The 72,089-nt window shown below is 32.0% G+C and overlaps 5 protein-coding genes across 9 annotated transcripts; 2 read left to right on the top strand and 3 right to left on the bottom strand.

The window, feature by feature from the left end:
- Positions 1 to 24,156: 24,156 nt before the first annotated feature.
- LOC106760987 (probable BOI-related E3 ubiquitin-protein ligase 3) lies at positions 24,157 to 25,643 on the top strand. Its single transcript, XM_014644449.2, has 3 exons — positions 24,157 to 24,400; positions 24,500 to 24,812; positions 24,924 to 25,643. Exons 1-3 carry the CDS (start codon positions 24,345 to 24,347, stop codon positions 25,515 to 25,517), a joined length of 963 nt encoding a protein of 320 aa, XP_014499935.1. The 5' UTR covers positions 24,157 to 24,344; the 3' UTR covers positions 25,518 to 25,643.
- Positions 25,644 to 39,722: 14,079 nt separating this feature from the next.
- On the bottom strand, positions 39,723 to 41,612 carry LOC106762647 (DNA polymerase zeta processivity subunit). 3 transcript variants are annotated; one of them, XM_014646661.2, is made up of 5 exons: positions 41,516 to 41,612; positions 41,350 to 41,430; positions 41,081 to 41,224; positions 40,475 to 40,664; positions 39,723 to 40,051 (listed from the first exon to the last, which is right to left on the bottom strand). In XM_014646661.2, exons 2-5 carry the CDS (start codon positions 41,365 to 41,367, stop codon positions 39,852 to 39,854), a joined length of 552 nt encoding a protein of 183 aa, XP_014502147.1. In that variant the 5' UTR covers positions 41,368 to 41,430; positions 41,516 to 41,612; the 3' UTR covers positions 39,723 to 39,851. The 3 variants fall into 3 exon arrangements, with proteins under 3 accessions (XP_014502147.1, XP_022637081.1, XP_014502146.1); XM_022781360.1 differs by having other exon boundaries at positions 41,081 to 41,209; XM_014646660.2 differs by having other exon boundaries at positions 41,081 to 41,193; positions 41,516 to 41,606.
- Positions 41,613 to 41,682: 70 nt separating this feature from the next.
- Positions 41,683 to 48,704, top strand: LOC106762646 (UDP-glycosyltransferase TURAN). 2 transcript variants are annotated; one of them, XM_022781359.1, is made up of 17 exons: positions 41,683 to 41,808; positions 41,913 to 42,025; positions 42,766 to 42,799; positions 42,916 to 42,971; positions 43,065 to 43,205; positions 45,402 to 45,490; positions 45,659 to 45,748; positions 45,852 to 45,918; positions 45,988 to 46,051; positions 46,132 to 46,246; positions 46,562 to 46,728; positions 46,805 to 46,915; positions 46,992 to 47,053; positions 47,698 to 47,750; positions 47,848 to 47,923; positions 48,078 to 48,206; positions 48,343 to 48,704. In XM_022781359.1, the coding sequence occupies exons 1-17, from the start codon at positions 41,802 to 41,804 to the stop codon at positions 48,358 to 48,360; spliced, it is 1,392 nt and encodes a 463-aa protein (XP_022637080.1). In that variant the 5' UTR covers positions 41,683 to 41,801; the 3' UTR covers positions 48,361 to 48,704. The 2 variants fall into 2 exon arrangements, with proteins under 2 accessions (XP_022637080.1, XP_014502145.1); XM_014646659.2 differs by having other exon boundaries at positions 45,402 to 45,550.
- Positions 48,705 to 48,807: 103 nt separating this feature from the next.
- On the bottom strand, positions 48,808 to 52,084 carry LOC106761561 (elongation factor 2). 2 transcript variants are annotated; one of them, XM_022781358.1, is made up of 4 exons: positions 52,045 to 52,084; positions 51,844 to 51,878; positions 51,678 to 51,765; positions 48,808 to 51,445 (listed from the first exon to the last, which is right to left on the bottom strand). In XM_022781358.1, the coding sequence occupies exons 2-4, from the start codon at positions 51,844 to 51,846 to the stop codon at positions 49,005 to 49,007; spliced, it is 2,532 nt and encodes an 843-aa protein (XP_022637079.1). In that variant the 5' UTR covers positions 51,847 to 51,878; positions 52,045 to 52,084; the 3' UTR covers positions 48,808 to 49,004. The 2 variants fall into 2 exon arrangements, with proteins under 2 accessions (XP_022637079.1, XP_014500607.2); XM_014645121.2 differs by having other exon boundaries at positions 51,844 to 52,075.
- Positions 52,085 to 60,136: 8,052 nt separating this feature from the next.
- On the bottom strand, positions 60,137 to 64,082 carry LOC106762028 (elongation factor 2). Its single transcript, XM_014645708.2, has 4 exons — positions 63,983 to 64,082; positions 63,228 to 63,270; positions 63,051 to 63,138; positions 60,137 to 62,804 (listed from the first exon to the last, which is right to left on the bottom strand). The coding sequence occupies exons 2-4, from the start codon at positions 63,228 to 63,230 to the stop codon at positions 60,364 to 60,366; spliced, it is 2,532 nt and encodes an 843-aa protein (XP_014501194.1). The 5' UTR covers positions 63,231 to 63,270; positions 63,983 to 64,082; the 3' UTR covers positions 60,137 to 60,363.
- Between the last annotated feature and the right edge of the window lie 8,007 nt (positions 64,083 to 72,089).

Here is a 72,089-nt window from a genome sequence, read left to right as displayed (position 1 = left end):
AAATCATATTCTAGGACTCAGCCTTAGGGGACTAGAAGGTTTTCTTCTCAACAATAGTCTCACATGTCCTAGGTCTAGTGTTTTTCGTGTGAAGGGCCACGTTTGAGGAATGTGTGTCCTTAGTTGATTGGTGCTAGGAAATGTTTTAGTTATGGGAAACATGAGCATGTTATCAAAGACTTTCTTTTTAACAAGAGCACAATGATGAAACTTGTGCATAGTTTCAAACTCAATAGAAGAATGGAGGTGACAAAGAACAAGTACCCTTACCAAGGATAAATTATCTGATGGATCAGTTGCATGGTGCAACGGTATTTTCAAAGATTGATATGAAATTAGGATAGGCTGAAGAAGTGCAAAAAATCCTTTAGGTCCATATACAAGCATTTTGAGTATGTAGTTATGCCTTTTGAAACATAGAAAAATATAAATAACAACAATAATTAAAAGAATAAACTAATTATTGCATTCTAACATCAAAATCCATTAAGAAATTATAGTAGAATCAATCTTATAGGCTTAGCGCTTTATTGAATGTGGAAATAACATAGAAACATAAAAAGAAGGGATGTAGAACATGAAAGATGAGAGTAAGAATGAACTTAGGCCCCCCAAAGGGTTCCTAAACTCCCTCTAAGGTGCTTTTCTAAGTCTCTTTATATAAAAAAAATGAAAATCCCAGAAAAAAATAATAAAATATTTAGAAAGGTGCTAAGGACGTGGAGATCATTAATTAAAATAAGAAAATTTAAGTTGTACATAAGTGAAATGTAGCATATGTTATTATTTTAATATAAATTGCAAAAGATATGCTCCTTCGATTGTGGAAGACTTTCGAGCTTGGACCCGCAAGCTCCGTACACAACTCCAAAATGCAGATATTGTGGAATGGTTTTGACCACGTGCACTATAGCCTTCCAAAGTATCGTGCTTCTAGCGTCTTCCACAAGCTAGGGGCTGCCAACGTTTATATTTACAACGTTTTAATTAATTAAAATATTATTTTTCTAAAAGATATTTTAGATGTTTTGGATAATGGGCCTGATCCATGAGCTCTATAAATAGAGCACTCCATTCACTCCAAAATCATCAGTTCTCTTATTCTCTCTTCTCTTTCTCTCATTCTCTCCTTCCTTTTATTTCTTAAAATTATCCTGGGTTTCATTCTTTCTCTTTATAAAAGATCCTTTCTAGTTTTAAGATCCTCAAAAATTCCTAAGATGTTCCTGTTGTATCCTAGGGGGCTTGCGCAATATACGGCGGATAAGTCCTTAAGTACAGTGACTCTACACGTCTCAGGAAATTTTGTTCGTGATTCTGTCAGCTTTTCTCTTACAGCATAAATGGTTAGATCTCCTTGTTATGAGTTTGATTCTTGTTATGTGTATAATACATGTTAATTTCTTTTACTATTTTGTTTTATATGAACATATGGTGTGTATTAATCATTGTAATAATTGTAGTGCATGTGTATAACAAGTTAATTGTTGGATTTTATGTGTTTGTTTAGAATTTAGTGGTGGTGTGGGAGTCTTAACAAAAGTAAAAGTATATGATTCAAATTTAGGTAAAAGAGGAAAAGTTAAAATGAAATATTTAATTAGAATCAATAAAAAATTATAATTTATTTTATTTTGATTTTATGAACTTTTACATAAGATTGTGGAATAAACTTAGATACTATAAAATTAGGATTAAATATGCCTCATATCTATACTACATTAAGATAGGCAAATTATTTTTAATGTTTGTTTTGTATGATTTTGGATATGCTGATCAATTGTTTTGATGTCAATAAAAAAAACTTAACTAGATCTTTTTTGCATGTAAAGAAATAGTTCTTATTAGGATTAAATTATGTAATTGTGTTTTATTTGGATAAAGTTAAAATGGTTTTACATTTATTCGGATGATGTTTTGTTTACATATGTATTTTATTGCAAGAAAGCTAAAATTGGGAATTTTATTTCCTGTACGAGATTTTTAGTGTTAAATGTATATAATAATTATCTGTTGTATATGCTTTTAGTGATTTGAGAATTTTTGTTTTTATTATAATCTTAACTATGATAAAAGAAGTGTGCCAAATGATGAAGGTAATGAGCACAACAAAAACAACAAAATTGATTATTGTAATTTAGAAAATGTTTATTTTAATTTTTAGGATTGAACATGTTATTTTTAATTTGAACAACAATTGTATTTTTAACATTTATGATTTATTTTATATAATAATATTTAATTTTGATTTAACATTCTTGTTTATTATTAAAACATTTTTTATGATCATTAAATTCATTTAAATAATGAAAAAAAAACTATTTATATTACTGACGGTTTAAGAAACTTCAACTACAAAAATCGACGGTATTAACGAGGGTTTCTAGAAAACCGTGGGTATTAGCAGGGGTTTTTGAAGACCGCCGGTATTAGTTAGGATTTTGAGAAAATCGACGGTATTAGCAGGGGTTTTAAAAAAACTGCCGGTATTAGTGGGGGTTTTGTGAAAACTGCCGGTATTAGTGAGGGGTTTTAGAAAACTGCCAGTACTTACTTAGCGACGCAGCTTTTTCCAAGGGTTTCGGTAACTGCGGGTAACATACTTTCCAAGGCTTAAAACCACCGGAAATGACAAAAATAACCCCCGATAAAAATCTAAACTTTTGTAGTGCGAGGCCTCTGTATAGTGAATTTAACATCCTGTAAAATTAAAATAAAATTACAAATTATTTAATTTCCTAAATTATTCTTCAATTGTGCTCAAGATCTTCATGTTTTTTAGATTCCCTCCTTCATGGAACATTATAAGATTCAAGGAGACGTGTTTTGATCTTGGACCTTGTCATAGATCCTTTGAATTATACATGTTCTTCCTTAAGTTCTTCTCATATATGTTTCAGGAGATAGTCCTCTCTGATACCCTCTTTCTTGAAGAGAATTTGTCCTCAAATTCGTACCACATGAAGACTTTTTATCATTCTCCCCTGTTTAGAGAGAATTCGACCTAAAGTCTAGAAGATCTTATGCACAAATACAAATATAAATCAAAGACACATCTAAAATAATCCAAAATAGAAATTATACTAAAATAAGATTTGGATTCCTGGAGAGGTCAATCTCTTATTATCAAATTTTGGAGGTTTGCCTCCAGGATTAAATTCCCATTACAAATATCATCAAACAATTTTTAACTAAAAATATAACGCTCAAAGGAGATTAAAAGAACATTTTCCAAGTAAACAATCAAACTATAAGTATGACCGATATATTTGTTAATATTGACTTCTCATATAACTAAACAATAAGAAAAAAAATTATTTCTTTTGAGAATTGTAAGAGTTGTTGCACTATCAACAAGAAGCAATATATTTATTAGTATTTCATACCACATATAATTATATTTTAATAGACTTAATAACCTCAACTCGTGGTAGGTACTGTTGGAGCCCGACCACATAAGTGGTTGACACCACTCTCTACCCAAAACTTTAAAATAACGAGTTAATGGATCTTCACCTTTATATAGTGTTATACTTTCTCATTTCTATCCAATGTAGGACTTAGATTCACACTTGGAATTCGAACAAGTACCACCCAAAAGTAATCAACTCCACAAGTCATATATTATCATATGATATCAAATAAAACTGTGTGATGACTGAGGTAGGGAGACGGATCAGCTGAACTGAGAGAGACTTTCTCAAACTGAAACGTTGCTGGACTTCAAGAATGCACCGTTGAGAGTCAACTAGGAGTGCTTCTCGGTAACTCCAGCAGAATGATAGGCAATGGAAAATATGGTCATGGCAGCGGAATAAGTGTTGTTTAAAGATAGGTGGATACAGATGCTGTGCTTAGGGAATGACTACAACTCAGGCAGCCTTCCATACAAGGAAGGAAGTTGCAGGGAAAGATTTAAGCTAGGAAAGACTTTCGGAAAGAGAGTTGGCGAAGGAAAATCTCAACAGAAATTTCATTCATCCAAAATTATTTTACAAGGGAAGCTACCAAGAATTTATAGACTATTCATGGAGCTGCAGCGTGAGAATGATGAACCAGAAAATGTGGATCAGCTGCCACGTGTTAACCCATGTGTAAAAGATGAAGACCTTCTAGAAAGGCTTATTCAAACTGTGCTAAAAAGAAAAGAACACGTGGTCTGGTGCTGATTGAAGAAGATCTTGCTATGGTGTATACTTAGCAAAGGTTGGTGGTGCAGCTAGCAACTTTGACAGTCATATGGACAGATTTGCCCCTTCTCTTGGTGTCTCCAAATTCCACTTAAAATGAAGGAATAGAACTTGCCCTATTGTGTCCATATCTTCAAGCTCTTCTTGGATTCTTATAGCCATACTTCTAGTAATGGGTCCATGACCTAAGTCATCACTTTGTAAAACATCATCTCCAAAAATCTTTGAACCTTCATGTATGTATAGTATAACAAAATCAAAATCACAAATATAATATCTAATAAAAGTAGGTATGAAACATCATCTTCGAAAATCATTGAACCTTTATATATGTATACTATAACAAAATCAAAACCACAAGTCCATATCAAAATCCCTATTTCACATTCTTACACGTAATATGGATAATATTGTTGTTTGAATATCTCCATTCACATTTCTATAACAATTACTATATATGATCTATATAATAATAAATGTTCATCATGCACTCAATTCACATATAGATTCTATAACACAAAAGAAAGATCGATTCTTATACATATACATAATATCAACATTAAGCATGCATATTTTAAATCAATATATATATATATATATATATATATATATATATATGTATAATAAAAATACCATAGAAAAAACACCTTAAATTATATTATAATAAAAATAAGTTAAAGAAAACTTCATCACATAGAGAGTTCTTTTGCCATTTTATATATAAATAAAGAATCTATTTCTTAACACTCACATTACCAATGAGGTGATCAAGACTTCCATCTAGTTAAGCAAAGAAAACAAGAATATCAAGATGAGTGACATCCATGTGGTCATAATAAAAAATACCATCTTCATAAGAAGAGTGTGTTTCTATGTTATTTTCCTTATTTTTTAAGATACTTTGGTGTACAACAAGTATGACGCAAATGACCATAATTTATATTTTCATCTTATTTTCCATTATTTTCACCTTTTTCTTTTTTTTTCACATTATTGTTCCACTTTTAATGATAAAATATCTTTTTGAAATTTTATTTATGATTATGTCCACAACCACGATCACTAACATGACCACAATCATGAATATGAATGAAATATTATTGCATTCACTTATGGAAATGAAGGAGAACCAGTTGGGTGAGTCACATGATTTTTCATCAAAAATTCATTGTTTTGTTTAGTCTCAATAAGACATGAAATAAATTCAAAATATTTACAAAATCCTTTTTTCATTATATTATTGTTGCATGAACAAATTAGTTGTTCAAATACTTTAATTTCTTTCTTTGATGACATCACCAATGTGTATCTCATCTAAATATATTTCGGTATCTAATATTCATAATAAGTAATTTTTTCTCATAATATATTAAAAAGACTTTACGTTTTATTTTTATTTTTTGGATTTTGTATCTGAAATTCAAATTTTGTTACCCCAATTTTAGAGTTTTTTGCGATTTCAAATTTCAAATTGAAACTTTGTTACCATATATTTTCAATTTCAAAATTTTCACATGGGCACATGTAAATCTTAATTTCGAGAAAATACTTAAATTAAAAATATTACTTATTTTTATGTTAGAGCAGTATTTGATTTGATTGAAATTGGATGTGATGGTTACATATAATGAGCAACCTCCACAATTAGAAAGAATAAAGACTAAGATGCATAAAGTATTACATAAGTTTGCTCGTGAGACGAAATTACATGTCTGTGTACTCTTGATATGACAAACAATCAAAATCACAATACAATTCATATAATTGTATAATTATTGGTTACAAACGAATATACTTAAAAAATTTAAAAGAATTCAAGTTTAAAAATCCAACAAAGTTCTCAATTTGAAACAAAAGCAAACATAAAAATATAAGAATAAAATTTGGAAACATATGGGTCCATGTATAATATTAATATATTAAAGCTATGTAAGATTTGTATCATTAAACACCCAAACTAATTTACTGCATGTTTTCTTTCATATGAGAAGCAACATAAAGTTAAAACCCTGAATAAAATCAGAACACCCCAAAGATATGCTTGGCACAAATCTCTTAAAAGTTTCTAAATTTGTGTGATAGTATTTGGGTTGAAACATAAAACCTATTCAATATACACAAAATGAACATATTTCAGACAATCTTTGAGGAAGAAATGACAATCGTGCCAACAAAAAAGTAGGCTAGGGTTGCATAAATTATATAAACAATTTGGAAAGGAAAGGAAAGATCAGTGTTGCTTTCAAGACAGAGAACCAAACATTGGGAAAAATCACAGAGAAATGGAGAATGGAGAGAGCATGAATCAGAGAGAAGGAAAGAAGATAAAGAGCATAGGCGTATGTAAAATAGCACAACAAAAATCCTAAGGGTGATAAAGAAAATAAAGCATGGGACATGTATGTGAGAATCATATGTGTGCGATAGGTTAATATTTGGCTTAATACTTCTTATGATCTCTATTTTTGTCAAGTGTGTTTGTTTTGGTTTCTTTTTTTTTTTGTTCAATGTTGTTCAATTTGGTCCTTTTTGCAAACACCGACAGACAGTCCAAATGTGCACAACAGTGTTGAGATGACATTTAACTACTGTCACGTCACCATCTTCAACCTTTAGCCCACCAAACCCTACCGCCACCGAACTCTAACGTCATCGCCGCCACAGAGATCATCCAAAGTCACCATGTCGCCGTGAAGTTGCACCTGCAGAGAACCATGACAGCCATCACGCGCAACCTCCATGGCCACCACTATCAAAGTCGCAATCTCCCCCAAATCACGAAACCCTAATCTCGAACTCCGTTCGAATTTCATTCTTGTGCATCAGCCATGAATCATTCAAATCGAGAGCTTCATCATCAACGCAACAATCCTTGTCGCCGTTGTGCAAAGCTCAAAGGCCATAATCTTCTCCAACCTACAAAGAACCACAACGAAATCTAGAAAAATCCTAAATCAAAGAAACCTAGAATCGTGTCGCTGCTTGCCTCTACCGGCCACCATGAGTGCTTTCTTACACAACTAGGTTCGTCTTCTTCATGCTACCATGAGTCGCACAATTTGCGAAATCATCCTCCATTTAAGCAAAGTAAGCAATATTTTCCTTCTTCTCGCGGGCCCAGGTTTCTCCCAAATGCAAAACCCTAGTTTTGGGGTAGGGCTAAAGACTCTACTTTTGGTGACATGACCGTAGTTAAATGTCATCTCAATATAGTTGTGCACACTGTTTGTCGTTAATGATTTAAACGGCGTTTGCAAAAATGACCAAATTGAACAAAATTTACATTCTTTAGGATAACATTGAAAAAAAAAACTGAGACCAAAACGAACGCAATTAACAAAAATAAACCATGTTTTTTTTTCTTCTTTTTAATTACAGATTATATAATTTAAAATATATAATTTATATTATGAATTATTTTTTAAATTTTATTATTAATTGTATTATTTGAAATGTAATTTATAATTGGTATTTTAATTTATTTTCAAATTTATATTAGAAATTATATAATTCACAAATAATTTATATTACAAATTATATAATTCAAAATATAATTTAATTTTATATTACAGGTTATACAATTCAAAATATTTAAGGATTGTATAATCTAAAACTATAATACCAACAGAAGTATAATTAAAATTTAAAAAAATATTAGGTGCAGCAACAAAATATGGGCGTGCAGAAAGAAATTCTCAAACCACAACTCATATCTTGTGACCCAATTAAGAAAAAAAAATGCAACCGATTTTAAGAGAAGATTTGTTTAAAAAACAATCTTGTTATGATATTTTAAATGTCATGTTTGATATAGTTTTAAAACTTATTGTCAAAACTAATAAATTTATAATACATACTAATATGCTATTAAATTATAATATAAAAGCTTCACGGTAGCAGCAGTTCATATTATATTTTCCTGATTTTTTTTTTCTATATGCAAAACAAATTGAAGTTGGTTTAGGATTTACTTGGAATAGTTTTAAAGTTTCTGTTCTGTTTGATTAGAAGAATTTGAAGGATGAATTTGAAAATAAAATGTGTGTTTTCTTAAGGGATTTAAAAGTGATTGATAATAGATTTGAAAATAAAGTATATAAAAATTTGTGAAAGTTTATGAGAGATTTGATTAATGTGATATGTTAAAAAAATGTTTTAATAGATAAAAAATGAAAATTATTAAATTGTTCTTAGTAATAATAATATAAAATTATATTTATGAGTAATATATTTTTCAGTAAATTTTATTTGAAATAGTAGAACAATATAAAATACCTAAAACCAAAACGAAGGGACTAAAGTGTCATTAAAACAAGTTTAGTGGAATGTAAGAAATCCATTCCAAGCTCATGAATCGATTACACATATTCTGAAATCGGTTATTTTCGTGAAATCAATTTTTTTCTTTTTTCTAATTGGTTTCGTGCTCATGGAATGGGATACCAATTTTGTGAAATTAAGTATGTTGTTATTTGTATTTTTTTTTCAACCAAAACGTATATTATCACCAATATTGGCCTGTTCAATTATAAAGCAAAATCGAATTAAAAAAAGATGATGATATTTAGACAATATTTTTTTTATAATATTTGAAGATCATTTACGTGTCAATTTGTGATTGGTCTAAAATTACTCCGTGGTGTTTATCATTATTTTTATTGATTGTGAAATAATTTTGGACCAATCACAGATTGACACGTATGAGATGTTCAAATATTGTAAAAAAAATGTTGTCTAAGTATCATTATCCTTAAAAAAACACCAATAAAGAATTTGCTTAAGCCATGGATATGGTTTATTTTTTTAATATTAAGACTTTTTGAAGATGGAATTACAAAAGTATTTAAATTAAAATTGAATGTTAATTTTGACTTTTTTTTCTGTAAATTTTAATATGGTTTTTTATTTATATATTGTGAAAATAAAACTGCAGTTTTTGAATCAATAAATAATATCAATAAAAACATTCACAACCCCACCTAAATATGAATTCTAGTTATTGTAGCTATTTAATCAATTTGCACTAGAACTTGCCTTTCAAGTTAAATTTTTAATTACGGATTATATAATTTAAAATGTATAATTTATATTATGAATTTTTTTTTAACTTTTATTATTAATTGTATTATTTAAAATGTAATTATAATTTGAAATATAATTTGTATTTTAAATTTATTTTCAAATTTATATTATAAATTTTATAATTCAAAATATAATTTAATTTTATATTACAGTTTATACAATTCAAAATATTTAAGGATTGTATAATCTAAAACTATAATACCAACAGAAGTATTAAAAAATAATATTAGGTGCAGGAACAAAATATGGGCGGGCAGAAAGAAATTCTCAAACCACTAATTATTATTTTGTGACCCAATTAAGAAAGAAAAATGCTACTGATTTTAAGAGAATATTTATCTAAAAAACAATCTTGTTATGATATTTTATATGTCAACCAAATGCAGTCATGTTTGATATAGTTTTAAAACTTATTGTCAAAATTAATAAATTTATAATACATACTAATATGCTATTAAATTATAATATAAAAGCTTTACGGTATTAGTAGTTCATATTATATTTTCCTGATTTTTTTCTATATGGAAAACTGTTAAAGTTATGCTTTTTGTAACTGTTTTAATTTATTTCAATTTATTTTAATTTATTAGATACCACTCGGTTAATAAGTGTTTAATAAATTGGTATCTAGTATGAAAATGAGTTTTGAAACAAATTTCTTCTAAATAACATCTCTTATCTTTGATGGGAAATTTTGATTTCTGGACTGTAAAAATGAAAGCTTACTTGAAGGTTTTAGATCTTTGAGAAGTTGTTGAAGAGGATTTCGAAGTACTTTTGCTTTCAGACAATCCCACTTGGCCCAGATCAAAACTCATAAGGAGAAAAAAACCCATAAAACAAAGGCAAAATCATGTCTCTTTGCTAGTGTTTTTCTACAACCATTTTCACTAGAATCATGACTTTAAATACAGCAAAAAAAAAAATATGGAATTATCTACAAGAAGAAATATATGTGGAGTAGCTAGAGGGATTTGTGGTTACATGTTTTCTATTTTATTTGAATTATTATAAATGTACCCATGCTATATTGAATAAAATATCTTTTCCTTCATTCTGAGAACTATCCACCATGTTCCATCTTTGCTCCCCTGTTACTTTACTTTTTCTTCTATACGCCCAACAAAAAAAATTGAAATTGTTGTAGGATTTCCTTGGAAGAGTTTTAAAGTTTGTGTTCACTTGATGGGAAGAAATTGAAGGGAAATAAGCGGGTGAATTTGAAAGTAAAATGTTTGTTTTTTTTAAGAGATTTGGAAGTGATTGATAATAGATTTCAAAGAAAAGTTTTTGAAAGTTTGTGGGAATTCGACTGATATGATATATTAAAAAAATATTTTAATAGATAGAAAATAAAGATTATCGAAATTGTTCTTAATGGTAATAATAATATAAAATTATATTTATGAGTAATATATTTTTTGGTAAAAATTATTTGAAATAGTAGAACACCATAATCAAATACCTACAACCAAAAGGAAGGGAGTTAAAGTGTCATGAAAACACCATTACAAACTTAGTGGAATGGGATAAGCACAATACGAAATCGATTCCAAGCTCATGGAATTGATTACACATGTCCTAGAATCGGTTACTCTCATGGGATCAGTTTCTCTCTTCCCCGTAATTGGTTATGGGCTCATGCAATGGAGTACCAACTTTATGGAATTGATTCCACTTGATTCATCTTTGACCATGGAATTTGTTACGCTTTAAGGAAGAATCAATTCTTCCTGCATTTTCAATCTCATCTCCATGTTCACGACCATGGAACGCCGACAAATTGAGATTACATGTTTGTTCCAAGGCAAAAAAAAGGTTTTTTAAAGTAAATACCTTAAATCTCAACAAATCAGCAAAGATTGAGAAAACAATGAAACTCGTAAATCATCATTTGCCCTCGCTTCCAAATACCTAAGGTGCCACTTTTGGAATTTGTTTGATATGATGAGAGAAAAAAAAATGTTTAATGATTCGATAGGTCCTATTTTTGAATCAGAATCTCAATTAGGACTCATACTTATTGATTTTCTCAATTGGATCCTAATTTTTGAAAAATTGAAACAAATAGAGTCTTGTCGCTAAATTGGACAAACATCCGCTATAATTATGTTGGCATGGATGTTGATGTTAGTTTTTTAAATGACGTGTCAAATTGTTAGATAATTTTATCTAAGTCTGAGGTGGATTTTTGTTTTCCTAAAATTAAAAAAATTGAGAAAAGTTAATTGAATTGAATTGTTTATGAAAATTAGGGATTTCACAAGCCATCATCCTCCTTCCTTAACCCTTTTAAGCACCAGCTACAATTAACATCGTTCAACCACCATCTTCATCACTCTCACAACCATAACTACAAAAACCCATAAAACCAAAAAGTCACTATCAAACTCGCCTTTGCCCACCAAAATCGCAAAACCCAGTTCATGCCGCATGGAGATCACCACCTTCACCTGAACCACTAAAACGCAATTATCCAAGTTGTGAAGCTCAAACCCAACCTTTGAAAATCGTTAATCACGAGTTCGAAATATCTATGTCAAGCCCTTCGTGTTGACCAAAACCATCATCAACAACCGTTACCGGCGTCGTCGGCCAAGGTTTCCTTTCCAGTCATGACGCGCCATATCTTCTAGCCTTGTAGCTTTCCAACCCATTCTTGAACTAAATCCGATCTAGCCAAGGCTTTCGCCATCAAAATAGAACCTAGCCAAGAGACCAGCGATCCTTTTCCACCAAAGTTTCATCCCTCGCATATGGTGGATGCGTTCATTAGCGTCATCAACAAGGAAGTTTCCAAGAACAGGGAGGGCCGCCACCCAATGGCTGAGGTTCAAAGGTTGGACCGCTATGTCTAGTGCGGTTGAAGAAGAAGAGAAAATGCTTTTTCCTTTTGTTGGAATGAAGAAATCCTTTAGGGTTTAAGTGTATATGAAGAAAATCATAAAAGAGGGGTTGGGCTTGAAAGAGGGTTTGGGCCTTGTACATTTCTCAATTTCTTTAATTTTAAAAAAACCAAAATCCACGTAAGAGAGTTACAACTTGTCACATCATTTAAAACACTACTAACAACATGTCACATACACAACACTTAAATGACGTTTGTCCAATTTAACGCAAGACTCTATTTGTTTTAATTTTTCAAAATTAAGGACCCAATTGAAAAAATCAATAAGTAGGGATCCTAATTAAAATTCTAACTCAAAAATAGGACCTACCAAATCATTGAAAAAACTGTAAAATAACAGGAAAAGTTTAAAATTTTGAATTAAATTAAATAATATATAGAAGAAAAAAATCTAGTTTTAGTTTTCAAAGTTATTATGGACTCTTTTCTTTAGCATTTTTTTCTTCTTATAAATGAAATAAAGTATGTTGTTAATATGTTATTTGTATTTTGTTTTCAACCAAAACGTATATTATCACCATTCCTGTCAAAGCAAAAACGAATTGAAAATATATATATATATATATATATATATATATATATATATATATATATATATAAAGAAAAAAAAACGAACGAAAATTGTTAATCTGTATCTACACCAGTAAAGGATTTGCTTAAGCCGAATATATGGATATGGTTTATTTTTTCACGTTAAGACTTTTTGAAGATGGAATTACAAAAGTATTTAAATTAAAATTAAATGTTAATTTTGACATTTTTCTGCAAATTTTAATATGGCTTTCTATTTATATATTGTGAAAATAAAACAGCAGTTTTTGAATCAATAAATAATATTAATAAAAACATTAACAACCCCACCTAAATATGAATTCTAGTTATTGTAGGTATTTAATCAATTTGCACAAGAACTTGGCTGGCGAATCTAAATTCAACTTTCTATATCAAATGTCTGATCAAGTCTTACCTACCATGCTAACACCAATATGTTGGTTGAAACTTTTATTTCTTCTCACATGGTTGCACCATTGATCCTCTTCACCCATCCAAATCATTTTTGAGTTATGCAATGATCAGTGTTATTAAAGGGTGAGTTTTCCCACTGAAAACCTAAAAGCAATTTAAGACAATAAATGTAGGGAATCCTCACTCTTAAAGATGGGTCAAGAAATAACATTGACAACCCCCTCTTTCCCCTAATTGCAACTGCAAATTCATAACACTCAGCACCAAATGTGGTTCCTCTAGAATAAGCACATTTTCTTGAATACAATGTGTGAGAGCTTAAATATAAATGTGAAATGACCTGTCCTATTGTGTCAAGGAGAATCACATTAATGCACATGGAATTATGAAGCCTGACAAAAAATAAATAAATAAATACAACAAGAAAATTAGATCATGTGTTGGGAAATGTATTGTACAGTTTCATCAGGGAAGAGATTTGGCCAACTATATTTATATACATGTATGAATGTATTCACATTGACCATGTCTAAGTCTCATTTCCCAAAATCTCTCACTTTCACTTTCATTGACACATCCCCATTATTCAATTTTGGTAGTTTTTCATTTCACGGGAATTGAATTCTGATAGTGAAGTTACATGCTGCTCTGAAAAGGGAAGTGCTAGAGATAGAAGTGGAGGATATCATATACTTAAATATGAATAAAATCTCACATGTTTGATATTTTTACAATTAATATAATAAATATACTTCTATTGGGACTGAGGGGTTAAGTTTTTGTTTTTTATCAAATTACTGCTACTATTCAGAACTCGACAGAAATTAGAAACAGGCATGCAGTGTCTAAATGAAAGGATTATTAAAAAACTGTGTACTATATTGTAAGTAAAGATAGGAAAAGAATACGTACTCCAACTTTGGCTAAAAGGGGTCCACACAATGCAATTTCTCTGAAATTCACTCTTTCCAACCTAACGGTCAAAATTTTTTGGTGGCCATAGATAGATAATAAAGCTACCGTCTTTCAAGAATCCTGGGCACAAGTAAGGTATGTTTCCAATACAAGATATAGTGATAGCTCAACTCACACAGGCATTTCAGCAAACACCATGTCCTCAAGTTTGATACATACCCTTTTACTTTATGAGTCATAACAAACATGTACCAGTTAGTAAGTAATCCAATTCTTCATCATGTAATGAAAAGATTTTATTGAAAGTTAAAGTTTGTATCAAAAAGATCAAAATAAGAAAAATGTGTAAGAGAAAAAGTTAGAAAACCCAATACAAAAGCAAAAGAAAAAGAAAGTGTTCTTTCAGTTCCACTTTGTCATGCAGAAGATCCTCCCTCATTAATTATCAACCTTTGTTTTTTCTTCTCTCTCCCTCACACACACACAAAAACTGACTGACAGAGAGAAAGTGAGAGATAGAGGCTTGACATGTTCAAAGATTAGTTTTATATGCTTGTATTGTGGAGGTGATAAATGAGATTCCCAAATAAAGAAAAGAAAGGCATGGAGAGAGAAAGTGAGAGATTCTCTCAATGCAAGAAGAATTGGAATTAAGGGGATGGAGATCACATGTAGAATATAAAAAACTTTAGGTTGAATGGAGAAAAAAAGATAAAAAGGATCCATATTAAAGAAACCATTTTCACAAGTCAAGATGCAAACCATTTTCCCTTGAAAGAAGGGCAAACACAGACACACATGATATACCCCCTTATATTATCCATCATCAAAAGTAGCAGCAATTACTAGTCAAAATGTAGTTGTTTTGTGACCCCTCATTTTCCTTTCCCAACTTTTGATTCCTTTTCCATTTCTTTCTATAAAATAATAATATTCTCAAAATATTTTTTTGAAAACATATTAATATCATTTATGTATTATTTAGTTTGGTTTAAAATTACTCCACATCAATAATAATTATTATAGACATTAACATGAACCAATCATAAAATGACGTGTAAATAATGTTTTTATTCTACTTGTGCTCGAGTTATTATTGAACCACTCAATTTCTACTATCATACACGATATGTTTATAACTCGATGTGAAGAGAATGTATTGGAGGTCCCACATCGAATAGAGATAAGATCAATTTATAATATATAAGTGAGATACAAACCTCATTTTACAAGTCGGTTTTATAGAGTTCACTTTCTAATAAATAATTTTAAAATATTATAAAAAAATATTATTAAAGTATAATTATCCCCTTTTTCATATTGATTTCCTTGGTAGTTAAAATCAAGTAGGGTCAATGTGGTTGGGAGTATATGAGTGCAATAATGGAGCTCCAATGAAAGAGAAATTTTGTGCAGAGAGTTGACAAGGTGGAATCAATCTAGCAGCTACTTCTCATCTACTCATCTTGTGATTCTTTTTCTGTCTAATTCATCTCACTTTTTTCAAGAAACTTGACAAGGTTGCCATTTGTTTAAACCTCAAATTCTTTGGTTAATTAATTAGGTTAAATTCAATGTTCTCTTACTTTCCGTCTAATTAATGCCCTATGGCCATACCATAACCATACACACTCCAAGGATTAAAAAAAAATAAAAGAAAAAGTTAAAATTTTTATCATTTTGAGACAGGGAAAAGATGGGCCTCCATATGCAATTATAATTTCTTTTTCCTACCAAGATCTTGATGTAATAATTCATGTTACTTCATCATCACGTCCCATTCATTTCCATTATTCATAATAATATAACCAAATTCATGTCCCTGTCTCTTTTTTGTGCACATTTTCTAATCCAGCCTTCAGCAATAGGGAATATCGAGAACTATAAAAAAGAAAGGCCAATTTGCCATATATGAACAACTCATTGTTTCTCTGTCTGTACGGCATGCCTGCCTTTTGCAGCTTACTTTTACTTTAAAATAAGCCTATTAGGTTTAAATATTCTAATAAATTTTCAAATCATTAAACCCACTTTAATTATATTTAATAATGACATTATGCATATTTCATAATGTAAAATTAGGTTTTATTTAAAGGTAATGCGGACTTAATAATCATTACATGCATGTTTTGTCACTTTTAATTAATCATAGCAGTCTCTTCAAAGTTTTAAAAACTATCTAAACTAGAAAAGTGGAAATGATTTAAAACATATTTTATCCTAAACTTGATTTAATTAATGCAAATCATATTAAAATTTGCGTGTAAAACTAAATCACTCTGGGGAATCTTTAGTTGGCACTGACATTAATTTCATTTGCCTTTGTAATTTTTTTTTTCTATTGATCTGGGAATAAAATTCTGGGATGCTTCTTGCAGAAGAGATTCATTTAATTCTTAATTTTTTTTTTGTCTCCTTAAAGCAAGCTAACATGTCCAAGGTTTGGATATGTAAAGAATTATAAAATGTCTAATGTAAAGAACATGCTACAAAAAATAAAATCTACAACAACATCGTATGCTTTTATTGTGTTTGAGATCATTGTGAAGTAAATTGAATACAATTGCAGCTCCTCTTTGACCCCTTATGCCACACATGATAACAAATAATAATCATAATAAGAACATGTGAAGATAAATTATTTTAGACAAACTACATCTTCATGTCTCTTTGATGATATTGACCAAGTGATGAGAAAGAAAAGTTTATATTCTCTTTCATTTTCTATTAATTTGTATACTAAATTTCGAAAATAGTGAAATGTTGTTTACTTATTACCATATATACCTTTTGAAACAAAAAAAAAAAAATAGTTACTATAACATTTTTTACAAATTTTAGTAATTTTTCTTTTGTGTATTTATGAAGTAGCATCAAGTGCATAATTGTAGAAAGCAAACTAATAAATTATAACACAACTTCTTACTAATCTTTCTATTTATTAAGAATCATTTTACTTTTTTAAGGAATAAATGTATTTAGTTTTAATTGAATACTTTATATTTATTTAATATTGAGACATATAAGGAAGCTTGAATACCTTCAGAAGAAACATATACTGAGTTAGTAAATTTGGAATTTAGAAAGAAAGCAGAGATAATAGAGAGGAATAAACTTTTTAGAGAAAAAGATTTTGTAAGTATATTGTTGTGCCCTTTTTCAGAATAAAAAAAAAGTTATTTCCTTATATTAATTCTTTTGTTTATTATTATATATTATTTATACATTTTCTAGGTCTTACAATGTGTGCGAAAGAATATTTTCTCTATAATATCTTCATTTAATTGGAAGTGTATATGATCTGTGTTTCATTTGTTTCATTCTTGAACAGAAAAGTTGTATGTTCCTTTACGGTTAAACCTTAGCAACTAAGTTTGTCGAAATTGTGAACGGAACCATCGCATGTATATGTCAATATTCTATAGTTAGTTCAACTTACTTTCAATAGTTTTTCTGTCTGACTTTGAAACATGGAAAGCCTATAATCTTGAATGAAAAATTAAGAAGGGAGCGAATATTAATGGGTTAAAAAGACATAATAGGTGAGCGCATATGATGTTGGGAAACTTTCATGGAAAAGTGACAACGTAATACACGCAACCACGTATGGAAGCTAGCTAAACAATAATGGACTCATCACATCCATGTCTATCCACAACTTCCAAATTCTTGCCATGAATAGGTGCATGTGGACAAAGTGTTATTAGATTCAGAAAATGCATGGTAATCTCGAATTCATTAGACCTTACTAGAAGCTAAGCTATAGTTTGAAGGAAATTTCAATGGAAGAAAACCTACGCATTCAAAAAAGTAAAAAGATAAAGTCGACCACATCACAAATTTCATATCTCATAAAAGTTCAACATTAATTATTAGTACTTAATGCATGCACCAAAAACATCTATTATCACTTTTATTTTTTAATTTTGTCCCATTTTCGACGTCCATCAAAATATCTCCTCCATGTTCAATGCATTGTTTATTTCTTTTCATGGAAAAACAAACTTTCAAATTTTGTCGCATTTATAACGCAGACGTATCACAAATTTGAACCAACAAAATTTAAGAGAAAGAATATACAAAAAAAAAATGTCAAAATGTTTATAATTTGTTTGGTTGGAATTTTTAGATAGTTCAAATCCACGGTTAGGAAGGTAAGTGTTGAAAGTCTCACATCATAAAGTTAAATTATAATATATATAAGTGAAATGCAATTTTATGTGGTTGAGTTAGGTTTAAAAGTCACTTCTTAATATGGTATTGGAGCTGCGGTGAGATGCAAATATCATCTTACAAATCGGTTTTATAAGATTGAATTAGGTTTAAAAACCACTTCTTAATAGTAAATTCTTTTTCTAATTTCGAAAAAAAAAATTTATTAGAAATATTTCTTCGATATCTTCTTAATTGTTTATTTCAGAAGAAAAATTAAAATTTTGTTATCAGAAGCATCACCACCATGTATATAATTATAACTTTTCAATTTATTTCTTTAGGCGTATGCTCCCCTGATTAGTGTTAATAGTATATGAAGATAGAAAAATAATGATAGAAACAAATATTAGAGTTATAAATGAAGTTAAACTGATTAATAATAAAGCTACAGATGAAAATTACTTTAAAAAGCTAGAAAAACTACTTTTATAACCATCATAGTTATTTTGACGTTATTTTTATGCAGAAACGATTTAGAACTATAGTATTAGAATAACAAATGACTCTTTCAGTTTCTTTTTAAGGCTTAGAATTTTATCAATGTTTATTATAGTATTAATTACTTTTTTATTTTTATCCTTACTTTTTACTTAATTTTTCAGTTATTTATTTATCGTGTTGTAAAGGGAAGGAAGTAAAAAAAAAACTCATGTATACATACACACATATATATAATATTCTATTAAAATAAAATGTTATTATACTTCTTAAAGTTTGAAAATTTAAACTCTACAAAACGGAGAGAATCAGAAAAGAAAAGCAAAAGTAAATATAAATACTACGATAAAAAGTTAATGAAGTTCATTTGATCCTCGTAATAACTATATGTTATTTATTTATTTTATACATACCTAAGTATAAAAGATGAGAAAAAAAATGTTTAATAAGAAGAGAGAGAAAAGATTCCTTTCAAAAGGAGAGAAAGATAGGCCATAAATAAAAATAAATATTACAGAAATATACTCCAAATAAATTAAATGTTTATTTTTGTTTTCTATTTGAAATATGGAATAATTCAATTGATGAAGACACAGATTTTAAGTCTGGTTAGGGTTTGGACTGTTGCAATGGAAAAACTAATATATCAAAACTATTTAGCGACAATAAACACATACATTAAGGAAATAAAAATACAAAAAATCATTGGAAAGGGAAATATTTATTTTATTTGGAATTCGAAATATTCTATACTTGTTTCCTCAAGTTATCTTATCTTAGTATTTAAACTTTTGTTTCTGAAGTTATCAAGTATTTAACCTTCCGTAACGTAACTTATACATGAAATACACATAATAAACTAATGTATTCAATTAGATTAATTAACTTTATTCAAATATTGGTTATATCTAAACCCACGCTCACGTGCAGGCACAACTAATTTTTTTAATAACTTTATCTGAATAAACTATGATATAATTAACACTTGTTTCAGAATATAAGGTCCAAGTCAACTTCTATAAGCAATCTAAGAGTTTAAAGTATTCAAATGAACTTCTACAAGCAAAGTAAGAATTTAAAGTATTCAAATGATATCTTTTCTTCTTAAACTGTTATTAGTCTAATATCGTTTGAAAGACATTTATACAGAATGTTTTGAAACTAAACTCAGTTCGAGTTCGAGTTCGAAGTTCAGATCTTAAATTTGTATTAAATGTATTTATTTACCTTCTTACCTCATATTTATAGTTTTTAAAATGAGCCTTTGATTAGTGACGGCCTAATTATGATTCAATTACGGTTTAATTAGTAGTAATTACACTTTGACGCTCTATCCTCCTCTTGATAGTTCAATCTTGAGGTACTTGATATTGATTGTCCAGTTTGTGGCTGACCGGATGGTCATACGGTACATACGCCTAAGCTTACTATTGTAGGCAAAGGGGTTTGTATTGTGTTGGCTCTTTTGTTGTTTGGTGTCTTAGGGATTGTGTCAGTTCTTTCTGTCCATGTGACAAGTCTATACACCGTTAATTAAGAAGTTTGAGTTGTTTTAAATTTTCGAAAATATGACCGTTAAGAAGGAGACGCGTAGAATATCGAACCATCCATAATGCAAAGAGTTGGACGATATGTGTCGTTGGATCTCACTTGATCTGACAGTTGAGGATAGTTGGCTGAAGGGCCCCTTTTGGCTATAAATAGGGGTAGGTCTCGCCTATCATTTTCACTTTTGCCTTCTAATTTCCTTTGTTGACCAATCTTTCAATTCTTCTAATTTTTAGGTAATAATGTCAACCGTTGATTTGTCACCAGTTGAGGAGTTCGTGGGGAGGGACAGTCGGGGCTATACTGTTGATGCATCGTAATCATTTGTGTCATCGTAGGTTTCTCTGGAATCAACCGAGCAATCGTTAAACCTAGTCTATGATTTAGATATCACTTTAGTGGCGCCTGCTGCTTATAATGAAGCGAACATTACGTTAGAGATTGACGCCTTTAACGAGGGGGATGTGGCTACATAGACTCTCCCATTCATCGAAGGTTAGGAGTGCACATCCCACGAAGTGGTAGAATATGTCACATGTTTTTGCATGGGGAGTTAATTATAGTGGTGGGTCGGGAGGTCCTATTTCGCTAAGTCCCCCATTGATGGTGAAAGTTTCAAGATTGTTTGTAAAGGGAACGAGCGGGTGTACCAATGAGGAACAATCCATCTAGAACGTCGAGCTACTCCAACAAAACAGGAGCTGATTAAGGAAAGGGAAATCCTAGTTGCCTAGTTGAAGGAGGCCAATGACGAAGTTTTTAATGAACACCATGTCGACTTTTACAAGGCCCTTTGTGTGTCGTTCGACACTGGTATTCTTTAAGCCTAGAAGGGCTAGGTTGGAACAGTTGTGCTAACGCTCAGGGGACCGATTGTAAAGCACTTTCTTGGTATATAGCTGTATTTTTGGCTCTCAAAGTTGCTACCTCCTCCTCATGCCTTTGTTGCATCTCCTTCATTTGACGTTGCAAAGTCCTTATAATCTCCATTTGGCTAGGTTAACTCTCAGCTTCCTTAGCCATCACGTTTTTCGTCATGTTCCTAGTGGTCACCATATGGTTTTCTTCTGGTTGTTGAATACTCGGCCACATGGTGGGTGCCAAAATGTAACCATCCAAGGTATCCAAATGTTGTCCTCCACTCCCAAACTATAGCAATCGTTCATCTAATACCATTCAGAGAGCACTTGTAGAAGATGTTTTGATGCTAAAGTCAGTTCGAGTTCGACATTTCAAATCTTAAATGCATATTAAATGTAGTCACATACCTCCTTATCTCAAACTTATATTTATAGATTTCAAAGTGGGCCTTTAAGTAGTGTCGACCTAATTATAGTCCAATTGATAATAATTACACCCTGTCTTAAGTTGTTTATGATTAAAGTTAATCTCCTTATAGGACGTTCGGTTCTACTCCTGCTCGTTAAGTCTCAAGGTACTTGAGACAGATGATTGGACAGTTCTACTCCTAACCATCTAGTCTACATATGACTGGACAATCATATGGTGCAACATCACTCATTATTTTCAATATGAAAAAAATCAAGTATTGTTTTATCTTACACTCTATTTAACTTTTTATTTGTATGGTTTTATCTTGCATTCTATTAAACCACTTTTACTCATAGGTAATTTGTTACCATGTCGATAACATTTCACTTACAATTGATAAAATAAAACATTATAAGATAAGGAAAACAAAACGAATTCTCTCCCTCTCTCACTCTTTATATGTATATTAATATAATTATCTCCAAAATAAATAATTGTAAAAATAAAATGTATATAAAACAACTAAGGATGACTTAGAATTTTATAAAACTCCTATACAAAATAACTATTATAAAATGAAGAAAACTACTATACGACATCATTGTCTCCCACTAGAGGCACATCAACAGTTACCTCTCATCTGCTTACACCAATAAGGTGATCATCGCAAATGAAAGAAACACGCAAACAAAACAACACTGAAGAAAGGATAAGTTAATGTGCAAAAAGAATTTTCATAAAATAGTTAAATTACATCGATTATAAACTAAGCATGTATAAAATATAATAAATTATACATACATGCACACAAACAATTCACACTAGACTCAATTATCCGGATATATACCTCTAACATAGGGCTTTAATATAAGTGTGCATTTGTAATGGTATTTATGATCTACAAAGTCGTAAATAAATGGGTTATCACCAATCTTACTCAATAAGAATATCTATTGGCTTAGTGAGTAGTGTCTCAATGACCAAATAGTTCACCCAACAAGATTATCACTAAAACTCACATGCTTAAATTCTCTCAAAAAGTCTTCCACCGGAACTTGTCTTGCCCAACCATTGTCAAGTCAGTGATCTCTTTGACTTTGGTGTCTCCCAACAACCACAAGTCAGTAGCTTTCTGACTTTGACTTTGCTAAACAAGTATATTCTTGCTTAGCGACTGTCAAGTCAATGAGCTATTTGACTTTAGTTTCGTTTAATGAGTATATTTTCGCCCAACAACCACTAAGTCAATAACTTTTTGGCTTTGACTTTGCTTAACGAGTATATTCTTGTCCAATAAATCTACATAATTATGTATATTTATGTCAATCCAACCTTGCAAGTTTAGTCCAATAGCCAATACAAATGTCTAATTCAAATTTCATCACATTCAATGATTATAACATCATCATTTGTAGTACCAATGAGACAACATCCTCAATTGCATCATGCAATTCACATAAGTCAATTTATAATCATAATTTCAATTTCATTCACTAATTCTTGTTCATAACCTCAATCGTACCATACATACATACAATTAATAATTTCAATATATCAATCACATAAAAATTATACAATTAACTATACACTTGTTCTAAGAAATCTTAAACCACTTACAAAAAATTAATAAAACTATTTATATTAAAAAAATATAATATTAAAATAATATAATCTTTCTATATTTTAATCACCGTATTTCTTTACATTTGAATATTGATAATTAGGTAAAACTAAGTGTTTGAAGAATATATTCTAGATTACTTTTTCAATTAGCATCACCAACCTAATTCATTTAATAACCGTAGAAGTAATTTTTGGAAAAGTTGATTAATAGGAATATAAAAGACATAAATGTTGTGAGCGTAACGGAGAGGAGAGGGTTGAAAGTTTCAAGGGCTGTGATCTTGCGGATGACGGCAGGAGTGTGGACCATAACGCATCCAGAAAGAGGGGACACGTGGCGGAGAACGGTGGAAGGGCACACATAACATAACGCGACACAACATAACAGAAGCAACGTTTCCCATGCCACCACCATGACTCAACCAACGAAACAAACAAGAACCATTTTCCTGAGAAAAAGCAAAGGAAACTGCCAAAAGTCCCTCCCCTTCCACCGGGTAACCGTACCCCTATGCACTCTACCACGGGTCCCACGCCCCCTTCCACGCTGGCACCTCGCACGTGCCCTCTTCCGTTGTTCCCCCACAACCCTGCCACACACGTGTCCCCCGACCCCATCACCACCACCATGTTCTTGTTCTTCCTTCCAAAAACCAAACCATTAAAAAATAATTAAAGCTAAAAATCAACACTGCCTACGTGGCACCGTCTAGTCGGCAGCTCTTACCTGGCACCATTTTATTTAACTACCGGGTAATAATAAAATTACAAAATGACCCTTTCAGCCTGCCACATCAAATATCTCTATCTGCCCATCTGGTCGCCCTGCTCCGGATTATATTATATAGACAAAAAGATCTCTCTCACTCGAGCAATTCAACAAACAAACAAGATCTTTACTCTTTTCTCCTTTTCTTATTTTTTTAATTTATAATTTATTGGTCTAACGTTTGGTCACATTTAATAAATAATAATAATAAATATAGTGATTAATAACGTGGACCGAGGAAACCCCGAATAAACCCCACCATCCAGCCTCGCCACATCTATTTGCTTTGCATGCCATTCTCTCTTCCTTCCGCACTACTTCTATTTTTCTTCATTCTTCCTCTCACTCTTCTCCCACCATCTTCGCTCTTCGCACACTTAAGAGAAAAACCATACAATCTCAATATACTACAATCTTCATGGCCGTTGAGGCGCGCCATCTCAATCTCTTCCCCTCCCAACTCGTAACCAACCGGTATGTATCCTTCTTCTTCCTTTCGCACTTTTTCTTTTCATTTCTTTTATGCGCTCATTTCAAATCTTGTTTTACAATGTTTTCTATGCGCTTGTGCAGCCAAGTCATGAATTCTGTGGATGCAAATGTCAACATGTATAACGCGCAACAGATTGCTTATTCTTCGTATTTTCCGTTATCCGCCGCCGTCACGGAGGCGGGGCTTCCTTCATCGGTTTACAATTCGCTCGGAAACGCCGTCAAAACTGAAAGTGGTTTAACCCACAACAACAGCGTTGTTGTTCCTCCCTTGTCGAGAAAGCGCTCCAGGGAGAATAACAGCTACAACGACTCGTTCTCGTTTCTCGGCCAAGACGTTTCTCTTCAGATCCAACAGCAGCAACTTGACATCGAGCATTTAATTATGCAACGAGTATGTTTCATTTCTTCGTCATAATTTCATGTATCTGTTTCTGATTAACTGTGTGTCTATGCTTGAATTTGAAATACTGATTTTGCGATGTATGATGTGTAATGTCTTCAGATGGAGAAGGTGAGAATAGAGATTGATCAGAAGCGAAAGCGCCAAGCGAGAAAGATAATCGACGCGATTGAGGCAGGCGTGATAAAAAAATTGAAGGCGAAAGAGGAAGAGATAGAGAAAATCGGAAAGCTTAATTGGGCGTTGGAAGAGAAAGTAAAGTCTCTGTGCATGGAAAATCAGATTTGGCGTGACTTGGCTCAAACGAACGAAGCTACGGCAAATGCTTTACGGCGTAATCTAGAACAGGTGTTGGCGCAACGCGGAATGGTGGACGACGGTGATGCAGCAGCTTTAATGGACGATGCTGAGTCTTGCTGTGGAAGCACCGAGGAGGACGGTGAAGGAAAGAAAGAGGTTGGATGGCGCACGATAAGAAGGGGATGCGCAAGTGTGAAGGATAAGAAGGAGGGTGGTTGCGGGATGATTGATGAGAGTAATGAAAGGTTTTGCAGGAACTGTGGGAAAGAAGAGTCGTGCGTGCTGATTTTGCCGTGCCGGCACCTGTGTTTGTGTACTGTATGTGGATCTACTCTCCACATTTGTCCTATATGTAAATCCTTTAAGACTGCTAGTGTTCATGTTAACATGTCCTAAATTTGGAAAATGAAAAACAGGACTAGACTAGGACCATCAAACCTCTCCTTCTCAATCTCAACAATATATATCAATTTTTCATAAATTATAAAAAAAAAAATAGTAAAAAAAGAGCTTATTTTGATACATATTTTTTTATTCTTTTATTTTTATGTGAATTTCATTTCATTGAATGTAAAATTGCATTTTATTTAATTGAAATTAGCATTCAGAGCAATGGATATGGCAATTTGGTTCCACCAAGTCTTGTGCATTTAGAGTAAATTGTCTGTTTAAGTTATTAAAAGCTCTAATTTGTGTGTGTGTTGAGAAGGTGTGGGAGGTGGAAATATGTAAACTACATTTTTGTATAGATGAATTGATGGGGAGGGTGAGGAGAGATAAAATAAGGGAGTGGGGGACCCAGGGTGCATGTACTAAGATAATTTCGCGGATGGAGAAAGTGAAGGCGCGTGAGGAGGCAGCGCGTGAAGTCAACGAGGTGGGGACAGAAAGTGACATTAGTGCGGCAAAAGCTGACACGTAAGACGCTCGTAAATGTCGCTGTTATTTGAAGAGTGCCTGCAACGGCCATTTTCTTAGAGCTCAGGCTTTGGACCAAAGGCCAATGCACAGGGCACAACCAAAAAAAATATTTAATCTTTTATTACTTTAAATAAATAAAGTTTTGTTGGTTTTATTTATTTATAGGGGTAATAGAATAATAGAAAAAGGTAGTGTTAGTCTGGGAGGCGGTGCATGTTAAGTTTGGATTTTGTTACTCTTTAAAAAATATGGTAAAGAAAAATTAGTGTGAGTAGAAGGCCCTGTATTAATATGGATTGCTTTGCTACTATTTTCAGTATCGAAAGCAGCAAAAAACAATAATGGTAACAGGGAGGGAAACGTGGCTCAGCCACCCCACATGTGACCGCCACGTGACTCCTCAATGCTTCATTACTTTCATTTTTGTTTGTTCTGTTCAAGTCAATGATCGTCATAAGAGCTGCCCACGTGTATCTCTCTACGTAAATGTAACGTCTCCCTTTTATCAGGAAATCCCAGTTTTTTTTTTTTTTTTCTTTGGTAGAAAGAAGGGAAGAGAGAGAAACAAAAAGAGTAAAATCTGTTATCGATTAAATTTCTTAAACAGTGTGAATTAATTTTTTTCGAGTTTAAAAATTATTACTTCAAGTATTAATAAAATCAATCCAAATATTTAGATTTAGCTAATATCATTTAATTATATTAATTAATCTAATCTAATTTTTTTATTAGAACTCAATAATATATAAGAAAGAGGGAATGATAATTAAGTAATTAATTATAAACGCTACTGGGATATTTATCATTAATCAAAATAAATTAGTTAACATTATTTATATTTAATTTAATATTTTTATAATTATTTCGAAAGGAAAGTTTACCTCCGTTGAGTTTTGGGTTTTTTTAATTTTTAATTATTATAAACCAATACACAATTTTACTTAACTGTTAATGTCATTTATATTTTTCTTTTCAACAATTCACATTCCACTTCCTGCATAATTAATTTCTAACTTCAACCCAACAAAAGTTATATTTTACACAACAAAATAAATTATTAAATATTATTTTTAAGTTTCTAATGTATTATAAGTATTCAATTTTCTCATTTAATACCTTTAAAATATCTCTCAAGTATTTACAGAAATTATACGTTTTTTTACCTAACTTTGATTGAGTGTAACTTGACAAAAGATAAATCAGTTTCATTATTGAGAAATCAAATTTCAAGTTAAATTTTGTATTTTGTTTTTATTTTTCATTTTAAAATAAAGGAGGGAGTATAAATTAATAATAATAAAAAATTATTATTATTGATTTGAAATTAATTAATTTGAGAAAAAAAATATAAACAAATAAATTATAAGGAAGTTTAAATTATAAAAACAGGTTTATAAAATTTTATTATCTTAGGATTTAGTTTATATATATATATATATATATATATATATATATATATATATATATATATATTTGGAAAGAAGCCTATTAGTAGTAGATAATAATATAATGGTTAAAAAAGTATTTGAATATTTAGTTAAAGAGGAATTGAAATTTGACATAAATAGTTGTAAAGGAAATACGCGTAACTGCATGAATATTCAAATAAACGAGGTTGAATGAATAAAGATTTAGTGAAATGTAGATCTTTAAATGTGGTGGTCAATTAATATAGCTAATATTTTTGAAATTACAAACCAATTTATCATGGATTGTTTTGCATGTTAGATTCCGTTTTCCATATAAAACCAAAATTACAACACAATAAAATATTAATTCTTACAAACATTTTTCAATTTATAATAAAAATAAAGTGCAGAAGTGTACCCGAAATTGAGATGAGATTAACAATGAGATATTACATTTTTGTATATTAATGTTATTATATATACAAACATATAATTTTACAATTAGTTGTTATTATATTAAGTATATTTAAAATTTCGTTCATTAATTGTACTCGCATATAAAATTAAAATAGTTTTTATTGCATCAAACACAAGTAAAAATCTCAATGATCATTAATATTGACATAATCAAATGAAAAACTTATTATGAAATGTGTAGCATTAAAATTACCTAAAAATAATATGTTATTTTTTACTGATCCTGTTTTATCTTGATGAGACCAATATAATGACTTTAATATATAAAGTGCAATATCTAAATAATAAAACATATATGTATATAACTAAATATGTCCAAAAGTCAATGTATGCATACATAAAATAAAAAAAATATAAAACATATAAAAGTGATTAACTTCCACTAAACCAAAGATTCCTCAAACTTTAAAACACTCATGTTAGCAACATGCTTGTGAAAGGCCTTAGGTGGAAGTCCTTTAGTAAGAGAATTTGCAATCATGGAGTTTTTCCCTAAGTATTTTATAGAAATATGTTCATTCTATACTATTTTTATAACTAGGAAATTGATATCAATATGCTTCGACTTGTTCGAGCTCCTATTATTGTTAGAATATAATACAACTAATTTGTTATCGCAATATAACTTATGACAAACCCTTAACCAAGGGTCCAATCACAAGGAGCATGACCAAGCAATTTCAAGAAGAGTTAGAGTCATCTCTACAAGGTGAAGCTAATGTCTTATTCACTTGGGCCATCATAAAGAATTTCTAGACCTTGTATTAAGGGTCAAGTAATGTAAGGGTTTTGAACAATCTTGCTTAAGTTGTAAGGCAATATTTGTGCCTGGCTTAAGCTAATCTTTTGTGATTAGTTTTGCAACCCTAGATTGGTGGAGGCTATCCCACACGAGACATGGTGGTCACATGACAAACTCTTAGTGGAGAACTTTCTTACAGAGGTAGTGATCATATGTCATTTTCTTAGTGAGAAACTTCAGTTAAAGTGGCTTTTCCACATGACAAGCTCTTAGTAGGGACTTTTTTTTAAAAGGTATTGACCATGTGTCATTTTCCAAGTGAAGAAAGTTTTGCTAAAGTGGCTTTCCACATGACACTTTAGGAATGGAAAATTTTTCTAAAAGTTAGAGTGCCATATGTCAAGCTCTCTTTCACTAAGATAGGATTTTTAGGGTTTGGTGCAAGATAACATTTTATCGTTTTAGTCTACTTCGGAAACACCTTCATCTATAAATAAAGGTGTCTTCCCCATTGTAAAACTACTTTGAGATTTGTAATGAAATGTTGCCAAATTTTTTAGCCATTCTTAACTTGTCTCTCAGTCATGGCTAGAGCATCCCATGAGGTCCCTTTAGCCACCCATCTCTAGAGTTGGCTCAACTTCTCTATGAGCACCATCAACCATCTCCATTCCACCACTTAAACCTCCAAACTGAGAGCAACTACCACCATTTCCACAGCTTCCGCGCCACTTCCACCTCCATAGCTTTATCTTCTTCCTTTGGCATAACCTAGCTTGAGAAAGATGCTATCATATATATACATTAATACCCTTTAAGATCATGGTTCTTTTGGTGGGACATTATGATGAAATGTGACCTCAACCAAGACACTTGAAACATTTTATGTCATTAGTGTGCTGAAATCACAGGAAAATACTAAAAGGGGGTGAATAATATTTTTGAAATTCTTTCGCAAAGCAGTGTATAACATTTTGTAAAAGATATATAATTTATATAAGATGTTTAGATGCTGGTTTTTATGAAGTGTGTAAATGGAAAACGTTTCAAAGAGCAAAGTAGTAAAGAATAAATTTTGTACTGGTTCACTCAACTTGAGCTACGTCTAATTCTCCCTTAAGAACTCTTAAGGGGTTCCACTAATCTTTAAAATTTTTTGTAAAAGATATATAATTTATATAAGATTTTTAGATGCTGGTTTTTATGAAGTGCATAAATGGAAAACGCTTCAAAGAGCAAAGTAGTAAAACATAAATTTTATATTGGTTCACTCAATTTGAGCTACGTCTAGTTCTCCCTTAAGAACTCTTAAGGGGTTCCACTAATCTTTAACAAGATTAACAAGTTGGTTCACTCAACTTGAGCGCACAACTGTGCATATGTTGAGCGAACACTCAACGATTGATCCTTTAACTGACCCAATTTGCTCAGCGAGTTGTGATGGTGCGCTGAACGAATAATCTTCCTTGTAGTTGAGTGAATGATGACCGACTTAGCGAGAAACAATTGACAACACTCTAATGATGTATAAAATCCTACACAAATGACTACATAACTTTCCTACTTCACTATTACAAACTTTCTATGAGAAAAACACATTGTTTCATGAATAAGTACAATTTTAAGCTAATTAATAAGTAAGAAAATAAGTATTTTTCACACTTATCAACTGATCCCCTTGAACGGCCGCATGCTCCGCTTGGAGCGTGGTAATCTCAGCCTCATGTTTTCGTTGCATCTCCTACATATGCGTTTGCATTTGTGCCTGCATTTTACTAATCAATTCCATTCGATCCTGGTGATCTCCCATATTTCTCGTGGTCACCATTGGGTTTCTTCACTTGTTACCAGACCTCACGGTGGACACCAAAATGTTTTAGTATGTAGGGTCGAGAACCACACCTTCACAATTTGATTCAATCGCCTCTTCTAACTTTGCTTTACTTCTCCTTATGTCTTATCTAATCTTCCTTTGTAAAGTCCGAATTTGAGCGGTGGGTACTTGTTAAACACATTCTGACGCTCAAGTTAGTTTTCAGTTACTGATCGGTTAACAATGTTAAGTCTTAAATGTCCAATAAATGCAACCACCTTCCTCTTTACCTTACCTCTGCATTTACAGGTTTCAAAGTAAGCTTTTGATTAAGACTGACCCAATTACAGCCCAATATCATTTAAGTATGTTTTTACATTGTTAATCAAAAAATGAAATCTTTAGACCGAATGATCACAGAATTGAGTATTCGACAGTTAGATTTGTCTAGTTGTAATTTTTCTTAGAATTGACTTCTTATATGGTTGATTGGTCAATCCATACAGTAGAGTATTTATTCTTATTTTCTTGACTTAATTGAGATATTAACATGAATATTATAAAAGAAAGTTAGAAATTAATTATAAATAACATTCTCATCCTTTCCATAAATATTTTATTTTAGAAATAGGTTTGTAATTTAAAACTACATATAACCATACTTCTTATTGAAAAATCTAATTATTAATTAATTGATTGATTAATGGGAGAAATCCAAAAGAAGGTGGAGTAATATTGGAATGAGAAGGAGGTATTATAGTGACACTAATCCCATAGAAATTAGAAAGTAAAGGTAGTAAATAAATAAAATAAAAAGAAAAGATTTATTAGAGTGTTGAAAAGCTAGGTAGTGGTAGCTAGCATTAGAGTGAGGTTGTTCCATGTATGTTGTGCAATGCATTGTGAAGTGGTTGAAAGGGAAAGAAAGAAAGGAAAAACAAAATTGGTGTTTGTTGATTTGATGCAGTTGGGAGACAGAGACCTTGGGAAGGACCCCACGTAGGGTAGGTACAAACGCCAAAGGTAGCATTTAGTGATCAGTCCCTAACAAGGACAACACTAAAATAATGGGCAGATTTCTTTTTTGTAGGATGGTATCTTTTGGGCCTCTTGTGGGCCCCCACTCGATTAGGACCATCTGTCCCTTTGTGACCGGCAGCTTCCCCAAACACGTGAATCTGATTCCCACTCATCACCCTCTTAATCTCTTCATCTTAACCTTATCATCACCTTTTAAACCATCTTCACATTTACAATTATATATCATTTATCACTTCAAATTAATCATAATTGAATTTCAAATTCTGAAGAATAATTTATTTTAATAGATTTTATTCTTAGATATTTAAGAAAAATATCGTCATCAAATTTCAAAATTTAAAGCAAAATATTATAAAAATTGTTAATATTTTCTAACTATTTGTTTTCGTGTATTTAAAATAAATAATATCTAAGAATTTTTCGATAACGTTTTCAGAACTCATAATATAAGGTTATAAAATAAGTTTTTACGATTTACTTGGATGAAACGATTGTTTTAACGAGATTTGATTCCACTAAAATTTAATGAAGTTTGATGTGATAAAGTATAAATTAATGACTAATTGTTAATATAAGAAACTATACAAAATTTTATTTTATTTTACTTTTATCAATTTAATCATTTTAGTACATTCTGATCTAGCGTATTAATCTGATAATTTTATATATCCTTGGAAATATGAACATGTTTATTTAAAAATACTAACACTGCAATTGATGGTCAAATTGTTTAACAACTATCATAGAAACATAGTGGAGTGGAACTTGCCACCTGAATAATTATAAAAAATTGGAAAGAAAATAAAATATAGAATTAGAAAGGATGCTTCTCTACATATATATAGGAATCTGGGCAAAATTTAGGGAACATTTTATCTAATCATGAAATGATTCACTTTGGTTATGCTTTTTTATAAAATAATAATAATAATAATAATTTTTTCGGTTACGAGGTCGAGTCACTTCCAACACCTTCACAATTTCTCCTAGACTTTGTTCGGTAGCTGCTTCAAATTCCTTATCTTCTATTCATTATTCGGAGGTGTACCTGTCAAAGGTTATCCGATGCCTAAGTCAATGACTGTCCATACAATAGTTAAATATTAGCAAAACCTTAATCTAGACCCAATCTCAGCCCAATCATCCATAATCAATATTTACTTTAACCATTACAAAGAATTCATTTATTGATAGTAATCGACCAACCATAATATTGATCCCAATCTTGTCCATTTGGTTTTACTTGTATGACCGTATTTATTTATCGCTCTTTACTATTTATTGACCGTGTGATCTATTTGAAAATGGTTGTCCAAGCCATCCGGTACAATAATAATAATAATAATAATAATAATAATAATAATAATAATAATAATAATAATAATAATAATAATAATAATAATAATAATAATAATAATAATNAATAATAATAATAATAATAATAATAATAATAATAATAATAATAATAATAATAATAATAATAATAATAATAATAATAATAATAATAATAATAATAGCAATAATAATAGTTTTTATCTTAGGAAACATCTATTGCATTGCAGGCTTCAAAATTCAGACACTGGTGGATATGATCTGTGATGCAGAGATATCGTCCTTATTTTCTTCTATGATTCTTTGTCCTCCATTTGATTGCAATTTGAATAATTGAAAATTTTAGCATTTACTATTAATAATTTTTTAATAATATATAATTTATTGACAAACCATATTATCATGGTTGAGAATGGCATTTGTTCCTCTCTCTTTGAAATTGACTAATTTCCCATTTTCATTACGGATTGTAGATGGATTCAATTGGGTCACCTCTCACTATGCTTTAACAACAATTTTTTTTTGACTAATTATTTATTTAGCAATGGATATGGTGATACCCTAAATGTATGATTTAGAAATGTTCTACTTCCCATCAATTTGCCGTGTTGAATTTGATTGCCCATTTGAAATGTTGTTATGTTAGATATGATATTCTTGGTGGTGGTTGTTTTCTCCTCCCCTCACATATTTTTTTATTGCCATTTTCAACTATTTCCTTTGAAATTAAGAGGTCCTTGTCTTACTATGTCATATCCTTGTCTTCTTGCTTAAAAAAGAGTACACAAATTTAATACTTATAAAATACTTGTTTTTGGAGCTATTTGTTATTATTCATTCATTTCTGGTGAAGATTATAACTATGAAGATTACACAAGTGATTTCAATGGTTGAGCCACTAATATTATAATATGCAAATATAAATATAAAAAAAAAATGGTTTATTATGCAACTTTATATGTTTAAAAAAAGGTGATGAGTTGAAATTCAATTTTATGATTATTACATATTTTTTCTTATAAGTTTTATCAAGTATTAAATTACATTCTTGAATTGTTTTTCAACTATTGACACACAATATTAGGCGTCTAATCAAAGCAGTTTGAGGCATCATATGAACCGCAATGTTTGGTTAGAATGAACTTTGATTTTGATAATAATTTTAAATCTGTTGGCAAGGGTTGCTTATTTGTGAACTATACTTGATTTGACTTGAGCATGATAAAGAAACATTTGCTTCAAGTTCCACGCTTTAAAAAAATAAACATAGTCTAAAAAACACCTATAGTTATAATAACAAGGAACAGTTATATATAGTTGATTGAGAGAACTAAAATGTTACTTGTGATTGACAAGGACGTTGTTTTTAATCAATTTTCAACCTATACCAAAAAAATCAATTATAAGCATAATCTTTTTTTAGTGCATACACATTGATGAATGTGAGTGGGCCATTGCCATACCATCACAAGGTTCAATCGACGGTGATGGTGTAACATAGGAATATATATTAAAAAAAATGTAATGGTTGAAAGTTCGTATCGATTAAAAATAAAATCAATTTATAATATAAAAGTAAGATGCAAACTTCATTTTATAAATTGATTTTGTGAGACTGTGTTAAGTTTAAAGTTTACTTCTTAATCGTAACATCGATGAGGTGTGTTTTGAAACGCCTTTATGCAAATCATGAAAAAATTCAACGAATAAAAAATCCTAAATATTATTATTGCCGAAAAGAAAGGCTAACGAACAAAAAACTAAACCAGAGTTTCCCATGTCTCCCTTTTGAGACAAAGACGTGTGAATAAACTAAACCAGTTTCATTGGTTTGGTCCCTCTTGTTGTGCATAGAATCGCACATCCATTTTTTGTGGGGTCCAAAAACCTTTCTTCCCACCCTCTCCATCTTCTCCATCTTCTCCATTTAGATCACTAAATTCATCATTAAGCATATCCTTTTTGAACCCATTCGTTAATTATGAAATTCAAAAGGTTCAACTTAATCCATAGTCACGTAAACACCACGCATTTGTTATATAAGTTGTGTAAGAAAAGGAGATTGAAAATGGTTGAAAGTATCTAGGCCCATGGCATGTTGCTTTGGTTGATTATGTTGGTGAAGAATTTGTAGAGGTGATGGAAATGTGTGTGATATAGATATTGGAAATTTTGAGTTGGGGGTTGGGTGGGCCTGGTTTTAGTATGAGGACAATAGAAAGCATAGAATATGGATCCAAATAAAGAAAGAGGGAGGGGGTCCATCATGCCTAACCTAACTTTCTTCCCTTGTGAAAGGGGGCACTCATGTACTACTCCATCATCATACAATTGATTTTGTTGCTTCCTTTTGTTCTATCCTAACACATGTTTTCTTCTTTAAAGAACAAGGTCCCACTATTACTATTACTATTACTATGAGAAAAAAATAAATTAAAATGATAACCCCTAGGGCAAGGTAGAATTGGAATGAGGGTGTCTCCTAAAGTGTCATGTGTCATGTCCAATTCTCTTTTTCATACACAAAAATTGTCAATCTCAAAGTCTAAAGGTGGCACAGTGAAAGGATTTTACATAGCCAATGCCTTTAAAAATAACATTTTTTAATTATTTCTCAAATTAATGTGGATGGTAATACTCAATTTTCTCTTTCCTTTTAAGCCAATGATTTTGTTTTCCTTTTCTTTACAAAAATCTTATTATAACATTGTCAAATACCTATATTTTGCTAGTTTTCATTGCTCTCTTTTAAGATTTGCTTTGAGATGATGGTCTATATGTATATAATAATACCTTTTATTCTGAATTCACTTTGAAAAAGGACATGGTGGGTCGAATCCATAAAAGAAAGAGGCATATACCACCATTCAGCTACATAATGAAAATTTCTTTAGGAGGGAATTTGAATGACCTGCCATGAGGGTACTTTTTACAAGGGTGCGATAGGTGGAGTAAGGCTAAAGATAAGGACATTATTTATTGCATTTTTGAATGAAGAAGCCCATTCTCTCCCACTATGGATGAAATATGGAAAAGAGAAAGCTAAAGGAAGATGAGAATAAAAAAGGAGGAACATTGTTAACTATTGTTTTCCTCTCACCTTGGTGTGTGCTAGTGTAAACATCAACTCTCTCCACTAACATAATATCCATAGGCTTACTCATCCCATTAATATTGTTTGTTGGAGTTTGTGGTCACAACCCCAACTCCCCCCATCTTGGGTAAAATCATTATATCTAGTGTCATAATATAGATAGGATTTTCTATGTGGGTTCATAGTGTTAGTGTAAGTGTGTAGTGGGATGGGATTGGAATAACAATATTTCATCACCAATCAAGAGCAAGGTTGACATAGATATATGTACTAAGTAATCCAAACCCACTTTCAAAAAGATATACATTTAGCAAATTGAAAATTTTAAAATCTTTCTTTTTTATCATAGTCATCAACAAGAGAATTGAGATTGACATCACATAGAATCGACCAGCTATCACTTTTGGACCGAATATATGAGAAGAAAATAAATTTGGTATTATCATCAATATCAGAGTGCATCATATTGTGCTGTCCACGATTCTTCTGCTGAAGGAGGAAGATCAGGCCCACACTCATAATAGACCGTAAATTTTTGTTGTTGGAATTCACACTCCATTTTCATTACTCTGCCAGATTCTCTTTTCTTCCTTTTCTTTTTCAGGAATAAAATAAATAACAAAAGATATGAAGATAAAACAAAACATAATTAAGGCATGTCGTTTTTTTTTACATTATTCTAGTCAAATAGAAGCTGCACCATCAGTTTTATTTACCTTTCCCCCCTCCCATGCTTTTTAAAGAAGGATAATATATATAGTGTTTTGCACACTTGATAATGTTCTTTCCACTATTAGCATGTCCAATCAATTCACAATTGAGTAATTTAGTGGAGAGGATCAATGGAAAGATCAAGAGATTGCATCAAATGCAATATCACATCCATTCAAATCAGAGTTTAAACCTAATTCAACCTCACAAAACCAGTTTATAAAGTGAAGTTTGTAACTCACTTATATACTATAACTTGACTTTATCTTTAGTCGATGTAAGACTTCCAACATGACAGATACACACTGTTCTCAGTGCCTGTTGTCTAAAATGGTAACAACATGTTTCATGTTCGAATTCTATTTTACAGTATTATTAATTTTGATATAGGTAATATTTGTTTTGTTTTTCCTGAGATGGTACTAGTGGGGTGTACCCTACAGCACGGGGATAGATAATATATGTCACACTTATGATATATAGTAACATAGTAACTGAAGGGCTAGCACACTTCATCTTGGAATTGTCTTGTAGCTATTCCCATTGTATTTTCAATTTCCATCATAACTTTTGCACACTCACTACTACTCATAATTGAGGTCTTCTTCTCTACCATCTACCATCTACCCACTTGCCACTTGAAGCTTCTAATCATACTGCACAACCTAAAATGCTATAGTTTATTGTACTTGCACACGAAAAAACAAATAGGGCCATGGGTGAATTAATGTGTGTTGGGCCTCAATCACACTATGATCCACTTGAATGGCAATAACAGTCTCACCTATTTGATGAAGCAATGTTCCTGTTTTAATAATATCTCTCTCATTTAGCCCTATAATGGAATATCAGATAGTGACTGCACAGCTTAGACTTGTCCCCACCTTAGTGTATTCTGTAATATGAGGTTAACACTCCCCATGTGCTTATCATTCAATGATGTTATACTGCTATGATATCCCAGAAATTAATAATATAATAATTAATTCTTGGCCTCTCCTTCAATACAATAATTTATTATTCTCACAAACTGACAACAGGTGTATTAAAGGCTACAGAAAGCTCTTTCTAATTCTACCGTCCAAAATGTAAGTTTTCTGATTCAAGATGATCACCAACTTGAACTAATGAATGCTAGCTAGCTGATATATATGCATGATGTAACAATATTCTTGTATATATCTCAACTAAAAACTAAAGATAATCCTAAATAATCACACACCTTAAAATGATGAGTAATGAGAAGAATGTAATAAAATACAAAAGTCGGTGTTCAATTAGTGATGCACAATGACAAATCATGGAGATGCTGAAGCAGACACCCGTGTTTGGTACCAGAAAATGAAAACATGGATATGCATGTGAAGCACAAAAGAGAGTGCCACAGACAGACATAATGCACACGTCAATGCAAACAGGCAGCAGATAACGTCGAAAAGAGTGTCTTTTAGTTACATATCCTAGTGGTTTGCATGCTTTGAAACTTGAAAATGACTTATATATGAATAGGGCCTCTGCAGAATTAATGCATTCTGTGCAATCCAAGAAAACTGAATTTTGATGCTTCAGTTTCATTCTTACTGTTTAATACAGTATCTCATAATCAAAAAATAAAAAATAAACCACTGTTTACTCCTTCAAAATACAAAGTATTAACCTATAAAACCTAAGAAATAGTCAAACATATCTGCAGACCCTAATCACAGTAACTAGTTAAGTTTGTGAACTGATAAAATATATAAATTATTTTAGCCAATATGCCGGCCTTGTGTATGGATATTTTGGATTTGAGAATTTTGTTAGATTTGAGTGACAGAGAATGATGTTAGGTAAAGAAAAAGTTGTATTCGTATTGAAAAATGAAGGGCTGGTATGAATGGTTAAAGAGAGAAAGGAGTTAATAAGAGGTCCTAACATATCATTAACAGTTGATAAGATTTTGATTGAACAACATTAATATTGAGGGACCACTGGTGTGCATGGAAGAAAAGCACCACTTGGATTTGTTGTTATGAGAAAATCAGAGTGAAGTGGAAGCTTGTTTTTGTCTTAATAACTACGTCAAAGCACTCGGTACGTGTAGTAGTACCTCACGTTTTCATCAGAGGAAGAAGTTCCTGCTGCTGCTAGCTGTATCTATTTATCACCATTCAATCACCCAATTTTTTTTTCCGAAGCTTTTAAGAATAACTTGTCATTTTAGAGTTTAGGGTCAGAGATATTTTTAAGAAAACAAGATCTAGGTCCCTAAAATTGATGTCTTTGCTTCGACAAAAACCTCACGGATTATCTGCATAATTTCCAACTTCATGGATGCAGACTTAGGTTTCTACCTTTAAGTTAAAAATTAAATGTTGGTTTTAAAATCGGGTTTGTACTATACATGATCAAACAAGTTTTACGTACGAAAGTTGTGATTCCCCGGAAACCGCAATTATCCACATCCTATGTAAAACAAGTTCAATATAGTCTAACATATTAGGTTTATGGAAAATGATATTTTGACACCAATTTTTCACATCATTTTGACACTGCACACGTGTCAAAATGTGATTGGACGATTTCAAATTAAAAAAACAAACTTTGGTTTTTCTCTTCCAAATATACTCCTGTCTTAACTTTTTTAATTTGAAATCGTCCAATCACATTTTGACACATGTACAGTGTCAAAATAGTGTCAAAAAATAGTGTTAAAATATCATTTTCCTTAGGTTTATAGTTTCCTATTGTCAGTGTTTCAGTATACAATTATACAAGTGAGTAGGACGAGAGAAACACCTTGCTGTAATTACTTTCTCTTTTTTCTTACTTCTAAGTCATTTGCTCCAACTTCATCTAGTCCAAGCTGTGATGGATACTTTCTGTAGCCTACTTCTATATTTATAGATATTTTGTAGATTTTAATTTAATGTTGGCCTAATAGTACTAATATCCATGTTGGGCCCATTACGACCCAACATTTATGGGCTCATTTTACCTGCTAAACTCATAATTTAACAAACAGACTGAACGACCTTGAATATCTCTAAAAAACTGTTGGGTTAATATATCAAGTCCGTTGTCGATAATGACTCATTGCATCGAGTTTTTTCCAACAAAATGTTCTAACAATGAAGGCTTATAGGTTTAAATACGTTTTGAATCTTTTGAAATTTGGTCCTACTTTCTTACCACAAATGTTTATATATTCTCAAAGCAATGATTCTGATAAACTTGGATGCTCCAAGTACAATTGCAAACACAGAGGTTCACTACTCATTGATTTGATAGGGGTTATAAGTGGAGGCTGCTGCCACTGTTTTGTGTCAGTTGGGATCCACAACTCTGCTTCTTTGCTTGTACCGGTCTCGGGTAGGGATCGAAAATAAGCAGTAATCTCCCACCTGCAATCTGTTTACAGGAAAGGAAAGAAAAGTTTAAACATGTGTGTTTCAGTTTACACACACCAAAGGAAAAATTTCAGCATGAGCTTTACAAATGTATCAAAGATGTCACAAACCACATCCACTTGATTCAAAACTAGCAACCTCTAATATGTGAATATGAACTGAAATTGATGATAAGATTATTGACATAAAAAATGAGCAGATAATTTGGTGAATATGCACACACACAAAGAAAGGAATTGTTTATTTTACACGAAAAAGAGCACATCATTATGAAGTGAAATCCAATTTTGACTATCAATAATGTCTTGCAGCAATGAAGGAGAAGTCAAGGGGCCAAATGTGGCATTAAGCCAAAGGGAAATCAAGGAGAAGTCAAAAGGGTCGCAGAATTCTATGCAGCAAACATAATTACACTCGCATTTACCAGGAGGCAGCCCTTTAGAAAGAGATTCTGAGTTTGACAGTTTTATCAGAAATGATCTGAGAGAGATCTCAAGATCAACCTCTTCCACCTCTGAACCATAAGCTTGGTTCACTGCAAGCTTGAATACAAATTTCTCCAATGGAACATTGTCAGCATTGAAGAAAACAACAGCTACTCTCTCCACCATTCCCTAGTAAATGTAAGTTAAGGCATAGAAATCAGCATGCCGAAACAAAGCAATTACAAGCAAGCTTGGATGCAACAGGATAGTGTGTGTTCATATAGGATAATGGACCTTAAGTGAAGCATTAACTTATTTAAATCTTCCGAAAAAGAATTAGTCTACAACACACGTATCTCTCGGAGAAATCACTAGTAGTTATTTAATGATTCCTGTTGAAAACAATAACTACAAAGGAGTATTTTGTAACTAGACACACACAACACAACATCATCACATATTACATTGTTATACGTTGACATGACATGGTTAGCAACCAATATTTGATAATTCAAATCCAATGCCAGCAAACAACAACTACTAATAGAATATAAGGTTGAGTCCATAAAAGAAGAAAACAATTTAAATTACCAAACAAGACCAACCTTTTGTACAAATGGTAGAAGCCCAGTAACAGTAGCATGTATGTAATATCTAAGTTGAGGATGGCGTGCCCTTTGAATCACCACATTCCTATACCTTCTCCGTTCGAAGGCACCTTTTGCACATACAAACTCAAATAATGAAAACTACTTCCAATTAATTTAGTTTCCAATAACTACAACAAAAATTCAAAGTGAATTTTCCAATCAATCCTTTTTTTTTCTTCTTGCCACAAACCAAAGGGAAAGAGCGTATGCAATAACCAACTAACCAGAAGGATAAACCCCATTGAGAAAAACAACAGCGGTAATAGCCACCTCCAAAAATTCAACCAAAACCCTAGCTATTTGGCCTGCAAATTTCCACGCAGAACAATGGTAACTCCAAACCTATTTAAATTGATGAAAAATTAAAACTTTTATTGGTTAATTTCAAACCTTGCGGAGTTTGATTCTGCCTGCGTTCCATCTTCTTCAAATTCAGTTCCCCAACACACTCCAACTGAAGAAAACAAACTAAGCCTTTTCCTATTAGACCATGAAAGTTATGAAAATTACAAATTTACCGCTATGTCGACCCGAAATTTGATTCGGGTCTCACCAATGCTTAGTGGGTCGGTTTTGATGACCCGAATATTCGTCTTCCTTCATCTACACTCTAAAATTCTTCTTGACTGAGTCACTACCCCAACGACGGGATTTTGATTTTCCATTGACACGGGAAATGGCAGGTGAGATTTTGATTTTCTCTTACCACATTTTGTGGCAGAATTAGCTTTTGGATTAGGGTTTTGGCTTAATCGTTTCGTTGGATTTTGATATTCGGTTCCAAAAGGGAAAAACAACGAAAAGAAGGGAGGAAGAAGAGGGAGAGCATGCGTGGTGGTTTTGGGCGACATTGGACGGAGCCCTCGAATGCAGTATCACGCTCTTTCTCTCGGCAATCAGGTTTTTTTTTTTTTCCCTCATTTTTCCAATTTCCTTTAGTAATTTAATTTAGTTTAATTTGATTTGATTATCTATTTTTTTCAGTTTTTTTTTTTTTTTTGTTTTCATTTTGTTGCGGAATTCATGAAAGTATTTTTAGTTAGTTGTAAGTTTGCCAGAACCTGGATCATGTTAGTGCCTTTTGAATAGTTCTTCTGATTTCATGTTTGGATTGGAGAAAAGAATGGTGTTGATTTATAATGTTTAGGGAGTTGGATCATACATGCCAAAATTCTGACGGTTTCTGCAGCATGATTCTTAAATTCAGTGCAGACATTTTCATGTCATGTGTTTTAAGTTTTGTGCAATCAATTGAGAGCTCCTTACCTGGTAGCTTCTGCTATTAGATGTTCTGAGACCCAGATGATGCTCATAATTTCACTTTTTTTCTCTGTAATTTAATGTTTGCTTAAGGATGATGTAGTCTTGGGGATTCATTTAACCACAGTGGTTAAGTCGTTATTTGTTATCTGAAACCTCATTGGTTTAGTCATGTATTACCGATATTGTTAAATCTACACATAATAATTTGGAATTTCCATAACTTGGCATAAATGACCTTTCTTTCATATCTAGGAATTATATATTCACACTATTCAGTCATGATTCATGAGTTACTTAAAATGTTTAAAGTTTTCAGACACTTTTATTTATTTTAGCTGTTCGTTGACTCACTGCCTTTTCTATATATGGTATTGCAGGCTTCCCTGGAGGTTGACGTGGTTGCATATGGAGGTATCGTTTCTAATTTCAAGTTTTTTATAATGAATAATTAGAGTTAGATTTAATTATATGCTAAATTCCTAGTGCAGAATGAGTACATTTTTTCGTTTAATAACGATATGTAACAGGTTCAGAGCCCCATACTGCACTTCTTGCCAACCCATCTATTCATTTTCACATAATGGTATCAATGTTGCCTAGATCTCATCTTTTCTGGGCAAGTTATCCTCTTATTTTACTTAATTTGATCTAGAGTGGAACTTTATCAAATTTTCAGAAGCAGTGGTTTACAGCCAATCAACGCTTACCAAAGATACTTCAGCCCATTATGCTTTTGTTGAAGCCGATAGTGCAATTTCTCATGCTTCTTTGGTTCCTTTGTGTAAAAATACCATCTCCTGATGTTTTTATTGTCCAGGTTAGCCTTTTAAGTTTTCTTTCTATTTTTCCATCTTGGTATTATTCCTTGATAGATTCAATACTCCTTGTTCTTACTATGTTAGACATAATATTGGAAAGCTTATACCTGCAAAATTTGATTGTTGTCTTGGATCATAGCTTTGTTTGAGAAGCATCCTTTTAAGCAAATAAACAATAAAGCTATCTTTGCCAAGTATTTTTTTGTTATAGGTCAGTTTGGACTACTAGAGAAATTCTGATGTGCCGAACTTCACTATGCCTCTTTCATATATGATATTGGAAACTCAACACTTTGAAGGATATTTTATTAAATGTGTAATGATTCTGATAGGACCCTGAGGGTCTAAGTTAGGAGAAAAGGGAATAAAAACAAAACATAGTTTGTTAGGAGGTGTAGGGGATGTTAGGCGGGGGTTTTTAGTCTGGGTAGTGTCCCTTGGGGGCATAGCTATATAGGGAGGAAGGTGTCTTGAGACAAGCACGTTGCTTTTGTATCTTTGATAGTAGACAGGATTTGTAACATCCTGTGTGAAGGGAGGTTGGTCCCTTGGATGTTTTCAAACATATTCGTTGTTTCCAAAATAGTAATACAGATTTTCCATTGTGAGTTTGTGTGTGTTCTGTAACCAAAACCAGAGAATTTTGGGTTTGTCACCAAGAAACCTAATAACTAGAGGAAGTCACAAAAGATTCAAGAATTAGAGGAGTTGCCAGTCGAAACAGCCAGTCATCAGTGCGCTATCAATGGGGAGTAGAGGCAGTTTCCTGAACGGAAACATTCATAGGGGCCAGGAGTGGGCAAGGAACCTTTAGCAACGGGAGTACTGCTAGGAAAGAAGGAGCTAGCACATCGGTAGGCTCCAAGATAAGAGGCAGTACAACATGGTAGAATAGGAGCAGGGAAATAAGGAATCTTCCTTGCCCAGCATATAGCCCTGGCAATAGATGCCTAGAAAAGAATATATGGGTCCTAATCATGGCTGAAGATGAGGAGGACGGTGAAAGGGAAGAAATGGATTAGAAACAGATGGAGCTCTCATTTTCTCATCAGGAGGATTGACCCAATCCAATACTATGAAAATGCAGGGGCGGTTGAAAGGGAAAAGGTGTTGGTTCTAATTGATAGTGGCGCCAGCCACAGTTTTATTTCAGCCAAGTTAGTGGCTGAACTAAGCTTGGTTGTAGAGAAAACACCACCTTACAAAGTCTGCCTGGGAGATGGGAATAGGATGACTACTAGTGGGTGTTGTCCCGACATCCTAATACAACTGGAAGACCTGGAGGTAAAGGAGAAGTTCTACCTGTTTGAACTCGGGTGTGGACTTGATTTTAGGAGTGACGTGGTTGGCTTTCTTGGGAAAGTCAAGATAACTTGGAGAAACTTGACCATGAGTTTTGGCCAAGGGAAAGGGAGGTGTTGATTAAAGGGGACCCTATGCTGACCGAGAGGGTAGTCACCCCTCCGGTGTTGGGGTTCGCTAGAGTTTGGCATACCTTTCTGCCTTATCAATAACCCCAGTCGGCGACAGCGGCAACCACGGTGGTCGGAAAGTAGCGATGGCGGCTACTGTTGCAGCGGAAACGGAGCCCCAAGATCGGGAGCTCTGACACCAAGTTAAAAGTAAAAATATTTTTTATTATTCTCAATCATATCAATTACATTCTCCTTTGCTCTATTTGTAACAATCTAATATTCTAAAATAAGAAAATAGGAAAACAAAATAATCTAGAAGATTACACATCTATTTTCTCTAATTAGGAAGATTCTATAGATATCTTCTTTAATTAAGAAGATGTTTCCTCTAATTACAACACATAGTTTGTTAGGAGGTGTAGGGGTTGTTAGGCTGGGTAGTGTCCCTTGGGGGATAGCTATATAGGGGGGAAGGTGTCTTGAATTAGGCACTTTGTTTTTGTATCTCTGATAGTAGACAGGACTTGTTACATCCTGTTTGAAGGGAGGTTGGTCCCTTGGATATTTTCGAACATATTCATTGTTTCCAGAATGATAATACAGATTTCCCACTATGAGTTTGTGTGTGTGTCCTGTAACCAAAACCAAAGAATTCTGGGTTTCTTGTAATCAAGAAACCTAACAGATTCATTGATAAACAAAAGCAAAATGACCAGAAATGGAGGCAATTTTGATTTTGTAGCTTTTTGCATCACTTATCTCACTCTTTTGTTTGTGCAGAATCCTCCTTCAGTTCCAACCCTTGTGGCCGTAAAATGGGCTAGCTGGTTGAGAAAATCATCTTTTGTTATAGATTGGCATAATTTTGGGTATACTCTACTTGCACTGTCATTGGGAAGAAATAGTCATTTTGTCTCCTTATATAAATGGTACTACTGTAGAGTCTTTTTAATTTTACTCGAGAACTTTTTACTGGTGATATGGCTTTGCTTTTTCAAGGTTGCTGCGAATGTGATTATTTTCTTGGCTCCAATTAGGTTTGAGAAGCATTATGGGAAAATGGCAGATGCTTCTCTTTGTGTAACAAAAGCAATGCAGCATGAATTGGCTCAAAACTGGGGAATAAAGTAAGAGAGTCGACTCAAAGTTAAAATCTATTGTTTAACATAAAATTGCTTCTGTGATCAGCGGAGAAATCCGATGTCTATATCTTAATTCTTAATTTTATAGTGCTACAGTTTTGTATGATCAGCCTCCGGACATCTTTCATGCAGCTTCATTGGAGGAGAGGCATAAGGTAACTCTGAATATTATTATTTATCAAGAATCCTTAGAAATTTCCATATATAATATAGACAATCTACAGTTGTTTTGCAGATTAAATGAGGACCTGTTTCAGCCTCTTGGTGTCAGAGATTGTGTCAGTAATGGTAAGATTGCTTTTATAATCTTGGCATATATCAATTTTAGTCGTTAGCACATTTTGTGTTTATATGCTTGCTTCTTACAGGAACTTCCTTGATTGCTAGCCGTTGCCAAAACGAGACCCTGTTTACAAATGAGGTTGGTTCAAGCATAAATTTGAAGCCAAATCGACCAGCACTTGTTGTAAGCAGTACGAGCTGGTACGTTTTTCATAGTATGAATTGCCTCCTTTTCTAGCGTGACAATACGTTGCATTCATGTTCTGATGCTAAGGAGTTATTGTTTTTTCTTTAGTAAAAACCTGGGTACAAGACAATATTTTATCCGTTTAAAATAGCGCTTTCTTTTTTCCTGCATGTTATAAAGTTTGTTAGATGGACCTTCAGTGAGAGAAATGAAGCAAAATATAAAAAAAAAAAATATAAAGCCATGGAAAACCTCTATTGACTAGGATAATTTTGACTTTTACTAGCCAAACTTGAGTGCTTTATTTCTCAGACTTGTGGCACTTTCAGGACACCTGATGAAGATTTTGGTATTCTCTTGGAAGCTGCTGTAATGTATGATAGACGCGTTGCTGCCATATTGGGTGAAGATGATTCAGTAGATGAGGAGGTCGTGTGGAAAGAAATATCTGATGGAAAACAATGTTTATATCCCAGATTGCTATTCATCATAACTGGTATAACTATTGTTTTTCTTTCTGAAGTATTGGACATCATATGGAATTTTCTGATGTGGGATCTTCTTTGATAAAGGCAAAGGTCCGGAAAAAGAAAAGTATGAAGCAAAAATAAAGAGATTAAAACTTAAACGTGTGGCATTTCGTACTATGTGGCTGTCAGCTGATGATTATCCATTACTACTAGGTATTGTGTTCCTTATTTTAAAAGTGATCTTGTACAGTGGTGAAATTCTTCATTTAACAGTTTTTGGTCATTTCAGGATCAGCTGATCTAGGTGTTTGTCTGCATACTTCATCATCAGGATTAGACCTTCCAATGAAGGTATCCGTTATTATATGTCGGTGTACAAAGAAAATGTCTTTACATGGTTATACTGAAATCCTCCCTGTAATAATCTGCTGTTTTGAATCATTTAAGACATTGCACTCATAAGCATCTAGGGCATCAAACTGTGATAAATGTTATGTTGATTAAATGGATTTTCCTATAAAATTATTGAAATTCTTGTCAATGGAGGTTTTCCATGGTTTTATATTAGAATATATATCCATTTGTGCAGTCTAATATTAGTTGTGTCATAAAAAGATGATGTTATTTCTTCTATACATGTTCTGGCTAATTTAATTCAGTTTTACTTAGTGGGCTATAACTGCTTATATTTCTTGAGGTTTTTGAATTTTCCATTTTCTGTTAATTATGTACCATGAGATAGGTTCAAGTTGGATCCAGCTTTGAATCTCTAATGTTTCTTAATGTGTGATATTACATTCTAGTTCTTCCTCATAATTTAAGGTCTAGAGCTCTGTATTGGAAATTGGATATTTTCATACCTAAACCTTAGGCTTTTTAAGAGGATGTCAGTTTTACATTCAGTATGTCGCATTTTGGAAGGTTTATAAAACAACTACTGAATCTTATTAAATATTTTGTTTATTTCTAAATTTTTATTTTTTTAACCGTACCAGGTTGTGGATATGTTTGGCTGTGGACTGCCTGTTTGTGCTGTTTCGTACTCTTGGTAAGCTAAATACTTCCTTGAAAATTGTCTGTGACTTCTTCTGAAGTCCAAAAAAATTGTTCTTTTCATTTGAGTTAAAACTTTTACCTTCTTGAAGCATTAAAGAACTGGTTAGAGTTGACAAAAATGGTCTTCTCTTCTCTTCTTCATCAGAGCTAGCTGATGAACTTCTGGTATGTCTGTTAATAATTACAAGCTTCAACTTTCTTATTTGAATGTGGCTACACAGTTTAAGATTGTTGTCGGTTAAAAACTTTTGTTTTATAATGTATACAGTCTAAATGTCTAATCTTGAGCGTACTAATTTGGTTCTCTGAATCTACACAGCTTCTCTTCAAGGGATTTCCTGATGACTCTGATGCATTGAAGGTCCTCAAATATGGTGCATTAGAAACTGGTTCTTCAGCTAGGTGGACTACTGAATGGGAAGAACATGCAAAGCCACTGATATCTGAGGCAAGTTCATTCTGCTAGGCTATGCACTTTGTAATTTCGTTGTAGTTTACTATTTTTCTACTTGTCCTGATACATGCGGTTTATCAATTGGTCGTACTCTTGAGAACTTTTAAAATAAGAGCATATGAATTTGCAGGTTTTGTCAAGATTTTGACTCTGTTGATTCTTTAGAAGACATCTTTAACTTCTCTAGCAGAAAAAATGGATAAGCTGTTGACCTAATACAAGAAGAGTTGTGTAGTGCGATTTTGCATCTAGTGGTTGCATGCAGATTTCATGGAGCTTTTTTGGCAATGTCCAAGTCGGATTCACCTTGTACAGAATAGCTATGCAGCAGGTTTCCAACATATGTCTGTTGTTGACTTTCTTTGTATGAAGTTTCAAATAGGTGTTCTCTGTAAAAATTGGTATCATGATTTAGGATTTCATTTTCTTTGAACATCCATATGTTGCCAAGAAAAAGTGAGGTTATTATACTAGAGCTTCTGGATTAGATTTTTTGTGGTGAACTTGAGTTCAATCTTCTTAGCATGCTAGTTATATAAGCTTAGGACAGCTATCCAAAAATCTAATTTACAAAGGGGGAAGCTAAGATGCGAAATTGAAACATAAAATATGAAGTTATGATAATAAAGAAAGAGATAAAGAATGACCATTTGGAATGTAACATGCAACATTAAAATTGAAAAACTACAATAAATATCATGTAACATTAAGATTGAGAAATATGAACAGAAACTAGGAAAATGGAAAAGAAATTATACTGTATATTTCTATCTAAGAGAACTTATTGACACATCAAAGTCTGTCCTCGAACTCGGAGAGAGGTGTGATTTGTTCCTTCAAGCCTTTCTTCCTTCTTATCTCTGCAACACGAGCAGCAGCAGGAGTGCCAGGTTCTAGTGGATCAGATGACACCATATCCCAATGGTCAAATACTAACTGGGGGAAAGCCTGCCCCCCGGTTTGAGCCCTTAGTGATTCGTTGAATTTAAATGACTCAACAACAGGCAAATATGCCTTGACATTGTAAAGTGGGGTGCCTGGCCTCCGGATTTCCTCAAACACATGCCCTCTTTTTTGGTTAAGAACACTGTATATACCGCCAAGGACCTGTTCAGGTGCCTGTATCTCCACCAGATACACAGGCTCGAGAAGTCTCGGTTTTGCTGTTAGTGTGGCTGCATAGAAGACCCTTCTAGCTGTTGGAATGATCTGGCCGCCTCCTCTGTGAATAGCATCAGTATGAAGAACCACATCACAAATCTCAAAGCAGACCCCTCGCATTTTCTCATCAGCCATTGGACCTGCTTTTGATGCTAACTCAAACCCAGCAACAACTGAGTCTTTGATTTCACTGAGGTACTGTACGCCCTTGCATGTATCCACCACCATGTTGGGTCCTTTACCCTCAGGACCAAAACACCATATTTTCTTGGCCAGATCCTTGTCCCAACCAAACTCTTCTGACAATATTTTAGACCTATTTTTTGGGTCAACCCCCGGTCCAATCTTTTCATCGTCAATAGCCTTTGCTAGTCCATCTTCCATAGGCCTTGCTTCCATGTATAGGCGGTTGTGTTTGTTTGGTGACTTGCTCATCACTGTTCGGCAAGATCTCTCAAACACAGTCTCGCAAAAAGAGACAGTAGGATCAGATATCGAAACCTCTGCTCCATTCATAAAATCGACCTGTAAGTCCTTCAGGCAGATTTCTAGATGAAGCTCACCAGCAGCTGATATTATATGCTCTCCTGTCTCTGACATTGTGCACACCACCATAGGATCTGACTTAGCTAAACGTTTTAGACCTTCTTGTAGCTTAGGAAGATCTGACGGAACCCTGCATGTAACAGCAACACTTACCACGGGTGACACAGAAAACTTCATAGCCCGAATGGGATGTGCATCAACTTCCTTCTCATTGGTCAATGTAGCATTTTTGGTTATGAATTGGTCCAAACCCACCATAGCTACCGTGTTGCCACAAGGCACATCCTCAACAGTTTCCTGTTTCTTTCCCATCCAAATTACAGTTCGCTGAACACTTTTAACATACAAGTCCTTTTTATCTCCAGGGACATAGTTTGGTCCCATGATTCTGACTTTCAAACCAGTTGAAACCCTGCCAGAGAAAACTCGACCAAAAGCATAAAACCTACCCCTATCAGATGCAGGAATCATCTTTGAGACATAGAGCATTAGAGGTCCTTCAGGGTCACAGTTTCTGATAGCAGAAGCATAAGGATCATCCAGGGGACCATTGTACAAATTCTGAACGCGATACTGCTGAGCATTGGCAGGAGAAGGAAGGTGATATATCATCATCTCCAGAAGGGCGCTACTTGCCGGGAGCCAACTCTGCATAACACGTTTCATCAAAGCCTTTTCTGTCAAATCTTTTTCCCCTGACTTCATGTTTACCCCAAGCTTTTGCAACTTAGGCCACAGCTCATCCCTCTTGTCGCTCATGCATAGCTCAATAATATGTTTGATCGGTTCATAACATAACATTGAAAAGCCACGCTTACAGGTAGCAGTTCCGGTGTGTTTGTTGGTCCACTTTTTGGTGGCAGAATCAAAGAAATTTGCACCCCAAAGCCTACTCATCATCTTTGCCTCGTCAATTCCAAACTTTGAAGCATACATCTTGGCAAAGTTGGTGAGGGTAAAACCCCATCCATGCAAACCAGCACAGAAAGCAACTGTTCCCTTCTCAGGGTATACTTGAATATCACCAAGTATAGAATCTTCATATGTTGCCATGGTAACATTTGCACTCTCAACAACCCTCTGAAATGTAAGGTATGCCTCCTCTGGATCAAGGTTGAGCTCGAGGAAGCATCTATCCACCTTGTTAACTGCCAAAACAGGCTTAACCCTTTCTCCAAGAGCTTGTCTTAGCACAGTTTCTGTCTGTACGCATACACCATCAACACAATCCACCACCACAAGTGCTCCATCGGTGATGCGAAGCGCAGCCGTTACCTCAGATGAGAAGTCCACATGCCCAGGTGAGTCAATAAGATTTATAAGGAACTCATTCCCTTCACGCTCTCCCTTGAAGTTCTTCAAATCACCCTGTGACATTTCATAGTAAAGAGAGATACCAGTGGACTTGATAGTGATACCTCTCTCAGCTTCATCTTGACGGGTATCTGTCATCCTCACATCTCCTGCAACCTCTTGTGCTATGATTCCAGCAGCAGCCACAAGAGAATCAGTCAGTGTGGATTTTCCTGCATTCCAGAAGCTAATTAAAATAAATTCTGCAGTGTTTACAAGGCAGTGACAATACTGAGCTATCAGGGACCCGAAATTTAAGGAGAATGTGAAAATCTTTTCTGTTTTAAACCCCGTGACAAAGAAGATACAAAGACTAAACGACGAAAACTATTGCTCAACAATGTCAACCATTAAAAGCTAGGAAGAAGGACTTCACATCAACGCAAAAAAACTATAACAACGTACCATGATCTACGTGAGCAATAACAGACATGTTCCTGATGTTGTGTTTGCGGTCCATAATCCGCCGAAGTTGATCAACTGTGAACTTCACCTGTACATGATTATCCAGTTTAGTAGTTCAAATCATCTCTTCAGAGAAAAAGAAAAAGGGAAAATAATGCCAACTCACCATCTTAACAGGTTCTTAATCCTCTCAAACACGACCTGACTTGGAAAAGATCAACAATGATGATTAATGAACGCATAAATAAAATGTTTAGTATCAAACAGAAATTAAAGAAAAAAAAAATGCCATAGAAAGTTACAAAACCGCTTGATGATTGAAAATATCATATTGATTCACTTTGGATAATATCAGAGCAGAAGTTACCTTTTGCTAGGAGATAAACAGCAGGCAAAAGGGCTCCAGAAGATGGTGGTAGTTTGAGTCTAAGACCAATAAATGACATTTATAGAAGATCATGATTGTGTAAAAATCATGTTCAATAAATGTTTAATGAAGCTAATCATTAAAAATCATAATCCTATCATCTTTATAACGAAAATGGAAATCATAAAGGGTTGTTTAATTAACTATATATTTAATATGTGCTTTTTTTTTTTCCATTGAAAGCCGTCAAAAGCATATTTAAACATAAGTTTAGAAGTGGATTTTAAGTCTAACTTAATTTTATATAAAATCGGTTTCTAAGGTGGAGTTTGTATCTTATTTATATATTATAATTTGGTCTTATCTTTAATCAATATGGAATTTTTAACATACATATTTCACGTTGAGGTATAGACATCTCGTACCTAATAGTAGAAATTGAATGATTCAATAACAATTCAACAACGGATAAAATAAAAATGCCCAAAAAAAAAAAATATTATTAAGATAGACTAACCTCGTGAAATAGACTTTCTAATAAGCTTCAAACTCTAAATATAAACAGTGTCTGAATCAATCAATTGCTGTTGAAATCTTTGACCAGAATTTTGAGTCGGATAACCTTAGTATACTTTTGGTAGAGTGATCTGTTCAGAAAGTTTCATGGAGTGTTGTGCAAGAAAATTGACTTGTATAAATATTGGTGACACAAACTAAATTATTTTCTGACTTGACTATGGACTATCTGGAGGAGACTCAGATATTTGTATAGTTTCCGGAAATTTTGATCCGGTTTAAGGCTGTGATGAGTGTCTTCTGAAAAATTATTTCCGGAATATTTATTTAATGTATTCCAGTGAAATTCGAAATTGATAGGTTCGCAGAAGAAATTATGATGGTTGCAGGAGAAGCTGCTTTGCTCCAAGTACAAAATGAATTATTGCATCTTTTTTGTTGGGTGAAAAAATAGACAAACGATAAAACTATATTTCATGAGAAAATGAAAAGGAGAGTAAATTTAAAAAGCAGCTGCTTATAAAACGAAGAAGGATTGATTATAAAAAAAATATTCTTAGTGTGTTTTTCTTTTTTAAATTTTCAGATTATTAAAAGATTTAGTTATCATTTAATTGTGGTTTTAAAGTTTAAGTTAATATAAATTATATCGTTGTGTTAGGGAGGATTTGTACAGGAATCAGTTTGATTTTTTTGCCGGAGTTTAAATTTTCACAAGAAAGTAAATCTATATAGTTTAATGGAACACTGATAACGTAATTTAAATCAAATGATACTTACAAGTTACAAACCCTATACTTTAAAATGACGTGTATTCTTTCCATTTTTAAATATCTTTATTTTCTTGTACTTTTGATTTTTAAATATATTTATTTTCTTGTACTTTTGATCGATGTCATTTATTCTTTTATGTTTTTTTAATAGAATAAAATTCATTTCTTTCATTATATTTATATTTGTAAAAGAGTATTTTTTTTTTTAATTTTCATAACTTCTATTTAAGTTTTAACAATATGTTATTTTAATTTTTTAAATAAATTAAGAAAAATAGTATCCTTAATATGTCTATTTGAAAATTAGAGAGAATATAAATGCTACTTCTATAAAAATATTAAGAAAAATAAATACTTATTTTTAAACAAAATATATGTATGTGTAATTTAGCATTACCGGCCATTTCTTTGTGTAGTGGTGAAATTATCTTCTCCATTGAATCCTTATTCACTTTTCTTCATATGCCAACTTTCCTCGAATTTTTTCTTTCAAACTCAATCTTAAGAAGATTTATCATTGTCTGGAACCATATTAACACCTATTGTCTTGGAAATATATTCTTTTGACGCATATAAAATTTTTCCATTTATTTCACATTATCTTTTTTTTATTTTTTACTTTTTTTTTTCTTAAAAAAATACAAAATTTCATATTTTTATAATCATTTTATCCTTGTAGAATACGTTAAATCAATATAAAAATGTGTCTTGATATCAGTACTCATTGTCTTGTGTCATGAAGTTGGGTTTTGTCCTTAAAAGACACTTCAAAAAATAGAAGGAGTATTTAAATTGCATTTTACCGAATGTTTCATTATCGGTCCCACAGTAGATGCCACTATTCTAATCCCAAGTTCACCGAGTGATATCGTTAGGATCAATCATAATACATATGAGATATTGTCGGCTTTGGAAAGTGAAGTTTTGTCACGATTTTGTCCTTAAAAGGCCCTTTGAAGGATGAAATGTGAAAGGAGTATTTAAATTTCACTTGATTTCGACTCCTGAGTGATGTGAAACTATTAGGTATAGTAGGAACATAAGTTCCTACTCGGCTAATATGCATATTAAAGAGCACGATCCGATAAGACACTATAAGTCTCTTCATTATATGGAGCAAGATTGGATCTGAGATATTAAAATGCAATTTAAATTGCAAAAATCAGTATTTAAATTGCTTATGTTGATGCTCCTTCAATGGATCTCCATTTAGTTCCCAAGATTGATTTCATCATACCCTCCCTCTTCAAAACCAATATGTCCTAGATCATAAAGATATCTGAGGAAGCACAACTTTGGTTTAATAGTCTCCTCTTGGATAAAAAAATGTACCTGCAACTAATAACAAATAGAAGTATTATAAAAACAATGGACCTAAACAAAAGAATAAAGAAAGAAGGCCTTTTATTTTTGGAAAAGGTTTTATGAAAAAGATTGTCGGCCTTTATTTCAAAAGGTTTGTAGTGATATAAGCAAGGGTTTCTTTCATAGATTTAGCCTTAGATTGCTTTTTTTTATTAAGTTTCATGGATGGAATGCAAGGCATCTACGTGCTAAAAATATAATGGCTCACACTTTGTAAACCTTTGAGATCGATGAACTGTACTCTTTTATGCACCTTTCATTTTTACTTTATGCATCGGAGGTACCTTAGATGTCATAGCAGGACAAACAATTTCAAATAACTTCTCCTTTATGTTTACTTTTCCTACAATGACAACTTCTTTCAAATGTTCAAGCATCGGATCAAGTTCATGTTAAATGCATAACTTTGTATGCGATTTATTTGATAAAATATTTGAAAAGCTCAATCTAGTCCACATTATATGAATTTTAGCTAGAGGAATCATTATAAGGTTATATCATGCTAACTCACTAGCACATGATAGACCATATGTTTGTCTCAAAATGCATATGCAACTTTCTTCATCAAATCCTATATGTTTTACTCGATCAAACTCATCAGTAACGAGTCCTAAAGCATATGTTGATACACGTCAATCAGTCTTTTATATCTTCTCCCTATAAAAGCGTCACTCACATATTTAATACCTTTTTCAAATGACGTTTTTATCTCATTATGTTGCTAGGTAATGACATTATTCATTGCATCCCAACATGAACAAAGGTCTCACATACTGCTCCCCAATACTTTCTTCAAGCTCTAGTGAGTAGACTTAAGCTTGATACAAATTGCAAGAATAATATCGTAAAACATATAACAAAAACAACTAAATAAAATGACATTAAAACAGACATGTTTGATGTTATGTTTCCTAAATGCATAACTTGGTTTGTCCACACCTTTATAAAGAATGTCTTATACGAAATGATCAAAACTCATTGACATATTCAAAGAATAAAGACCATAAAATACAAGCATGATGAAGGCAATCAGTACAATCAGTAAACATTGATTCTTATTCACAATCCATGACATTTTCCCATGTTTTCATTACCACATTTCATGCCTCAACTGAATTGACTAACATTTTGCACATAACTGTCACATTTTTTTAACATGGCAACAACATAGGAGATGATAACATTAAGGAATATAATGTTAGTGACATTCATCAAAGTAAGGTCTTTGTCGCTAAGAATGACTTATAGACCACCCTCATATGTCAAAAATAATCCTCTAATTTTTTCCAAAGCCCAAGTGAAATTAGTTTTCCATTCAATTGATAAGAATGCCAAGGCCACTAAGAAAGTCAACCATATAGATCTGACCCCAACTATCTTAAGCAATGTCAACCAATATATGTTTATTTTGTATGTCATATCCATAAACAAAACAACATTAAATGCATTCAACAATTTAACTGCATCTGGATGAGTCCAAAAAAGATCATTTACCACCTTAGAGTTGTCGACACATAATGGATGTATTTATCACGATCGAACATCATCATCAATTATTGTAATTCAATTCTCGATCCTCTTAATGATCGTTTGTAAGTATATCTTGTATTATATATTTGTTTTATTGTTGTCACATTAATCATTATTGTTAATAAGGAGAGCTATGTGAAAGCTAAACCCAAACCCTTATGTGTTTTTTACGATGACAATAACAAAAATGTTTTAATAGTTTCTTACACACATTATGCAGACAAAAACAAAAATGTTTTAATAGTTTCTTGAACACATTATGCAAACAACAAAAGAAATTTTTTAATAGTTTCTTGAACACATTATGCAAANTTTTAATAGTTTCTTGAACACATTATGCAAACAACAAAAGAAATTTTTTAATAGTTTCTTGAACACATTATGCAAAGTTGTGTTTATATATTTGTTTGTGCTTGAACTATTTGTTTTGCATACTTATTGTGGTTATACATGAGTTTATATTTGTGGTGCATATTCATGGTTTTGAATAATAAAACTCTTTGCACAATGCATATTTGTATGAATTAATCGATTACAGTGTTTATGTAATCAATTAGATTCATCAAATACCAATAAATGCTTAATTGTGACAAACTGCAAGTTTTAACTTATTACATTATATGCATAATCGATTAAAACTCGTGCATTTTCTTATACTTGTTTGTTGAGTGCAGTGATGTGTTTTCAAATGAAAAGGTTTTCAAATTTGCTTAAGTGTTATACTTAACCGATTACATTGTTCTTTTAATCCGTAAAATCCCGTGCACACTGAAATCTATTTTATTGATGAGTCTTAACAACCATAACGGACATATTTTGAATTGTTTTGACTTACATTAATTGTGCAATCAATTATATTAAATGTGTAATCTGCTAAATGTGGTTTAATGTAATTATGTTATAGCAATGTTAATTGCTTAACCGATTACATTAATATTGTAATCGATTAAGATGTGTCAGACTTGAGAAAACTATATATTGACACATAACTCTCTGCATTAAAAGAACTTTTGGATTATCATCGTTAATATCTGACAAAGTTAATTGAGATCTAAATTTGCAAGAGTGTTCATTCTCCAAGAATTAAGAAGCGTTTATTTTGGAAGATTCAAAGGACTCTTGAATGAATTGTTGTGTGCTTACATTTGTTGATCACCATCCGCACTCTTAGGTGTTCTGAATCAGATTAGTGTTGATTTTGCAATGTGTGGATTGTGGTTTCCCTGTTGCTAGTGGCCAGGAAGAGAACATGGAGTTCTGGTTTCTTTGGGGGGTGTCTCAAAGGCTTTCTGCAGAAAGAGGATTGTTTTTTTCGTGTTGTTTTTTTCTATATTAGATTTGGAGTTGGAGAGGAGATTGCATTGAGATAAGGTCTCTGTAATTCTTGTTGTATAACTCAATCTATATAGTGAAGTGACTTTCAATCTCAGGTTGATTGAAAGTGGACTAGATGTAAGCATTGAGGCCAAACCAGCATAAAAACTTGGTGTTTGTCTTTCTATCCCTTATCTCTTTCATTTCATTACATTCTTTATTTGCTAGTATTTCAAGAAAGGGTTAAATATTTTCCAAAGGTTTTGAAAATAACAATTTTTAATACAAAACCAATTCACCCCAATTGGTTGGGAAATAAGGTCTATCTTTTTCTACAATTATTTTCTGAGTCAATAGAATATTTGCATGGACTCTTAGTCATATCAATAAGTAATAATTGTTCATTGAAATTTAACATGCAGCAAAAGGATGACCAACTAAACTTTGTGTCAAATCATGGTTATAATATTTGCATTTTGAAATCCAATTTGTTTCAAAATCTACTAAATTTCTTAATCAGATCTTAAAATCCGATGATTTCCTAAACTAGATTTCAAAATTCGGTAACCTTCTAAATCAGATTTTCAAATTGTTTCCTAAACGATTCAAAATTTGCATGGTGGAAATAATTATCAAACGAAACAAACCTAAAATTTTAAACAAAAACACGTATATGTGTATGAGATTAAATGAAGAAGAAAATGAAGGTGAACAAAGCAAGACTCAAGCAAAAAAGCAACGAAAAATTCACCATCATAGCAACAAAACCATGCTCACACCAACAAGAGAAGAAGAGAAAGAATAACGAAGTGCAAACCACATCCAAAAAAGAACCTACATGAATATATAGATAACATAAAACATCAATCCTTAGAAACTCTTTTTAATGAGGTTGGTGTTACTTAAATAACATTGTTCAGGATTGTATGCTAAAGTGTCTCTTAACTCAATTAGGGATTGATGTTATCCATTTTCTACAAAATTTGACTCCATTATAAAACTCAATTCAATTCTAAATTTTAACTTATCTGTAAAACTTAACTTGATAATAAATTTTGACTCAATTATAAATTTTAACTTGGTTCTTAATGACATGCTGAACTAGCAATTAATAAGCATATGACATACTGAGATTTCATTACGGGAATTTATTTTAAGTAGAAATGGAAAACAACTTAGACGTGATCGACCTAGTTGATTTATAAATTTTGACTAAGTTCTAAGTTTTGCCAATTATAAATTTAACTCAATTACAAAATTCGTTATAAGAATTATAGTTCTAAGTTCTGTCAATTATAAATTTAACTCGGTTACAAAATTTATTATAGGAATAATAGTTAGAGTTATTTTGTAAGATATTTATATTAGTTAAAATATGGTGACAATATAATAAATTTAAGAACCTGAGTTATAAAAATGATCTTTTTTTTTTATTTAGTTTTTTAAAAGCAACATTTTGTTTAAAAAGGAATATTAATAAATGTTGTTATATGAAAGTGTAAATAAGATATGATTAAATGAAATTTATAATATACTTGTATTTGAATAAAGGTACATTTGAAATCTTAAAAATGATGTTATAGAAAAACTAATAAAACTAAAGTGACTCTTATCATGAACATGTCCTAAGAAGTTTTATTTTTTCAGTTTTCTCATTGTTTTATTAAGTCTTATAGTGATATTCTCCAATTTTAAATGATACTTTCTTTTGGGTAAGGTTATTTGACTCAAATTAGTGAGGACTTTGGGTGCCTCCCGCAAATACCAAATTCTGTTACAAAAGAAAGTTTTATTGAGATGAAAATAAGGGCAAACCCTCATGTTTAAAAAAAAATATAGTTTCAAGTGATTTTAAAAGGATTTATTGATAGAATAAAAATGTTCATGATATTTAAAGAGACATAATTGAATAATAGTGTCAAATTGACTCCTTCCATAATTTCTTACTTCTTTTTTTTTTATCTAAGGTAAATTTTATCATACAAGTATTAAAACTCTATAAAATAGAAGAAGCTCGAAAAAATTAAAAACTACTTAAAGCTTCAATGTACAATTTTATTTTAATGGACAAAATAATGCTTAAATATAAATAAAATAAAAATATATATAAGCCTAAAAATTATTCTTTCTAAATCCCATTGTCAATACAAAAAAATTAAATGAGACTTAATTCAAACAATCAACGTAGTAAAGCCATGCACTGGACTAGAAAGCTGCCTAAAAATTATTCTTTCTAAATCCCATTGTCAATACATAAGCTGCCTATTTTCCAAGAACAACAAACGTCTTTCTTTACTACGTTCTCCCAACTTCACTATTTCTCATATTATATGTAATTCAATCGCAAATGTGCCTTTTAATTATTTGTCATTTAAAAAACAGGAGGTAAGGATTGTTTGGAGAAAGTTTTGTTTTGTAAAAATCGAGCACCAAATGATCGTTAAACCAATAAGAAGAAAAACGAAGATGAAATACCCACCCAGCAGCCATGAAACGCTACTTGATTTACCCTATCGCCCTCAAAGCTTTCTAGCAACAGCATTGTCATTCCCCTATCGCACTCAATTTATAATTTGATTATTTTGCACCACAAAAATATTGAAATAGTATCTTTCAAGCAAAATTCGCACAAATAGTTCGAACCAACATCGATGCAAAATCCTATGGAGCAACAAAAATACATCGACGCAAGCACAAATAAAAAGTACAACAAGTCACTGACAAAACCACAAACAAAACTCGACAAAATTTTAAAACTAAGGTTTCGAAAGATAAATTCAGCTAATAAGTTGAAAAATAAATACTTCTAAAATAAAACATTTTAAAGCTTGTCTTCATACTCAGAGAGAGGAGTCATCTGTTCCTTCAAGCCCTTCCTCTTACGAATATCCGCCACAAGTTGTGCAGCTTGCGATCCAGCCTCCAATGGGTCAGAGGACATCATGTCCCAATGATCAAAGACACACTGTGGGAAAGCTTGGCCTGATGTTGCAGCCCTCAACGTGCTTGAGAAACCAAAAGACTCTATGACAGGGAGATATGCCTTGATGTTGTAGAGTGGGGTACCTGGCCTCTGCATTTCCTCAAACACGTGTCCACGTTTCTGATTGAGAACACTGTAGATACCACCAAGAGCTTGCTCAGGAGCCTGGATTTCAACCAGGTAGACAGGCTCAAGAAGCCTTGGTTTAGCAGTTAGCTGTGAAGCATAGAACACTCTCCTCGCAGTTGGAATGATCTGACCACCACCTCTGTGGATAGCATCAGCGTGAAGGACCACATCACATACTTCAAAGCAGATAGCCCTCATGTTCTCCTCCGCCAATGCACCTTCCTTTGATGCCCACTGGAACCCAGCAACCACAGAATCCTTGATTTCATTCAGATATTGCACTCCCTTACACATATCAACCACCATGTTGGGTCCAGTGGTCTCTGGGCCAAAACACCAAATCTTCTTAGCAAGATCCTTGTCCCAACCAAACTCTTCAGACAAGATCTTAGAGCGAACCTTTGGGTCATCCCTTGGTCCAATCTTGCCATCATCAATGGCTTCAGCCAGACCATCCTCCATTGGCCTTGCTTCCATGTACAGACGGTTGTGCTTGTTAGGTGACTTGCTCATTACTGTGCGGCATGACCTCTCCAGGACAGTCTCCCTGAATGACACAACAGGGTCAGATTTAATGATCTCAGCTCCACCCATAAAATCATCCTGCAAGTCCTTCAAACAGATCTCAAGATGAAGTTCCCCGGCACCAGCAACAATGTGCTCACCAGACTCCTCAATTGTACAAACAACCATAGGATCTGATTTGGCCAATCGCTTTAGACCTTCAACAAGTTTGGGAAGATCTGAGGCAACCTTGCACTGAACAGCAACACGCACAACTGGGGAGACAGAAAACTTCATGGCCCTAATAGGGTGAGCATCAACTTCCTTCTCATTCGTCAATGTAGCATTCTTAGTGATAAATTGGTCCAAACCCACCATAGCAACTGTGTTACCACATGGCACATCCTCAACAGTTTCCTGTCTCTTACCCATCCAAATGACAGTACGTTGAACACTCTTGACATACAAATCCTTTTTCTCTCCAGGAACATAATTTGGTCCCATGATCCGCACCTTCAAACCAGTGGAAACCCTGCCAGAGAACACACGTCCAAAAGCAAAGAATCTACCCTTGTCAGATGCTGGAATCATCTTTGACACATAAAGCATCAGAGGACCATCAGGGTCACAGGCTCTGATAGCTGCAGCATATTGATCATCAAGAGGACCCTCGTACAAATTTTCCACACGGTACTTCTGGGCAGTTGATGGAGAGGGAAGATGAAAGATCATCATTTCCAATAGGGCAGTACTTGCTGGAAGCCAGGTTTGCATCACCCGCTTCATCAATGCTTTACCCATGAGGTCCTTCTCCTCAGATTTCATGGTGACACCAAGTTTTTGCAGCATAGGCCACAGCTTATCCTTCTGGTCATTCATGCAAGTGTTAATGATCTGTTTGATGGGCTCATAGCAGAACTGAACAAACCCACGCTTGCAGGTAGCAGATCCAGTGTTCTTGCTGGTCCATTTCTTTGTGGCTGGATCAAAGAAGTTTTCACCCCACAGCCTTTCCATCATCTTGCCTTCATCAACTCCAAACTTTGAAGCATACATCTTGGCAAAGTTCGTCAAGGTAAAAGCCCACCCATGTAACCCTGCAGAGAAAGCAACAGTTCCTTTCTCTGGGTAGACCTGAACGTCACCCAGAAGTGGATCTTCATAAGTAGCCATGATCACATTAGCATTCTCAATAACCCTCTGGAATGTTTGGTAAGCCTCCTCTCCATCCACCTGGAGCTCAAGGAAGCACCTGTCCATCTTGTTGACAGTCAGAACAGGCCTAATCCTTTCTCCCAGAGCTTGACGTAGCACAGTTTCAGTTTGGACACAGACTCCTTCAACACAGTCCACCACGACTAGGGCTCCATCAGTAATGCGGAGTGCAGCAGTAACCTCAGATGAGAAGTCAACGTGTCCAGGGGAGTCAATGAGATTAATGAGATACTCATTCCCATTACGCTCTCCCTTATAATTCTTGAGAGATTCATCACTCATCTCGTAATAGAGTGAGATACCCGTAGACTTGATTGTGATACCACGCTCAGCTTCATCTGCACGGGTATCAGTCATACGGACATCACCTGCCACCTCTTGAGCAATAATTCCAGCAGCAGCAACAAGAGAATCGGTGAGAGTTGATTTTCCTGCAATACAAAATCAAAAATAAGCTAAGTACCATAATTTCATAATCTTATGAACATACAATATATAGCAAAACGCAGCAGAAAAACGGTTGCATAAAATATATCTCATAAAATAATCATCTTTTACACAAGGATTTTGTTAAAAGCCATAACTTAAAACAATACCGAAACACCAACAAAAATTAAATATTTTCATTTATAACACAAGGTGAGGGAACATAAAATACGAAATGTGTTAATCCATACCATGGTCAACATGGGCAATGACAGACATATTACGGATATTGTGCTTAAAGTCCATAATGCGACGGAGCTCTTCAGCTGTGAACTTCACCTGCAAGCATAGAAAATTCTCTATTTAGATTGAGAGCATTCGAACAACATAAAATTATAAAAGCATGCGTCGAACTGTATAAGACTTACCATTTTGACTAGTCTTTATTTTCCACCAAAAAATGAGTCAAAGCTGATACATTAAAACATCAAAGTTAGATAAATAGCAATATATTAAGCAGGAAAAAAAGGCAAAACATGAAAAACGAATGTTGTAGCATACCATCAAAAAAATAAATTGCAGAAAAATAAAAGAAAAACAGCATCACAAATTTAGCATGACCACATCAAAAATCATTTGGTGTTTTTAAATCAACACCAAATTACAGATAAGCTTCTAGAGATTAAACGAAAAAACCAAACATGACTCACCTCAATTGTTCAAAACCCTAGGGTATCATTCAAGAAACGCAAATTACATCAAACAAATCAGCACAAAACAGCAACAACACTTTAAAACTAAAACACATTAGCATTCAAGAGAGTGAGTGTCTGATAAACCATGATCCATATCTTACAAAGAAAAAGCAAACAAAAAGACCAAAACAAAGGTCAATATTCAGATTTAAATCATCTGCTTTCAAACCAGTGATATCAAATCTCATTAAAGGAGAGCTAAATATGAATTATTTAGCAACAGGTAATCGAACAACACGAACACAAATACGTAAAAACACAATAGCAAGCAAAGATCCAAAAATACAAAAAGTGGAATAGGAACGTTAAAGTATAACACAAAGAGATCTGGACCAAAAACTGATAGAAGAAAAGGAAAAAATACCGATCTGCTTGAAAGCTCAGAAAAACAAAGAGATTGAAGGAAGAAAATTTGTAGGAAGACGAACCTGGAAGAGGGAGAGGCGGCAAATAGACTATTGCTGCCTTCTCTAACGAAAGTATATAAAGCAGTGTGTGGTGAGACAAAGTGAGACCTCAAGAGAATTTAAGGGTTCTATTCCACCACTCAATGCAAACTCAATCCTCACCCATGGGCCTTGGGCCTTGGGCCTTCATCTCTAACTGCTTTTTGGCCCAATATAATATTTATTTCCCTTTTATTACAAAATCATTATTGTTTTTAAATAATAATAATGTACCAGTGAATCTCTTTTCCCTTTTTATGTAGGCTTGAAAGTCGTTTCTGTATTTTATTTTATTTATTTTTCTAATATTCAATGAGAAGAAAAAGTCGTGTTTGTTTATGAATCTAAATCTATATTTTATGAAATAAATATATTAATTGTTTGCGATTTCAAAAATATTCTAGCAGAGAAATTATATTAGGTTTCAAATTCTAACTAACTGACATATTTTATATTTTATTGAAAATTTTATAAAATTTTATGTTGAAAATTTTCATAAGAGCGTAGCTTATATTATAATCTTTTTCTAAATTTGAAATAAAAATATCAATTATTTTAATTATTTTAAAACCATAATGTTAATAAGAATTGAAAATAAAAGTAAATTAGGAGGAGACATTATTGTCCACTATAAAAACCAAAAAAAAAAAATAAGTGTTTATTTATTTTTTTTACCCATGGGGCGTATATTAACAGTTTTATTATATAAAAAATATGTTTATATTTTAAAATAGAGGGAAAGATATTTTTGTTTCTCTATAAAACTTCTAAAATATTAAATATGTTTTCCGAAAAGTTTTGTATTATTACTTTTATCTAACAAAATTACTTTTTAATTATAAAATTTGTTTGGTTAAAAAGTTATTCGCATCCGCTTTCCATTTATTTTGTTATTAATTTTGAAAGATGTTTACATTTTAGGGGAACATAACAATACCAAAAATGTTTGAGAAATATTTGATCTGTTTAAAAGTTTACAGATATATAACACACATTCTAGCTCAAAAATGTATATGTTAAATTTAACAGTTTTATAATTTTGGAATAAATGACAATTATTTCCAATTGTATTGAAAATTAAAATATATTTTATAATTTTCAATATTTTATATTTATAAATAATTCAAATAAAATTATTTAAATTAGACGCAAAGAATATTTCAGATTGAATCTATTTCTTAATAAAATAAATAATTTGTTATAATTTGTCATCATATCACTTTCATTAAACATTGTAATATTATGCAATCAATTTAAAGTGGTTGACATTGGAATTAGGGTTAGTTATTCATTTAGATTAATCTAACTAATTTAAAAATAAATAAAAATTAAATTAGTTGATATTTATACCTTAACAGAAATTTCATCTTAGTCAAATCAATTAAATTTGACTTAAATGATTTGAAAATTAAATTTTCGATTTACAAATTCGATTAATATGAAAAACTAATAGTATATATTTTATATTTTACCTGAAAAATGTATATGTTAAATTTAACAGTTTTTGTAATTTTGGAATAAACCACAACTATTTTACAATTGTATTGAAAATTAAAATATATTTTATAATTTACAATGTTTTAAATTTATAAATAATTCAAACAAAATTATTTAAATTGGACGCAAACTAGAAGTTTTTCAGACTGGATGGAATCTATTTCTCAATAAAAGAAATAATTTAAAACATTGTAAATTATAAAATATATTTTAATTTTCAATACAATTGTAAATAGTTGTGGTTTATTCCAAAATTACAAAAACTGTTAAATTTAACATATACTAGAAGTCAAATTATATGGATGGAATCTATTCCAAACTAGAAGTATTTCAGATTGGATGGAATATTTCTCAATAAAAGAAATAATTTGATATAATCACATTGATTTTGTCATCATATCTCTTTCAATAAAAATTTTAATATCGTGCAATCAATTTAAAGTGGTTTATCTTGGAATTAGGGCTAGTTATTCATTTAGATTAATCTAACTAATTTAAAAAATAAAAAACAATTAAATTAGTTTATATTTATACCTTAACAGAAATTTCATCTGAATCAAATCAGTTAAATTTGACTTAAATGATTTGAAAATTAAAATTTTCGATTTACAAATTCGATTAATATGAAAAACTAATATATTTTTTACATTAGTTTTTTATTAAGTATATTATATATATATATATATATATATATATATATATATATATATATGCTTATGTTTATAAATTTTACTATTATTTGTTTATTCAAGCTAATTATTATAAAAGTGTTGTTTATTTCTTTTTTATGTTGGAATAATATGTGGAGTTGTAGAAATTTTATATTTTTAAAACAATTTTTTGTGTTTTCCATATAATTGAATCCAATTGATCCAGAGGAACCTATTTATTCTCTATTGAGTTAGTTTGATTCCGTTTTTTTTTTTTTCAAATTTAAATTATTCCAACCAATGTTCATACATTATTTTCTCCCAGAATTTGATCCAGAACATGCAAACATTTTTATAGATTACGATTTTATATTATTAAATATTTCCTTTACATGCTATTAAATAATTAATTGTATATAACAGCATAATCATATTCATGCATCATACTGTAGTACAAAATTTATCTTTTGAGAGATATGTGATAATTGTATAATATATAAAAGAATATAATATATATATATATATAGTAACCGAATACTTTTTTAGTTTTATTAATTATAAGAAAATTGGCTAACCAAACATAAATAGAATATCTGATATAAGGTATCTTATGGTTAGTAGAATTTAAATGTCAAATACCGGATATTAAGAGTTATACTTCCGAATGAGTAAGTTCAATATGTCACATAGCGGACATCAATAGCTAAATAGTGAATATTGTGTTTTCCTAACTAAAGAATAGGTGTCATTCATTAATAAGCACACTCCTCACTAGATGAGTGTGTCATCTACTAGTACCTATCTCTCTGTTTGTTGAAGACATCAACACACTATGTAATTTAGTCAAAAATGATTGCAAGTCACCTAAGATAATTATTGAGTCTATGGGCCAATAGACCTATAATCGAGGTGAACGTCTATGGTGAACAATATATTTTTATAAATATTATTTTAATCGTGTTTTGACTTCATTTTTACATTAATTATATTTTAACTAGAATATCTAACCTAGAGCAGTGACTTAAACGTTGAAGAATCTTCTATACATACTCCACTATTCAATAAAAAAAAAAAAAGAGAAATTCGGAAGACGAATGGTAAGAGTTTGAAAGCTTTTTCATAATACCTTAATATATGCAAATTGTTGGAATAATTTTTCAAGAACTTAGGGAAACAAGATGAACAACAATGTAGACTTGATATATTCTTCTAGGCGTGAATACACATTTTCCTAAAAGCAATATTTCGTCCCTTATAAGAGTGAAGGGGATCACGAAATCCGCTTTTGAGATACAAAAAAGAAATACAATGATAATACTTACTCTTAGTATTAACCTTAAACAAGTATATGATTGTCAGGAATTGATTTGTGTGTTAAGAGAATGACCGAATATAGAGAAAGGTCTCATAAAATCTCTCAAGTCTATTACTTTCAATAGAGCACAAGATCCCTTTATATAGATGTTGATCAAACATCTTTGAGATACCAGATTCTGACTAGTTACATTTCTTCATGAATGGTAACTCTTCATGAATCTGAAAATTGTCTCTAATACTCTTAAATTCCAACAATCCCCCAACACTTGAGAGTATTGTATAATTACTTAACACAAAGATCAATTTAATAATTGCAATCTTACACATAAATGAAAGTGTACATAGAGTTGAACTTTCACTTAGTAGAATACACATTTCAGGAATTCGTATTTTATTGGTGTCGCAACGATTGAACCAACATAATACATAATGAAGTCTCGAAGATATTCTACATATAAGATAAATTACATATTCTTGTTATACTTAACACAATAGGGTCATGCGTCCATATCTATTCATAAGTGCAACAAAGTCATGCCCCCTTGACTTCTTGAAGCGGCCAAACTTCGCACTTACATAGGTTGATTTCTTAGGTAAACATGTTTTTGTCACAGAACATAAGTTCAAGAAATCAATTAAGAATTATTCAACCTCCTAAACATCACAAATCTAAAGCACTCTTGAAATAATTATTTGTGCTTTCAATCATCAAATAAGAGATTTAATCTTATTGAACTTAAGACTCAATGTCATATTAAGTGTTAAGTTAAGATTCCCTTACTTGTGATTAATCGTGGGCCCCATTCTTATTCCAATTGTCATTCTGGAAATGGAATCTTTAGTCAATGCCTTAGTAAATCCATTAGCCAAATTAAACTTTGTTCGTATGAAATCTATTGTAATAATTTCATCTTTGATGAGTCCTTGGACATGACTATGTCTCACACCAATATATCTTGCTTTACCATTGTATACTTGACTATAAGCCTTTGCCAATGTTGCAGCATTATCACAATGTATTGCTATTGGTGATATTGGNTTTGGTAACAATGGTATTTCGAACATGAGATTCCTCAACCATTCAACTTCCTTTCCTGCTGAGGCTAGAGCTATAAACTCTGAAGCCATAGTGGAATCTGTAATACAAGTTTGTTGCTTGGACGACCAAGAAATTGCACCTCCCTCAAGGAGGAAAATCCAACCACTAGTTGAAGAGTAATATTTTGCATTTGTAATCCAACTTGCATCAGAATATCCTTCCAAAACGGAAGGATAAGCACTATATGTTAAACCATAGTTAATAGTTTTCTTTAAGAACTTAAGTACTCGACGTACTACTTGCCAATGTGATAGACTAGGGTTACTAGTATATCTACTCAATTTGCTTACCGCAAAAGCAATATATGGCCTTGTACTTGTCATTGCATACATTAAACATCCTATTACCCTTGCATATTCCAGTTGAGAAACTACTTTACCACCATTAGGTAATATCTTTAAACTAGGGTCCATAGGGGTTGAAACAAGAGAGCATTCATAATTGTTGAATTTCTTGAGTACTTTCTCAATGTAATGAGATTGAGACAAAATTAATTTCTTATTTTCTCTCTTAATCTTTATACCTAGTATAACATATGCTTCTCCCATATCCTTTATAGAGAAATAAGATGATAGAAATGTTCAAATAAAAGGATTAGACATATCGTTCATAATGTGACCACGACAGACATAATCATCATTCTTTCATTTGTTCCTTTTTTGTTGTTCCTCCAATGTCGCGGTTTCGCTTTCTTTGGGTTGGGAAGAACTTAGAACATATGCCATGTTTAAAGCCGAGAGAAGGAAATGCATCTTCTTTTGCCATTGCCAGAAACCAACGTCTTCTAACTTGTCTAATCTGTGAAAGTTTGCAGACATCTCACGAATTGTTTTCATCTTAGAGAAGATATTGCTTTTAGACTATTGGAACAATTTTCCAAGAACTTAGGGAAACAAGATGAACAACAATGTAGACTTGATATATTCTTCTAGGCATGAATACATACTTTCCTAAAAGCAATATTTTGTCCCTTATAAGAGTGAAGGAGATCACGAAATCCGCTTTTAGATACAAAGAAGAAATACAACGATAATATTCACTCTTAATATTAACGTTAAACAAAAATATGATTGTCAAGAATTGATTTGTGTGTTAAGAGAATGACCGAATGTAGAGAAAAGTCTCATAAAATCTCTCAAGTCTCTTACTTTCAATAGAACACAAGATCCCTTTATATAGATGTTGATCAGACATCTTTCAAATCCAAGAGATACGAGATTCTGACTAGTTGCATTTCTTCATGAATGATTGTAAATTTTCATGAATGATAACTCTTCATAAATGGTTGAAACTCTTCATGAATAATTGTAACTCTTCATGAATAATTATAACTCTTCATGAATCTGAAAATTGTCTTAAATTCTAACATAAATACAATAATATAAATATAAACATGAGCAATAGTATAATATATATATATATATAATATTAGTTAAAATTAAATAGGTTATTAAAGTCAAATCTGAATCCCTATTCAATCTAATAAAAAACCTTAATTTGTTTAACCTTGGGTTTTGGTTATTCGATTTTGAATGGTTTGGATTCATTTTTCAGCTATCATTGAATTAGATCCGTACAATAATAATTCTAATTGAAAATAATATAATACCATTGGTAAATTTAATCTCTAGACCAATTAACAGTAGTATAAGATGAAGCTATATAGGTGTTTAATACCACTTTCAATCTTTAGTATCTAAGATACCATTTATGTTATCACGATAAAAGAAAATGTGTAATAATGTATAATTTAGATAGTTTCTCATTTATTACTAATTTTTTTAACATAATTGCGTGATATTTACTAAAATAAATTAATTGTCATAACTATTAGAAGTGGAAGATTAATAAATTTAGACAGTCAATTTTAATTATTTAATATAATTTAAATAAGATAAGTAATATTTTATCATAAGTTTTATTATAATAAATAATATTAATTCTCTATGAATTAATCATATAAGCGTGATAAATAAAATAAAAAAAAATTGATTTTATAATCATCAATTTAACATGTATATAAAATCATTCGACTTTTTATAAATTCAATATCTACATAATACAATAAAATATATATACATATTCATGTCTTTCATAAAGATGTGAAATCACTGTGCCCAACCAGAGGATGATATTCTCATAAAGTTTTGAGATGATTGGTGAAATATCTTTTGACAATCTAAACGCTTTATAAAAAACATTCTTAGGTTTATATAACAAATTAGAAGAGAGTTCATATATTTGTATACATTGCAAGGCATTAACACCAGTAAGTAAACCTTTATGATTTTTATGATCAAATTTTTATATAAATGTAATTTTTTAGCCAAAAATTCTCCCTGCCTTAGCTAGCATGCCTATTGTCTAAAGATTACTTTGTATTAATATGAAGTGGGAGTGGTCTAAATAATATTCAATAATTAATCAAGAGTAGTTAAGTTTCAAACAATACACTATTTTTAGTAGGGAGATACTCTGTTATAAACAATACTAAAGGATTTTAATCAAGAATGGTCAAATGTTCAAACAATAATTTAGTTATTTGATGGAGTAGTTGCGCTACATATAATACTTAGTTTATAAGGTACAACAATAGTATATAGAGTAAAACTTAATTTATTGATTAAGAAAAAGATGCAATCTAAAGAGTAAATTTTTCTTTCTCTTATCTTTCACTAGTGCAGCGAAGGAAAACGACAACGGTTGTTTTTTACAATACACTTCAGTTTTCGAACTGAAACATATACTGGCGAGGTAAAAAGGTGGGGGCACTTTTGGCTTCGGTTCCAACTAAACCGAGACATATATTGAACTGAAGCCATAGATAGACTTTCTACCTCGATTTTGGCCACAACCGAGGCATATTTCCCTATAATTTTTTTAAAAAATAACAGGTTTGTTTTTGTGATATCCACTATCACAAAAATAGACATGCATTTCAAATAGTATAATAACAACACATATTCAACACAATAGTCAATATTCATCGCATAATGTTTAAAGCATAATGTACAAGGTCTAATAACTATAAATCAACATGTGCTAGTGTATTTTAAATCCTAATAACTATGAACTATTGTATAATCTAACTAATTTTTTTGCAAGTGTTTTCCTTAGGAATGTAAGTGGCTTCTCAGGAAGTGGAGTAGGAGTCTTGAATATCTGCACAAGACAATTGATATTAATTAGTGTATATGAATTTCAAATGATGGAGAAAATCAAAATTCATTAAATTTAAATATTATCATTTCCCAGCCATTTCTAATATGGGCACGAATAGTGTGTGTAATCCAATATATTACGTAGTATCCGCACTCATATGATCTACTTTGTCTGTGACACTACAATATATCATCATAGTTGTAAAAAGTTAGTGAAAATCATTAAAACAAAACAACTATAAGAAAGTATGGCTTTAACATATGTTAAACCTTGAAAGCCATCCATGTAAGCATTTTACCGCTGGCAGTTGATCTCCCAACCATCATCATACGTGCTACAATGGAACTATTAAAAACAAAAGGCT

Source organism: Vigna radiata, chromosome 5, assembly GCF_000741045.1.
Source record: "Vigna radiata var. radiata cultivar VC1973A chromosome 5, Vradiata_ver6, whole genome shotgun sequence".
Classification (NCBI taxonomy): Eukaryota; Viridiplantae; Streptophyta; class Magnoliopsida; order Fabales; family Fabaceae; genus Vigna; species Vigna radiata.
The sequence above is the reverse complement of the archived record's forward strand: the minus strand, read 5'-3'. Positions and strand labels throughout refer to the sequence as shown.

Coding starts and splice junctions, on each gene's coding strand:
- LOC106762028 (XM_014645708.2), bottom strand. Junction 62,805..63,050: donor CATTGCCCATGTTGACCATG/GTATGGATTAAC, acceptor TTTGTATTGCAG/GAAAATCAACTCTCACCGAT.
- LOC106762647 (XM_014646660.2), bottom strand. CDS start 41,546: ATGGAACGCAGGCAGAATCAAACTCCGCAAG. Junction 41,431..41,515: donor GCAGAATCAAACTCCGCAAG/GTTTGAAATTAA, acceptor GGAAATTTGCAG/GCCAAATAGCTAGGGTTTTG. Junction 40,052..40,474: donor TTCTAAAGGGCTGCCTCCTG/GTAAATGCGAGT, acceptor TCCTGTAAACAG/ATTGCAGGTGGGAGATTACT.
- LOC106762646 (XM_014646659.2), top strand. Junction 42,800..42,915: donor TGACGTGGTTGCATATGGAG/GTATCGTTTCTA, acceptor GATATGTAACAG/GTTCAGAGCCCCATACTGCA. Junction 45,749..45,851: donor GCTCAAAACTGGGGAATAAA/GTAAGAGAGTCG, acceptor TTAATTTTATAG/TGCTACAGTTTTGTATGATC.
- LOC106761561 (XM_022781358.1), bottom strand. Junction 51,446..51,677: donor TATTGCTCACGTAGATCATG/GTACGTTGTTAT, acceptor TCTGGAATGCAG/GAAAATCCACACTGACTGAT.
- LOC106760987 (XM_014644449.2), top strand. CDS start 24,345: ATGGCCGTTGAGGCGCGCCATCTCAATCTCTTCCCCTCCCAACTCGTA. Junction 24,401..24,499: donor TCCCAACTCGTAACCAACCG/GTATGTATCCTT, acceptor GCGCTTGTGCAG/CCAAGTCATGAATTCTGTGG. Junction 24,813..24,923: donor AGCATTTAATTATGCAACGA/GTATGTTTCATT, acceptor TAATGTCTTCAG/ATGGAGAAGGTGAGAATAGA.